This window comes from Hakea prostrata, chromosome 1 (genome assembly GCF_041222555.1).
Source record: "Hakea prostrata isolate BN-2017 chromosome 1, UWA_Hpros_2, whole genome shotgun sequence".
NCBI classification, from domain to species: Eukaryota; Viridiplantae; Streptophyta; class Magnoliopsida; order Proteales; family Proteaceae; genus Hakea; species Hakea prostrata.
In genome coordinates this window covers 64,691,642-64,763,730 of record NC_142600.1, presented here as the reverse complement: position 1 = coordinate 64,763,730, position 72,089 = coordinate 64,691,642, and the positions used below count along the sequence as shown (strand labels likewise).

Genomic DNA, 72,089 nt, shown 5'->3' with positions numbered 1-72,089 from the left:
ACATAAATCAATTTTCTTGTCACAAAATAGAAAAGGAAGTTGGGGACCACAGAGGCAAGATTTTGTATTGCGCACTCAGAATCCCTATCAATAGAACAAATAAGATAAACCAACACCATAAGCAGGTTTGAATGGTTTTCATAATCCAATTTTTCATTACAAATTAAATCAATCAATTAGACAGAGGCACAAAACAAATGCGGCTTTTCTGCCATCGATTTACATACCTGCCCTTAGCAAATTATATGTTAATGAGCAATTTTACTGATCTACAGCTATCCATAAACATAAAGAAGCCTATGATATTCATTACATTCTCTTAGGAAATTCTTACTGAACAAAATACCTAAGTACTCAGTAACTTGTAGACCACTCTTTGTACTGAAATAATAGAATTTCTATTGTTCAATATAGTTTGGGTTGCTCTCATATTACAAAAAATGATTTTTAGATGGGATACAGGGATACCAAGCGTTAAAAACTCCTCTAAACAAGCAGAACAACATTGATGCAACCATCATTCTTTGGGTTATTTGTAACTTGAGCATATTTTCCTATAATCATCGATCAAGATTAGCAGAAGGAAACATGAACATATATGAACTAAATAAAATACAAGAAGAAGAATCACCCCCACACAACTTTTCCAGCTGGAGTAACTAGACCAAGTTCACTAACATTCACCTGCAGAATGGCAAAATTTTTCATTAATCAGAGAAATATCTTCAAGAAGGTATAAACAAATGGAAGCTATCAAAAGAACCACGAAGACTAGGCCTTAATATTACCTCAATGATAGTTCCCCTGGTCATAACACCCAAAGAAGTATACATCTGACCATTGGGATTTTTCTTCACTCCAATTATCTCTAGATTAAATGTGCACTTAAGCTTAGGGTGTGTAACATGGGCCTTAGTGAACCACAAGCCGGAAGGACAAATGAACCTTTCATACTTTAGAGGCTTCCTTGTAAAACTAGGTCTCACGAATGTGGCCTTGGTTATCATCCTCTTCCATTGCTTTGCTGCAAAATAAAAATATTAGGAAACTTCCATCAATTTTAACAACAAAAAGGGATGACAATGCCCAGAAGAAAGGAGAGGGGATTAACTCTATATTAATCCCTCTAGTGTTTTTTTTAAAGTGCTCCTGTTGTTGAATTGATAGATAGTTGCTCTATGATGCAATGGGTTTCCAACATTAAATCTCTTTATGCAAGGTACTCCTGTGGAATATACAGGCCCAAGAAAGACAGATTTGCTTGTTCGGTTCCTAAAAAAGTTTGTTGCTCCTGATGTTGCTCTTCTTGAATCAGATTCTGCTATTACCAAATTTGTTGAAGCAACTGGAACAAATTTTCCTATATTTATTGGGTGTGGTTTGGATGAGTCCATAATCTCAGGGTTAGCCACAAAATATAGGCAAAAAGCTTGGTTTTCAATGGCAAAGGGTTTCCCAAAGGAAGTTATGATAGCTTATGAATTTGACAAAATTCCTACATTAGTCTCCATCCATCTAGGTTATAATGAGTAGAGCATTTTCTATGGACCTTTTGATGGTAATTCTTTTCCCCCTTCTTCTTTGACATTCTTAAGTTTCTTATCTAGTCATACTATTCACACATCTCTCTCCTAGACTCTGAAATTGTACTTTATGATGTTGAGCAATGATAACTAGTGTTATTAAATGGGAAAAGAATAACTACTTAACCAACATAAAATAATAAATAGACCTCAACATAGAGAAACAAAAATTAAGCTCCGTTTGACCTTTTTGAAATAACTGAGCTCTTGAATCTGTTTCTAAGGAAGCCTTAGTGCATAACAACTCTTTCTTTTGCCTTTTGTTTGCAAATGAATCTGGGATCTCTCCCTCAATTTTCTTTATGTCTAGTTGGACAATAGCAATCATCCAATTAATGCAATATATATCATTCCCTAATTGCAAAACAAGGGAAACTTTTAAAATATAAACAGAGGAACTTGATTATTAATGTAATTAAATGCATAAACAGCTGCTACCTTAAGAGCCATCATAGCCAGGGAAGACAATGTCATAAAAAAATGACACTACACTATTGGCCAACAAGGTAATCAATCAAACGACCAACACTTTAGTCGCAGAAAAAAACTAGTGCATATGTTTGATTAGTAAAGAAAACACACACCACACCTCTAGCACTGCTACCAGGGGATGCGTTCAACTACACATCCAAGACTTGAAGCAGAAATAGTGGGGATCAATCTCTAAGTCAATCACAACAAACTATGCATATTTCTCAAACACAGATCAATTAACACAAAACCAGCAGACAGAGGACCATGTAATGCAATCTCTTTAGACAGGGATTAAAGAAGAGAGACACACAAGACCTACTTAGGCTGAAGAACACTAAAAGAAAGGAATTAAAAATGGATTTACCAGACGCAAGAGGAGGGAGTCTCAGATACAGATCTTGGATCGAACGGCTAAACGAGGCAGCTTTCGCCTCTAAATCTCGGGCTTTATTTGTTGCTCAGGAGTGAAAACCACCGGAAATCCGTTCTTCTCATCAACTTCTAAAGAAATCTCTGAACAAGATGTGTTCTTACCTAAGATTCAGCGAGCAAGAGAAAAGAGTCGAGCAAACTATCCTCTGATCAACCAAACGAGAGAACCAGAGGGATTGCGAGAGAGTGAGAGAACCATAGGGACTAAGAGAGATACTACGAGCTAGAGAGAGGAGTACTATTGAGCTAGAGAGATTAGGGATTGTGGCGGTATATTTTCAGAAAATTTGTGGCGGTTTTTACATATCCGCCACAAAATATCGGGATTTACCGTTATTTCCATAATAAACACGCAAATAGCATGTTATTTAATGGCGGTTATGTAAAAACCGCCACGAATATATTAAAATTGCCTGTGGTTTCCATAAACCGCCGCTAAATGTATGTGAATTAGGGATTGTGGCGGCCACTAATTAAATGTCACTAATTGTCATTTTTCTTGTAGTGCATACAACTAGTGGAATTAAGAGATGCAAGATTTCTTGAGAATGACTTAATTAGTGGGAACGATCAATCCAGAGACTTAGTTTCTAAGAAAGATAATTCAGATATTCACCCTTTGGCCTCAAGTTTAAGATTGGTCCGTTATTTCCAATAATAAACACTACAAATCCAATTGTTCATGTTGATTGACATCATCCTCAAGAGGGTGTTAATGCAACATTAAGAAGATCCACAAGAATAAAGAAATCAACACTTCCTAGTTCAAGATTTGCTATAATATAGGAGCTGAGAATGATCCTAAAACATTTTTATAAGCCATGAGTTGCAACGAATCTAATTTGTGGTACAATGCCATGAAGGAAGAGATGAATTCCATGGCATCTAATGGAGTCCGGGATTTGGAGGAATTGCCCAAAGAGATGAAGGCTAATAATTGTAAATGGGTATTCAAGACTAAAAAGGACTCATTGGGCAACATTGAGAGATATCAGACTCGTTGCCAAAGGATTTACTCAAAAAGAAGGAACTAACTATATGGATGCATTTTCTCCGTATCTAAGAAAGATTCTCTTCATATAATCTTGGTATTGGTTGCCCACTTTGATATAGAGTTGCACCAAATGGATGTGAAAATTGCATTCCTCAATGGAGATCTAGAGGAGGAGGTTCGCATGAAACAACCTAAAGGATTCACTTCTAGTAATGGTGAGCATTTGGTTTGCAAGCTTAAGAAATCTATATACGGATTGAAACAATTCTCTAGACAATGATATTTAAAATTTCATGATGTTATCTCTTCATTTGGTTTTATAGAGAACATCATTGATCAATGTATATACCAAAAGGTCAGTGGGAGTAAAATTTGTTTCTTTGTGCAATATATGGATGATATTTTACTTGCATCCAATGATAATGGATTCTACATGAGGAGAAACAATTCCTTTCTAAGAATTTTGACATGAAGGATATGGTTGAGGCTTCTTATGTCATTGACATTAAGATTCATAAAGACAAACCTCAAGGGATTTTAGGTCTATCTCAAGAAACCTATATCAATAAAATCTTAAAGAGATTTTAGATGAGGAATTGTTCACCAAGTGTAGCAACCATTGTAAAGGGTGACAAGTTCACTCTGAACCAATGCCCGAAGAATAATCTAGAAAAGGAACAAATGAACATTTCATATGCTTCTATAGTTGGAAGCTTGATGTATGCTTAGGTTTGTACTAGACCTGACATTGTTTTCGTTGTGGGAATGTTGGAAAGATATCAAAATAACCTTGGTATAGACCATTGGAAAGCTGCAAAGAATGTGATGATGCATCTTCAAGATACTAACAATTACATGCTTATGTACAGACGAACTGACAATTTGGAGATAGTCGGTTACTATGATTCATATTTCACCAGTTGTGTTGATTTTTGTAAATCGACACCAGGATATATTTTTATGCTCGTTGGTGGAGTCTTATCATGGAAGAGTGCCAAGCAGACTTTGATAGCTACTTCCACTATGGAAGCTGAGTTCGTTTATTGTTTTGAGGCTACCTCACATGGTGTATCGTTGAAGAGTTTCATTTATGGGCTTAGAATTGTGGATTCTATATCTAGGCCATTAAAGATATTTTTTTAACAATTCAGTTGTTGTTTTCTTCGCTAAGAATAATAAAAGTAATAGTCGAAGCTAGCATATCGACTAAATATCTAGCTATCAGGGAACGTGTTAAGGAAAGCAAAATGGTCATTGAACACATCAGCATTGAACTGATGATAGCTGATCCCTTAACTAAAGGCATGCCACCAAAGAATTTTAAGGATCATGTAGTTAAAATGGGACTTGGTTTCATTATGTGATTTCATTATACGACTGATCTTTGATGAAACTCCTTATTCATTTATGATGTTATTCTCAATTTAGGGATACACATTCATTATTTGAGAATAAACAATTACTGTTGGACCTTAAATAAACATGGTGTTTATTCATTAAGTCTTATAAGTAGATTGGGAGGAAAATGCATTATAATACATGGAAGATAATACTCATTCTGAGACGACTTGTTACCATGATTCATGTGTTTTTTGATCCACTGGGTAGAAATGTGGATATAGTATAATAACTCACATTGTGAAATATTATGATCAAGTGGGAGAACGTCGTATTTCACAAGTTATGATCCCAATATTGGGATAACATTATAGTTTACAAACTGAACCATTACTATGTGTCATAAATAAATGACCATTAGTTATAGGTTATTGTGAAATGTTACTTCCCATAAATGACCATAAACCCAATTTTTCAATAAGTGCTCAATTGTATTGGCAATTAAAGGGTCCCAAAACCTAGAAAACACATCAAATCAGACACCATCATTCTAGGGTTGCTAGGGTTCTAAAGAATCATTTACATCATTTTGTTATATTTTGCAAAAAAAAAAAAAAAACTCTAGTGGGATCAATGACAGGAGAAGATACTTGCTTTCGCATTCATTTTTATCGTGTGGATTTAGATTTTTCATACTTATTATTTGCTTAATCTCTTACAAATCTATATAACAAATAGCTTTCTCAAGTAACTCAATATTAGAAAATTTATTTTATGTATTAAAAGAAGTACCACTTGTGTTGATTTCTTGATTAGGTTCTTGTAATTCCCCAAGAAATTCTTCTCTCAATTGATGCTTGATGAGCACATTTATGTGTGAAATCTTAGAGCATAAAGCATGCATTTTACACACTTAAAGTGGGGCTACCTTGGGTTTTATATTGTTTTTGCAGATTTTAGGACTTTTCAAGATTCAAGCAAATATTTGGAGTTTTGTGTATGAATCATGCAATTTTACACATCAAGAGGGCTAGAGATGTGATTATGGGCCAACTCCAAAATATTTTAGAGATAAAGAAGCAAATTTTGATCTACGGCTGAGATTAGAAATTATCAATACATCTACAGAGGTATTATTAAGAGAGTCTTAATGGAGAAAAAGAGTCCTTGCATACTTCAATATTTTATTTCTTATTTGGGATTTGATCAAAGAAAGAAAAAAAGGGAAAATAATCATATTCAAAGAAGGAAGAGGGAAGAATCCCGTTTTTGAGTGTCTCTATCCAGTTTTGATCAAGCCCTTCATCAAATGGTCATCCGATGTCCAATCAAACTATTTTTGGAGGAGAGCTTCATGACTTCTTGATCCTCAAATCTAATGGTGAAATTGTGCATTTGATTTCCCTAAGTCAATCCGAATAGTACGCTAAAACCATCATTGGTTGAGTCAAATAGGAACTTTGAGTTTGATTCAAACCCTGTCAAAAAATATCCCATGTAAACTCTATAAAAGGAGAGCATACTCCAGCAAAGGGAAAACGTGTTTTAGAGCTTAGGAGAAGCACACTTTCTTTTTTCTTTAGTTTATTTAGGCTTTCTTTAATTTTCTTTGATTGCTTTTGTGAGATTTTAATTTTAGAATGAATGTTTACATTTAATTTTTCTATGTAATGCAATTTCAAGTTCAAGTTTGAGGATTTGTTTTTCTCTGGTCTAACAATTGCAGATCTAGATCTGGTTGTTCGGGTTGGTTGATATTCGAATCTTTCGTTCAAATTTTTATTATCATTTGAAGTTCAAAGATGCAAGTAAGTAACCTTCTTCAATAATCTTTTCTCTCCCCTCCATTCCCACTTCTATCTACCCTTCCGTATTCTTAATTTAGGATTTACTTTTAACATTTAATTTATTCTCCCTTCCCCCTCGGTCCTTGATCAGAGATGCCTACAGTCGTGCCTCTCTTTGGTTAATGTTTCCCTTTTCCTTTTATTGCTTTAATTATTTTCTTTCTGCATTTTTTTTTCTCCGCCTTTTATTTATGTATTAGTTATATTTGTATTATTTTTAGTCTCAATTTAATCCCATTAGATGTATGGATTAGGACCATTCGTTTAGTTTAATTAAGTAGTTAACAAATTTGAATCATTGCACTCTTGCATTATCATTAAGAGGTTAAATTCTAAAGGGCATATCTCCTTGAGATCGACCTGTTAGCTACACGATACCATGCGCTTGCGGTTATTTCTATTTTGCAAACAATGCTCTTCCATCAATATTGTCTTCTCTTATTAGGAACGATGTTAATGTTAAGAAATATTATAAAGTACTATTAATTTTTTGGGTAATTTTCATCTGGACCCCCTGAAGTTTGATCTATGTCATTTTTAGTCCATATAAATGGACACTTTGCATCTGCCTCCCCTGAGGTATCCAATAAGATCAATTAAGGACAAATTGTGATTTTTATGACCAAAATACCCTCATATTTATTCTACCGTTAGATTTACATCATGTCTTCATAATTAAATCCAACGGTGAAAATCAAAAGAGTGGGGGTATTTGCATAAATAAATGAATTATTAAATCTTCGAATATAAAATCAAATAGTGTGGGTTCACTTGTAAAAACTATTTTTTATTAGAATCTCTCTTTTAGGTGATCAGACTCTTCTCCTAAAAAGTTGTCTCATTTCCCGGAATCCCTCTTGATTTGACGGAAGCCGAAAGGCACCAGAATCTGAAGGGTTGTTTTCAATGACAAATTGAATATTGGCTCCACCTACACACAAAGTTTGGAGATAATTCTTGAGAAAGACAAAGGGATTGAAGACGTCAGGATCGGGCACCATCGTCGTCGATCGCTAGCGGATTCCAGGGCCGAAGAGGGGCGGAGAAATCAGCCGGAACTTCCATGTTGGTGGAAGATGAAATGAGGAAGGGAAGACCAGCAAGCCCAGCAGCAAGGGAAGGAAAAGAAGCACCACCACCACCAAAAAAAATGTTGGAGTAGGTGAAATAGGGATTAGCCTAGTTTTCATTTTCTTCAAGGAAACCACCATTATAGTCTGAACAGGCAAGTTCAGTGGTGGTAGAAGGGTTTATCGAGACAATATGTTCACACTGGTGGCAGAAATAGAGCTGAGATCCGGGTGCGCCACCACCGGTTGCTCCACCCGATATTCCGGCAAATGAGTAGAAACGTTTCAAGGAGAAGAGGTGGATCACCTAACAGAGATTTTTATAAAAAATAGTTTTTACAAATGAACCCACACTATTTGATTTTTTATTCAAAGATTTAATAATTCATAAATTTATGCAAATACCCCATTCTTTTGATTTTCACCATTAAATTTAATTGTAAAGACATGATGCAAATCTTACGGTAGAATAGATATATAGATATTTTGGTCATAAAAATCACAATTTCTCTTTAATTGATCTTATTGGATATCTCAAGGGAAGCAGATGCAAAATGTCCATATATTTAGACTAAAAATGACATAGATCAAACCCCGGGTCCGGATGAAAATAACCCTAACTTTTTCTAATAAAAACCTCTTGTTCTAAAAAAAAAAACAAAAGTATGAATATTTTTGTTTCCAATACGTGCCCAATAAAACTTGTAAAACTTTGAGAATAACAACATAATAAATTATTCTGAAATTATTATTGAAAATATTTTCTTCTACCTATTTATAAAACTTGAAGTAATAAAATAAAAACATAACAAACAAAGTTACAGTCTCGTTTTATTGTCTTTTTTACATTGTCATTAAGAAGTTGTGGTGCCTCGCAACGTGCATATTCCTAGACATTAGACTATATGAAATGATCATTGCATTTAAAAATAAATTTCACTCTTCTTAGAACATGATAATCTTTTCATGTATTCTTATGATTAGAGCAATGCGAAGCCATGCAACAAGTTAGTGTTGTTTCTCCCTCTCTAAACATTTTTCTTCAGTTTCCCTACCTCTTCTTAGTATTTACATTGAATATATGCCTTAGGTTGAAATGGGTCTAAGACATCCTAAAAACTAGGGGTTTAAATGGATAAACAAAATTTGCTCCCGAATACGTATTATTGTAATTTTATTTGAAAATTCAAAATTTTCATTTTGGTTAATTAGATGCATTTTTCCAATGGATACCTAAGTAGACAATAGGTGTTTTTTTTAAAAGGCTAGTTTGGTAGCTAACAAACAAGCCTTAAGGAAAGAGTTGTGTTTCTTGGAAGAAAACCCTTAGTATTGTCTTTTACTCTCCTATATAAATGTAAGAGGGGTTGTTTATTAAGGATGAGAGATATTATGTTTTATGAAGTTGTTTTGAAAACTATGTCAACAACGGATTGGTGAATGTAGCTTTTATCCCTTAATTCCTCGCAATGAAGTGCACTGTCTGCGATGGAGAGGTTGTTTGATCTTGAGGGTGAAAACACACTAAGAACCCGTATGCACTATTCAAGGCGTTTAAATTCCTCTAAATGAAGTGCCGACCACCATTGACACGTCTCAACTCCGCCAACTTTGTTTGAGTATCACTTGATGGGCGTGCACAACAGTGTTTTCACAATGAGACTATTCATGCCATTTGAAAGAAATAAGTTTTCATATTCAATACTTGTTATTCTTTTTTATGTCTTCTACGAAAGCCCTTGATTTCATATTTTTCAACACGTATCCGTATCCATTTAACGTATCCAAATCCGTCCGATTACTAATAGGATGCGGATATGGTACACCCATTTCTTAGCTATTATTATCTATCCGATTAAATTATCCGATTAGATTACTTATTTTGATTTATTTTTCTTAATTTTATAATTTTTTTACTTGAAATATGTGACTATTTTTCTAGATTTTCTACTAAAATAACTACCAAAGTTGCTAAATTCTTAAATTTCAAACTTAGCCTCACAAATAAAATGGTAAAGATGTCTACAAGTAGTCAAAAAAATTGTATTCAATTTGTATTCATGCCCATTTAGAAGAATCTACTTAAAAAAATAATTATTCGATTATCATTCGAATCCGACCAAAAATCAGTAAAAAATCGATAGGATATTATCCGAATATAATAGGATGTAGATATGGTATTATCACTATCGGATCGGATCCGAATCTGATCTGTTTACACCCCTACTAAAAACCAACCACACATAATCAATTATGGGATCCAGTACTGTACCACTTGGCTAAGTTTGTATTTTGTAGTCAATCCTGCAGACTTGTCTCTTCTAATCTGATATTTGCTCAAATTCAGGTTCCATGTTCTGATGTTCATTGCTTTGATTTTGTATCCATATCAATACTAATTTGAAATTCTAGATTACTCAATTCAATACCAATTTGAAATTCTAGATTGCTCAATTCAATACTTACTTCCTCATTCAAAATTAAGTTTATTGCTCATATATTAATTCATTAGTTTTTAATGATGTCACTCTTCATCTGGTAGACTTATGCTCATACCCATATATCAATATTAGCCTTGAACAATACATGTACCCATTAAAAATATCTAGCGCCCCCCCCCCCCCAATTATTTGTATGGGATTCTTGAAGAATGCATTTATTTTAATGTTATAAGATAATTTTTATTCAGTATGAAGATCCTCTAAGGACAATTCAACCATCAATATAAGACTGCAAATATATAACAAGACTAGGTTGGGTGTTTTTAAAATCTTGATACCTTAGTTTGGCTCTGGCCCTAATCTTGATTGCACAATATTGGATTAGGTTAGACGCTAAATCTCAGTCTCAGCCTTCTTCATCACCTTGACCTTGAAGCTAACTTGGACCACAAAATCATAAATCAAATGCATAATTTCAATGTGATAGAGTTGGCCCAAGCTGGCTGAGGTTAAATTCTCAACTTCCGACCCTAATCTTGGTCATCTTAACCTTAAACTACCTTACATGTTATTATGGTCAAAATTTTGAATCCAAACTCTGGTCAGACTCAAGAAAAGCTAAAGACAATTTGAAACATCAGAGTCGAGCTTGCACCTCTACTTTCGACACTAAACATGCAATTAACCAATGGCACAATGACCCACATTTAACTCTTCTATGATGCAACCATTTAATCCATGATATGAGGCATTAAAACAAAAGCCTATTGAAATGGTGAAACTATTTTTCTCTCCCTAAAAAGAAAATAGTGGAAACTTAAATGTGGTCATTTAAGTAAAGAAACTTGATCTGAGGCTCAAATTCAACAAAAATCAACTATTACATATCCCACAAAGAGGGTCAAACTCTAACCTCTTCACTAGGTGGTGCCGGCCATTACCAATTAAGTAACCCTAGTTAGTTATGTTGTAATATTTTAAATATAATAAATTTGTTTTAATTGAAATTAGTCAAACTATTTCTTTCAATTTTTTATTTTAAGAAAACATATTTTCTTTAGTTCCACATCCCAAAGTGGGAATCATTCGAGTTTATTAGTAGATATTACTTAGGATCAAATCAAAAATGGACCATTCATTTCTTTATAAATGTGTGACATATGTCCTTGACATCACATCAAAATGTTGAAGTCTATTTTCAAGTCGCATCATTTTCTTTTATAAATTTAATTACTATTATTTGATGTTATTTATAAATGAATTTCAACCATTTGATGTGATGTTGGGACACATATCATACATTTCAGAAATTTTCGTATTACCTATTAATTTTAAATTAAAGACAATAAATAGACATACTATTTTTTTTTTTTTTTTTTTTCTCTAATAATATTATTAAAAAATAATAATAAAAAGAACATGAAAATGATATCTTGAATGTGAAAGAACTGCAGAGCGTAGAAGCCCATCTCTTGGTCTTCTGGTTCTCAAGTTTCTTCCTCCACCATATACTAAATAAGATAAATGCCTGGCCAAGAATTGCAGCCAATGGTCTTGTCAGATCCCAAGTCCCTTAGCCAATAATGTAAATTTTACATGGAAACAGGCCCACAAAGCTGCACAGATGATCTTACCTGTTACCTAATTGATCCTTATAGCCAGATAATTTTAGTTATAAGTCCAGCATCAGAATAGTCCAACCTAACTGTAGATCCAACCAGTCAACAAAGACTGCTAATCTTGATTCATCTGTGATCTTAAAGAGTTAGAGAAAAAAAGAGTCAATCATCTCTCTTGTCAGTCTATTATCCAGGTTGTGTTGTGTTGTGCTGTGCTGTGTGTGTGATCGATCTGAAGGAGAAGCCCAAATGGCAGTAGGATTTGCAGTTGCAAGCAAAGGTCACTACAATGGAAGGATGACAGTGTTTCTTATCCTCTCATGTATGATGGCTGCCATGGGAGGAGTCATCTTTGGCTATGATATAGGAATTTCAGGTCTCTCTTGAACTCAATTCTCAATCTTTTATAAGTTATTCCTATTACAAGTAACCAGTATAGAATCACAGATGGGTATTAAACTACCCTGGTTTGGTAATGGAACAGATTTTTGCTGTAGAAACAAGCAGATTTGTACTTCAATTTTCTTTGAATTGACACAAGTAATTCTTCAAGTGCCTTGCAAAATTCTCCTATGTTTACCCTGACAGTCAAGAACTCTATGCTCTTTCTCACAAAAACCAGCCACCAAACAATTAGATTAAAGTGTAGAACAAAGGTCTGCATCTTCTGAACCTAAAAATTCAAACAATTGGACTAACTTGTAGATGAAAATATGAAGGTGGAGTCACTTCCATGGAGCCATTTCTGAAGAAGTTCTTTCCAAAGGTCTACACTAAGATGAAAGAAGACACCAGAATAAGCAACTACTGCAAATTTGACAGCCAACTATTGACCTCTTTCACATCCTCACTCTACATAGCTGGCCTTGTTGCTTCCTTCTTTGCTTCTTCAGTGACACGAGCCTATGGGCGCAAGCCATCAATTCTTGCTGGTGGAGCCGCTTTCCTCGCCGGTGCAGCCCTTGGTGGAGCTGCCATAAATGTGTACATGCTTATATTAGGTCGTCTCCTGCTCGGAGTTGGAGTTGGATTCGCAAACCAGGTGAGTTTTTTGTTGGTAGCAAATGTCCACCATTTAGATTCATGATTCTAGGCAAAACTTTTTCTGCTAATATGATCAATAGAATTCATGGCCCAGATTAAAAGACGACTTAGCATCAATGTTCTTGGCTAAGTTTACAATTCAACTCTTTTCCCTTTAGAGCCTCACCCATTTCCACATCTTGGTATTCTGCATTCTGCAGGCAGTCCCACTATACCTTTCAGAAATGGCACCACCAAATTACAGGGGAGCCTTTAACAATGGTTTCCAGTTTAGTATTGGCATAGGAGCATTATCAGCAAATCTGATCAACTATGGAACCCAGAAAATCAAAGGTGGTTGGGGCTGGAGAATTTCCCTGGGTATGGCTGCAGTCCCAGCTTCAATCCTGACTCTTGGAGCTCTTGCCTTCCGACGCGGACCTGAGCCAGGGCCGCCCCCTTTATTGCTTTCTCCTATTCTTTATTTTCTGTTTCTCCCCGGGCCTTTCCCCCCCTTCTTTTTTGGGCCCTCTTTCTCTCCTTTTTTCTCCCTCTCTCTCTCTTTTTCTTCCTTTTTTCTCTTCTCTCGTGGTTTTTTGATCTTTTGGTTTCTCTGTTTTTTTTTCTCTCTTCTCCCTTTTTTCTCTTTCTCCTCTCCTCTCCTTTTTTTCCTTTTTTCTCTTCCTTTCTTGCGTGGCTTGTTTGGTCTCTCCCTTGTCTCTTTCTTTTCTCTTTTTTTGTTCTTTTTTCTCTTTTTTTTGTTTTCTTTTTTTGTTTTATTTCTTGTTTCTTTTTTCTTCCTTTTGTTTTCGTTTTGTTTGTGTTGTTTTGTTGTGGTCTCTTCTCTTCCTTTTTGGTTTCTCTCCTCCGTCTTGGTTGCTTTCTTTTTGGGTTGCGTGTGTTTTTTTTTTTTCGCCTTTTTTCCTTTTTTTTCTTTTTTTTTTTTTTTTTGGGGCCCCACATTGTGTCTTTCTTTTTTATATTTTGCGGGGCCCCTGGGTTCTGGTTCTTCTTCTCCCCCCTTGCTCCTGGTCCGCCGCTTCCTGATACAGCCAACAGCCTCATCCAACGAAGCAATGACCACCAACAGGCCAAGCTAATGCTGCAGAAGGTCCGTGGAACAACCGACGTCCAATCAGAGCTTGACGACCTTGTTAAGGCTAGTGAAGTCTCCAAAACCATGGAGGACCACCCATTCAGAAAGATCTTACAGAAAAGATACAGACCACAGCTAGTGATGGCAATTGCTATTCCATTCTTCCAACAAGTAACTGGAATAAATGTGATTGCTTTCTATGCACCATTATTGTTCAGAGCAATTGGGTTTGGTGAGAGCGCATCACTCATGGCTGCAGTCGTAACTGGCCTTGTGGGTACTGGCTCAACCTTCTTATCCATGTTGATGGTGGACAAGTTGGGTCGTCGGGTCTTGTTCATGGTTGGTGGAGTTCAAATGCTCATCTCGCAATTGATGGTTGGAAGTATCATGGCCGCTCAGCTTGGAGATCATGGTGGTTTGAGCAAAGGATATTCATATCTTGTACTGTTACTGATATGTGTTTATGTTGCTGGTTTTGGATGGTCATGGGGGCCCCTGGGTTGGTTGGTTCCAAGTGAGATATTTCCGCTGGAGATTCGGTCAGCAGGGCAAAGCATCACTGTGGCAGTGAGTTTTCTCTTCACATTCATCATTGCTCAGACCTTTCTGTCCATGCTCTGCCATTTCAAGTCTGGGATTTTCTTCTTCTTTGGAGGGTGGGTGGCTGTGATGACTGGTTTTGTCTATTTTTTACTACCTGAAACCAAGAACTTACCCATTGAAATCATGGAGCAAATTTGGGGTGAGCACTGGTTCTGGAAGAGGTTTCTCACGAAAGAGGAGTGTAAAATAGATCAACGAAATTCAGAAACCAGGGATGTTTAAAGCATGGAAATGCTTCGTTAATAAGAGCATTGAAGGAAGAGAATTTGAATTCTGAAATCACATCATCCTCCTGCGTTACAGACTAGTTAAACTCTGGATCTAGCATGCGATGCTAGCATAGAGCTAGTAACTTATGTGTGTTCTGCAATCACTCAAATGATTTCCATTGAAAGCGCAAGGAAGGTCGGGCCATAAAACCATTGCGTATGAAAATTGGAGAATTAAATTCATTTTCATTAGGAAAATCTCACTTGTTTCTCTATCATCTATGCATGCAAGACTATAATATCATAATACTTTATCGAAGAAGTGCAGCAATCTCGAACAGAAAAATAAGAGACAATTTGAGACAACATCACTCGGTATCTCCCTTGCAGGTACTCACCAAAAAAAGAGCTTATAGATTACATCTTTATCCTATTGGCAATTGCCAAATAACAAGCTGCCAACTCACCTTGAATACTGAGCAAATGTAAAATGACCATTCTTAGCAAGGGCAAGTTAATTGGATACCCAAATTTAATCTAATCTCAAAACAAATCTACATGACAGGAACAAACATAAAGAATCCCATGAACAAATTTAAAAAAGGACAACCTAAAGAAATGAATTTCCTGTCAAGGGGTATGCACCCCACAATAATTGAACTTCAAAATTATCTTCTACAATTAGACATAAGCTAACAAATGAAATTATCATATCCAAAGAACAGAGGGTTAACGGACATCTAAGAATCAGTAATTATTGGATGAACTCCACAGGGAAAAAAATTGTAACCGAAGAATTTAAACCAGATCTGCACATTATTGTTCTTCTATAAACAGTGGATCTGCAGCATATTTCAGTACCAGATTAACTATAACTTCACAGGCCCAAGCATTCAACACTGGTTAGACAGCATGAATTGGGTTGCTGCTTGTGTCCATATCCGAAGCACTAGTGGAGGGATTAGGATGGAAAGCAGATTGCCTAGTAGATCCTTCGAGCAATTTAAGTGAGAGAGATGAGGGTCCCGAGTGGCCAAGGGATTCTCCTAGGCTCAGTTTTGACATTCCAACCAGCTCGTCAATATTGATTGGGTTCTTGGAATGCACTGCAGTTGGCTTAACAACTTCATGTGTCTCTTTTGTTGTCTCCTCTGCATTGTAACCCGGCCACAATGGGAAAGAAAATGGAAAGAACGGTGAGAAATATGCAGGAAATACGACTGGGTAACTGCATTGTGAACTATCTGGCTTTGGAATAGCAGCTTCACCCTCATTGGAATTTGTGGAGTCCATTGACTCGCATTCTTCTTCCACAGCAGGAGGTGATACCAACAGGTTGTTGGTCTGATTTTCAGCTTGAGAATTGCTGGCGGGGAACATTTCCTGTGACGCAGAAGGAAGTGTGTCGGCTGACTGCAGAAATATGATGAATTTGAAAAGGGTCAGTAATCATTCCCCAGCAGCAGCACTACTTTACTAATCTCAAGAAATGAAAATAAATTTGACAAAGATGCATGCAAAGACACTCCCTGTTGCCACGAAGAGGGAGAAGATAGTCTAGTTGCAAGGACTGTATGCAATCTAAAATGGCATTCAACACATTGGACAAACACCAAATTGTAAGTAATGAGCTGAGCATTATTATTATTATTATTATCCAAAGGGGGGCCAACTTTGCATCTTCAATGAGTCAAGTACACTATTAATATGCCAAGTGCAGATGAGTTGTTAAACCAAGCTCATGGCAGACATCTACTCTCTAGAGAACATGATACAACTAAAAATTCATGTGGCACATGTACAAAATTGACCATCAACTGTCAACCACAGAGGGCAACTCTAGAAGATAAAGCACATGCAAGCATTGCTATGAACAGGGAACCCAATATATTAGTACTAGGTATCCCTCTCAAAAATATTATAAGACTTCCTTCTATAGTTACTGTAAATCACAACATGATTACCTTGCCTCCTCCAAAGACAGGGTTCCTAGTGTACCAGTGTGCAAGATGGGGGGAGAGGGAGAGAGGGGGGGGGAACTTACTTCATCAGCTATGATATCAAACAAGCTCGATCTTCTCTTTCTCCTGGACATATTGCTTTGCCGGATAAAATATTTTTGAGCATGACTAGCCACTTGAGTTGGTGTTCTTGATATTACATAGTTGCGTGCTATCCCACGCCAATCACCTTTACCCAACTTCTGAAGACCAAGTAGAAACATTCTGTGTTCCTCTTCAGTCCATGGCACTCCTACAAATTCAAAAACATAAAAAGTGTACTTAAGATAGATGCAAGCTAAATGATGACTTCACTCCACGTCACATGCACAAAATGCTAATCTACACATACATAAATCATCTGCCTATATTGCAGAACTGGTGAGCTAGTGGGGAAATCTTGCAGTATTTAACGCATAACAAGATGATTCAGTACTTCCAGAAACGTTGACATGTCTAAAATTTAAGTTCGCATTTTAGACAGAACTTGGTGCCTCATTTTAGTAAGCAATACAACAGTTGGATATGTTGAGAACAACAGCATGTGGTGTGCACTTGAAACCCGGAAAGCCTTGCAACATTTGTTATGGTATGAACAAAACTGAGATATTACTAATATGCTAATCCATAAAGATGCCTTAATACATTTTATATGCCTTGCAATTTTTTGCTTCCCTATAAGAGAGGAGGCTAAAAAGAATTTCCCAAATCCAAAAACCTCTTTGTCAGCTTAGAAAAGCAGCTTTTCCAAGGAAACTGGCATTTTCATTGCATATTCACTTTCAGATCATCCGTCACAAATTACACACTCATAAGAGCTCAGATAAGAAAGAGTCAAGAATTCACAATACCAAACCATCAAACTTAGGTCATTCTCCGGTTTTCCACACAGAAAAAAAAATTACAAAATCGAAATCGAAATCATCAAAAACATTAGTTTAACCACTCCATCACGCACCAATACTTTCTTCAGTTCTTATCATCAAGAAGAAGAAAAAAATAGGGGCTCTCTTTATCAAAGCCTGAAATAAATAGGTATAGGAATCCAAACGGGATCATATATGGACTACCCAAACTAGAAAAACAAAAGTATTAACTAATTCAATCAGTAAACCAGTCCAAGGATTTACGATGAAAATCAGTACCTTTTTTCCGCTCGCGGCTTGAAGATGAACCAGGGACGAAATCCTCGGAAGCATAACCATCGGCAGCGGCACCATGCTCCGGCGTCTCGCCCGGCGAACCGGGATTGTTCCCGTTGTGATGATGGTTACTGCCGTTGGATCCAGTGTAGTGCGATAGATTACCCATACTAGCACTCTTCCGAATTGATCCATCGGTTAAACGAACACCAAAAATCTTGACTCCTTTGTTGGGGCATGTCCTTGAATTGTGCCCATTATTACTGCAATGCGAACACCTCCTGGTCATCTCTCCGGCTCGTCGCTGCTTTCTCTTAAACAAAAGAATCAAAAACCTCTCCAACTGAGAGATTTGAGATCTCGATATAGAACAGAAAACTGCATGAGAAGAGATACAAACTGAACAACGATGGCGGCTAGGGTTAGGGTTTTATAGATTGAAGGTTCCCGCTCGAAAATCGAAGACTTTTCTTTCCCAATTCGCGATTTTCCCCGGCTTTCTATCTCTATTTCTCCGTTAAAACACAATCCGTATCAATCTCTGAAGAACTTCGCAGAAAAGGCAAGAAGAGAGAAAAAATGGAAACTAACGAAATTGAGTAGAGAAGAACGAAGATAATACAGTCAAACAAAGCCCATCCGTGAATTATAGCTTTCAATGGATAAAGCGGGAAATTCCTCAGTGCTCCGCTGGCTAGTTTATTACTGTAGTCCCGGCTCGTTGGACCACCTCAATATTTGTTGACCCGAAACCGGCACCCGAAGAAAACTAGGAATTGGCGGTGAATAATAAGTGCTTTTCGATATATTGACATGGGTCAAGAAGACCCGAAATCGACCCAAGAGAATCCTTTTTGTTTTTTTTAAAACACTGTGGGACCCGCAGTCAAGCTGGCAGTCTACGTTAACTTCGGAACACCCATAAGGCATAAGGTGGTGTACAACACGTAACGAGATGGTGGGTGTCCCACACATTTGGACGGTCATGATGTATAAAGGTGGGCCACGTGTAGGAATGGATAGATAATATCCTCTGACCTAATGAGCGAGAGGCTAAAGATAATATAAGATAAGGAGAGTCGGTGAGAATGGTTTTCACGGAAAGGTGGGGACCACGATACACGTGGGACGGTGGGAAGGAGGGAGGTGCATATTCGATGGTATAATACTGTTACACGGGATAGGATCACAGGTTGGCTCTCACGATAAAAGAGACGAAAAGGATTTGAAAAACTTATCTTTTCTTACCCGATTTTGGTGCTTTACTTATCTGAGTAAGATAGACGCCAGCGGAGGATTTTCTCTGCTCCTATAATCTCTCTTTTCTTTTGTTTTCTATTTCTATTTCATATCTTAGATTAGAACGATATCTTAGATTGTGATCTACAAGAAAGTCAAAGGGGATTCGCATCTTTGACGAGAATCACAAGATGCGGAATTTTATTGGTGTAACTTGTAAGATTCGCGTCGGAGTCGTCTCGATGCTAAGTACTTGGGATTTGTATCGTAATGAGATTTTTTAAGGTGCTTTATATTTTGGGATAAAAACGACAAAAAAAAATAGGTTGGATCCTCTATCCACATGCAAATTCTTTAATCATATAGTTAGATTTTTAACAAAAAAATTTTTTTAAACAATGGTGAATAATAGTTTTTAGTTTGACTAAAAAAATATATAATCTTGATTTCAAATTGGACATTGATGAGGGTAAAATAACATTGAACCGGGTCCAACCTCAATCAGGTCATGGATCCGGTTGAGGATAGACCTGTAAATGGATAGCCAAATTCGCTTTCAAATTCGCATTTGTATTCTTTTAATGGTATCCAAAATTTTTCTTACCGGAAAATATCTGTATCCGTCCGTTAAGCAACCAGATTCGGATTCGGATAATTGCTTATCGGATCGGATAATATCCAAATAAAAAATTATCTAGATAGAGTAAAATATTCAACATATTTTGTTTTTTTTCTTCGAAAATAGATTATAATCGGATTCGAAACCGGTAATCGGATAATCAGAAATAAAAAATTATCCGATTAAAGTAAAGTATTAAACATTTTTCACAAAAAATGATTGATAATCGGATACTAATCGGTAACCGAAAATTGTAAATCGAAAATAAAAAATAAAAAAAATGACAATCACCAATCAATAATTGGATAGTTTATTAGATCGGATTATTATCGGATATCTGATAAAGTTCCGGATTCGAATTCGGATGCCTTATCTAAATTTTTATCGGATTTGGATTTAGATACTGGTGTATCTGAGCCAAATCTGATCCGTTTACAAGTCTAGTTGGGGACGAGTTCAAACATTGTCGAGTCAAGAAACCTGGTTGGAACCAGTCTGGAGTTCGAACCAGTGAATAACGTAAGGCTAAAGGAACCTTAACAGTTACAAGAGATGTGATCCCGAGGAATTCAAGATACTTGATTGTGACATAGAAGGTAACCAACACCAATATGGAATGAGCAATCGAGCTAAAGAAGGTAACTACTTTTACCTTTGAAAGAAGGGTAAAACCCTAGGATCGGGTGGCTGCAAAAAAGAGGCAAGGATTGATTCAACAATGGAGAACCACAGGTAAATCCTATATAAACTAAAGGATCACATCCAATAAAGGTATCTGAATCGTTTTCCCTCCATTATCATTTTCAATTAAAACTCTGCACCTAGCCAGAGCTCTGTGGTGATCCATTACTGATTTAGCCTTTGAGGGTGGCCACCGGACCGTACTGTCGGGCCACGTTTAATTGGATTTTGCAGGTCATTCTTCAATAATCTAAAAGGTTGAACGGTTTTTGGACCCATCATTTGGCACCGTCTGTGGGAAACGCTTTAAAAGGCCATGGTGGATACCAAATCTTCAATTCCGATGAATCAAAATCAAAACCTCCATCCTCCTCTAGGAGGGAACCCTCTTGAGGAAAATCGTGTTTGTGACGGAGAAATCTACAAGGAAGAAGAAGTTGCCAGAGGAGTTCCCTTGAATGACCCGAATGATGAAGTTCGTATGGTTCCGGTCATTCAGGAGCAAATGAACTAGATGCAAATCCAATTTTTGGAGATGCAGCAAATGCTTTGAAAGGGTAGCCAGACGCCTAGGAGCTCCAAGACACTCTAACCTCCACGATCGGGAAGAAGCTCAAGGACGAGCGTGTAGGCCAAAACTTCAAGCAGAAGAGAAATCAAGGTCCACAAGGAGCTCGAGAGTGATTGAGAAGAACTGGGGAATATTTACTATGGGCAAGATATCATATCCTCATGCATAACAAATTTTCAATGTCATTTTCATTTATGTGATCTAAAGATTAATCACTACATATGAACATATTTTTCATAATGAAAGTGTAGTGGCTAATCTAAATGATCCAAATGTGTTCTTTATTATGATATTTCAATCCATAAAAATGCATGGCTTTGATCTTAAAACAGGGCAAAAACAGCCACCAAAAGGATTTTTGTTTGAACCAAAAGGCGCACCATCTGAACCAGCAAATGGATTGCTCAATATGCTCTATGTGAAGTACTATAGTGATAGATCACGCCGTCTAGTTTAGAAGGCATGCCGTCACCCAGACGATGCACCGCCAACTACCAAACAACGTGTCATTTTGACGGAAAACTACCTTCTATCATTGAAAACAAGATCCAAAAACATAAAAAAATGTCACATATTTCAATTTTCAACATCCAACACTTCTAATGGATACAAAAATTTCTTCGAAATTTTTTAAAACAACTCCTACTATGGATTAATAGTCAAATATTGAAATCTTAAGATTAATATTACCATGGATCATCACATCATCCACATAAATTTCATAAATAAATCCAGAGAGAGGAAAAACCTGGCTTTGATGCAAAATGTAAGAACTACATCGGAGTTTACTAATCTACTTAATATTGATCCAGAACCAAACTAGTCATGTTTTTGTTCAATCATGCGGAAGACATGATAAGGTACTTACGTCCAGCCATGAAAACTTGCTTCTGGAATTCGTTTGCGAGTTCTTCTCCAATAAGGTCATCTTCAATATCAAAGAAATCAAATTCTTCCAATTTTTCCTTAGCAACCAAGTGATGGAGAGACAAATAATTTTTTTTGCTAATAAAATGGGGATCAGAGTTCACACCACAATATTTTCTTCTCAAAATACATGTTCAAATTAGTCCTTTAGAGATGGTAATCCCATCAAACACCTCCAGAGGTAGTTACCTTGAAATAAGTTGTAATTACCAATAATATTTGGGCCACATTATATTATGAGAAATTAAAATTTTAATTTTATTTATTTAAATAAAGGAAGTCTAACAAAGGCTTTAGCAATAGTTGCAAAATGAAAAAGATGATCAAGTTGTGTTGAGGTGAAAATGTGCTCTTAGCTCCCTAGTTCGCTCATGATCCGGACCTAGTTCCTGAGACCCAAACAATGGTGAGAGTGGGCAGCCTTTGGGGACCGGAAATTACCTCCAATGATTAAGTTAGTTCAAGTAGGTAAACCTAGAGACTTTTCTTGATGAATAAATGCCCAAGGAGATGAAGAAGATAATGTTATTCAGAAATAAATGCAAGAGAGTAATGGCTGGAGTATTCAAGTCTCACCATTATTCAGGCATAGTGATGGGTTATATAGCTGATCCATACCTAAAGAGATAGTGGATGTTTCACAGCCCTTAGATGCTTATCTGATGGGATACAGGGTGGAGATGACTTTTTTGAGAGGCTTGCTCAGCAAGCTAGATTGTGTGAACTCTTTGTCGGTGAAGGATCTTGTTGATGAGTCAAACAATTAGTATCAAATGGATATTGACATGACACCTACTTGGATTTGGGGGGACAAAAAGGGTAGGTGTAAGGCTCAAGGCAAGCTAGGGGTGAGGGAGAAGCTTCCTTATCATCCATGAGCATTTAATGACTCTGTGTGCCTTCAATGCGGATTTGAATGCCATGAATGACGTCTGGATAGAAGACTTGCCACACCCATTGCCAGCACTACTTCTACCAAGAAGCCAAATGATGATAGCTAGCTGTGCGCCATTGTGATGTATAAATCTTGGGTTCTCAACTCGTATCACTTCCGAGAAGTCCCATGGTTGAGAAGTGTCAACAGAGTTATCTTGGTCCAAGCTTGAACCTTGAGTTTGGTTCAAATGGTTTACTTTGGTCCGGGGATTCGGACAATAACGAGCATAACAAGCTGCAACTAAGAACATCCAAATTTGCAAGGTATGGGTATGAGGTTTAAAGTTGGGTATGGGCCGGGGGCTTTCTTTGTAATTTAAAATTTTGAAACTCTAAAATCAAGGAACGATATTTCGCATGGTTCGCTACCCAACAAACAGGGCGAATGGGTGAAATATCGTTGAGATTTTGGCGATATTTCACTTTCAATTTCGACTGGAAGTGTCACATCCACCCACCGGTCCCCATTTGGAATCCGGGATGTGATCTACGTCCAAGGATCAATGATCGGGGGTCCATGCCTCCCACATACCGGTAATAATCATCGGTATATCATGGTAAACAATTAATACTAACAATATGTATGTTGTTATTTTCGATGATATATCGTTGGTAATCTATATGTGTGGTCCCCCTCTCAGCCGGGTGTGTTGTACATGTCCGGTTCACCGTCCTACTGTTATTTCGCCCGTATACTCCTCCCGGTGGGCACTCACTAGGTTTCTTCTATACTAATAGTAATCTCCTCAACAATCGGATGGTACCACGCTGCCGCTCCCATTGGGCTAACCCTGGATGGTAATCCTCCTCGGCTCCAATATACGGATCCTCATCGACGCCACTACCCGGGGTAGTATTGGTCATAGTCCGCCTCGGAGGTGCCATCTAGTCCTCGTATTAATATATCTAACATTTGCAAGGAATGAGTTCACCCAGGGGTTATTCCATAATTAGATCATACACATTGACATATTATAATGCAATCGATATGACATATGATGCAATATGAGTCTAACTCTATGATGCTAGTCTCTAGGGTAGACATGCTTTAAGTCATAGCCCGTACTTCTCGGGTCGTCGGTCACTCTCCCATTTCCATATCTTGAGAATGCCGGAAGATCGGTAAGTCATCACCGTGGTAAGATCGGTCACCGCTCTCTCACATCACCATTTGGTCAAGTCGGCGCATGTCACGGTAGCCTAGCCCATGCAAGTCATCTACTTAGTCGGTCAAGTCAAATTTAGATACGTCCATTCCTCGCCCGGCGATCCTTTCCGGTATCCTTCACACTAGGTGCGAAATCCGGTTTCGGACTCATCAACCCTATTGGTCATCCACATATAGTAACGGGAAGCTCTCCGTCCTCTCACGGATTGGTTACCGGTCTTGGCGCTCGTGAGCCCAAGTCTATCCATATGCAACTCTACCAATAAATGGCCCCTTTGAAGTATCCGTAGCATGGTTTATGTCCCCTACCGGATTGGTTACCGGCCTAGAGCGCCCATCCAACCATCACTACCACGGGTTGTTCGGTTTCAATGCCCTTCCAATTCGGTCCACATGACAAGGATAACCTAGCCACCCAACTAGATCCCTATGTATGTCATCCAATAACCGGGAGTGTCGATAGGCACCATCGGAGAACATCCCATACTATTCCCTCCGTGCCCAAGGACAAAAGTGTCGTAGGACACCCCCCAATCCCAAGTCATACATAAGCAATCACATATTCAATCTCATCATTTCTCATGCATCCAATGCATATCCATAATAGTAATCAAATCATGATATTGAAATGAATCATTATAAACATAAGCAAATCAAAATGATAAAGTAACACAACAAGAGTATAAAGATTTAAATGCTACTATTCTAACACATATGTACCAGTCTTATAATGATTGAAAGATTATCAAGAGATTTCATTCTTTAAATAAAACACAATTCAATATTTGATGACTTATATGTTTATGGAGATAACCATCCTTACCTTGGATGAATTGATGATGAATTGAGAATACCAAGAATAGTCCAATAGAATTGTTAAGGCCCTAAACAAGCATCAATAATAAGTTAGAAAAGAAGTCGGGAAGATTTGATGTTAATTGGATCAAAATTGACCAAGGTTGCTGTCTGCCAACATTTTGGTCGATGGTATCGACCAAAAGGATCGACCAAAATTTCCTTCGAGACAGAAATGTGGATTTTTGGGGTTTTCATTCGAAATGAGTTTTCCGGTGTTCGGATCAATCTGAAACTTGGAGGCATACTTAACAATAGTAGTAGGACACTATAAATCAAGAAATTAACCCAATCCAATGGTCTAAACAAAAAGCCCCAATTTGAGCTATCAAGTTCAAGTGATAAACATCATGGCATGAGTTGGAATTGATTACATTGATGAGGAATGTCATGTAATAGTTAGAGGAACTAATAGAAATTTGATTGGAATTATATGGCAATGTTAAACATGAACATAATACATCCTATAACTCAGTTTGGTACCAAATGGCATGATGTTAATAGATAAATCATAAAATATGCTAGGCATGAGATAGAAGCATAGCATCAAAGAATAGTTAAGGAAATCATGGATTGAACATGAGTAGACACTTGGAGTGGTGGTTGCAAGGTTGCAGCACCATTCCAAATGTCTCATCAGCAAGATGGCAATAGAAAAGAGTAGAAAATGGTAGGGTAGAGAGTGGAATGATGATTCATACCTTAGTGTGGAAGATGAAGACAAGAATCAATGATAAACAAAGAGTTTTTGATGAGGTGCCCTTCACATTAGCCAAGGAGCCGCTTTGGGAAGCTCTCCCCACGTTTCCAGGTGAGAAAATGATTGCAATAGGGCTCAAGGCTCGAGGTTATAATAAATATAAAAGGAATATTCCATGGAATCATTAACTTGGCGGACTGGGATATTTTGGTCGATGGTCCTTGGTCGATGGTATCGACCAAAAGGATCGACCAAAATATTTCCAGCAGAAAACTAAGGTTTAGAACAACAACTTCAAGTAAGGTTTTGAAAGGCTACACAAGGTCAATTTGAGTGAGGTTTTCTTCTACAATTCAATCAAGAAGTCTAGTTTCGAGGAGTACCTTCGGATTGTGCACAGGAGGTCATTTGGTACATCAACTATATTAATCTTTTCCGATCCATGAGACTTTCCTTAAACACCGACAATGCATTTAAGCAAGGGGTATCATTGTCAATGTCCATGGGCTCGGTTCCGAATCATGATCATCAATCAGAATCGTCCATAAATCTCTTCTTCCACCGCTTCGGGTCTTCGGACCTGAATACAACAGTGGATCCGGGTCAGGGTCAAGGTTAAAATAGGGCTGGATATTATAGGAAGGTTCTTTCCTTCTCTTCTTTGCAATCTCCGATCTTTTGCTTCTTGTTCTTCTTTCTAAGGGATTCAACCATCACGGCCATACAGTAGGTCCCAACTAGTGTTCATCCGCCGTCGTTCAACTCATTGCCACTTCGGTATCCACCGTGTGGTTGGTTGTCTGCCGCTTCGATAACCCACAAGCATACAAGCACTTCCTCAAGAGCTGCTGTCATCCCTGGGGCGGGCGATGTGGGTACCCTCGAGGAGGTTCAAGTGGGTGGTATCCCGGCTTGGTGCACCGCACATAATGGCTTGAGATCCTAGATGATGAACGCCATATCATCAGCTTTAGCGTTGTTGGTGGTGATCACTGTCTTGCAAGTTACCAATGAATCGTACGTCGTGGATATTCCATTTGGGAGCACCAAGGAAGATACCTATATGCTTGTTGTTCCAAACATTCGCGCATTATCTACTATCCCTACCAGATGAAAAAACACGTGGTCACAAAAGCTGAAAAGAACCACTCTCTCTTTTAGCTGTCTGGTTGGAGACCAATTATGCAGATGATTGCACAAAGTGGTGAGATATTGACCCCGTTGTGCAAGTTGTTCTGTTCGCAAGTCTAGGGGTCCATAAGTTGTTCTTTGTCTTAAATATAAAAAGTAGAAACTGGACTTACTCACACCCCCAGTCTTTTTAATTTAAGCCATCGGATGCAAACAGCTACACGTGGCACGATCCCAACGGTTGGACGCAGGGATGCTTCCCCATCAATCCAACTTAAGCTTCAACCTAGCCGCTGTCGTGGCTAAGGCGCCTTTTTTTCATCTTCTCCGTCTCCGGTGATCCAGTCCACTCGGCATACTGTTGCAGCGGTTCAGCTCTTCTCCATCTTCAGCATCTCGGCGCCTCGTTGTCGTGGGATTGTGAGAAGCACAACAGTGAAGGTCAGCTAGTTAAATCTCAGAATTTATTCTGAGGAGGGTACACGTTGTTCTCGTCCAGTCATGAATCCGTCATCGACCCCTTCTTGGAGCAATGTTGTTAAGAAGGAGCCGCCTCCGAAGCAGCAAGAAAGTTCTGCAACTCGAGTCTTCGAGGGCTGCAAATCGAGCAAAGGGATTGCAGTTGCTGTTGTCGACGCCACTGCTATTATTCAAGGTGGAGAAATTCTTACAAATTCTGCCGATAAGTTCGTTTCGGTGAGGGAAGTAATAGACGAGGTCAAAGACCCAACTTCTAGGCACAAACTAGCATTTGTTCCTTTTACGGTGGAAACTATGGAGCCGTCACCGGAAGCACTAAAGAAAGGTGTGTTTTTTCTTCTTTTATTTTTTGATTGGGAGTAATGGGATTGACTGTTTCACTATTAATCTTCTTAATAGAATCTACTTCTTTTTTATGTAGTGATGTGGAAAGCAGGATAGTAGGTTATTGAGACCCTTAACACTTGATAATTAGTTTTCTCTATTTTATAGATTGTAGTTACAGTCCTTGATAACACCTAGAATTCTTAAAGTGCCTTCAGTTACTAATTCTTCAGGTGACATTATTGGGTTTGGCCAAAATTTCATAGAGAGACTTCCTATGGATTCGTTCTCATGTTAACTATTTGGGTACCCTGCTTTTGTGACGTGAATATTTCTGAAAAACCATTTGGTTATCCTGGATTTGTCAGTTGGATTGAAAACCGAGAAGCTGTTTGCTTCCAAATTTCCCATGTTTCTGTCATTAATTTCATTTATTTCAGCCCAGCATATCTATTGAGTCGGTGAGAGTGAAGACAATTAGTTGTCAACTGTTTCAATGAAATCAAATGATATCACTGGCAGTAGTTGGATTAACTCGAGTTTACCCAAAATTTGCCTCTTAAAGAGCATGAAAATTTCAGATTCGATGAGCTTATTTTGATTAGTTGTACTTGATAATCAATTTGTTAGTTCCAGTATGGCTTGATTTTCGTCCATGTTTCTTTAGGTGAATTGGGGGAGCTGGGTGGTTCCTATTATTACTTGTTATATGGTTTTGGGTTTGTTTCAATGACTCAAAAATAGATTTCTGAGATGACAATCTCCCTTTTTCATGTAAACCTATGAACTCATATGATACTGAATTACATGTTGATAGATTGATGGTACTTGGTTGTATGATCTTCTTGGATGGTTTGTTTGAGCTTGTAGTCACAATGAAGAAGACATAGATACACTTTTAGAGACAGCTGACGACACTAAACTTGCCGTCTTGCTTTAAGTTACTGACATTAGGAAACATTGCCATTCTTCTTTCATTCATTTATTTATTTGTAGAATATTTGTTGTTTCCATATTTGTAAATTCTCAATGGGAGTCACCATACATGTAGCACAGTACTCATCCTCCACATTGAACAAGTTTTGATAAGTGGTATCCCTGATTCTGACTTGTCTTAACCTGTGTAGATCATTGCATCTGTATTGAGTTCCAGAAGGCTTGTTTGGTATTTGCAATTTCTGATTGTTGTTTGGTTCAGTTAAAAGAGCAAGGGTAACTACTAATTTGGTTAATAATGCTGGGTTGTATCTGAGTACGACTTTGAAAAGTTCAGCTCAGTATAATCTTTTCACCAAATCTTGTTTTCAATTCCAATATAATTCTTTCAATGTGGTAAATGGTCCATCAGGCTCTGTCAACTCTGTTAAACTGAAGCTGGATATCCAAAAAATGATCCTGATTTGTGTTTGAATTGAGGAAAAACTAGTATTTATCTCTCACTCAAGGCATATATGAGCACACACATACACAGAGATCTTGGACAAAGTCGGGCAAACATTAAATTGAAGTCCAAGAACCTTTTTTGGGGGTAAAAAAGAATAAACATTTTCCATTAAAGAATAGATGCAAATTATTTTCACTCTGACATTTTCCTGATATATAGTGTATCCTTGGTTTTATGTAAAAATTATTCCCCTCCATAATCTTGTTATGTTGATATAAAAATTAGTAATCAAATATTTAATACAATCAATTAAAAGTAGTATAAATGTTAGATTTATATAGACTAAATCATAGTCTGGAGGAGATTTTGAATTGCAGATGGTCACTTGATGCCCTAAGTTATCACCTGAGAATCTTTCCTGAATGTGATCTTGGAATGGACTCCACAACACGTCCTTACCCTTTTACAAGGAGCCACCTGAGAAATACATTATTTGTCTAGGTATAAAACATTATGAGACACGTAAAATTTCTGAAGAAATGGATAAGTTGCTCCACATAAGCACTGGCTTCTAACTCTCCTAAGAAGATTGATGTTATCTCCCCTGCCTTTTAATAATTGTAATAAACTCAAAGCAAACCATAGGCTAAAAAACTGACAAGCTAAACTAGAAATTAAATACAACCAGAATAGTAGCATATTCATACAAAGTTGGTAGGAAAAAGCATTCATCAAGGAGCACTTTTCTTACATGGTTGATTAGGAGAATTCAAATATAAATCAGAAGAGAAGATAGAGGAGAGAAGAAAAAAATCACTTTAATCAGCTGCCTCTTAATAGGAAACAAAATAGAACTGGAGACTGTCTTTGGGGAAGAAAAATTAATAATAGGAACCCTAACTTGGTGATATAGATGACAAAGTCCATATGAGAAACAATCCCGTTGTGGGATGCTACAGCTATAAGATTCAGCCTGTTCTGATGATGTGGCAAGTTTTTGTTGGTTTGATGGAGCCAGCATGAAGAAGAAAAGGGATCAAGCCAGAAAATATAAAAAAGTTAAGAGTTACTGTTGGCGTGAATGTCAATTTGGGGCTGATATTGACAGCTTGGTTGAATATTAGCTACTGGATGTTGATTGAATATTCTAAGTTGCTATTAGTTTAATTTCCATTTTCAGTTTCAGCAAGTTACTGCTAGTTTTTATTTTAATCTAGAAAGTAGGCTTGGCTTTTCTTTAGAAGTCTCTGTTCTGTTCTCTGATTCTTTTGTTAAATTTAGTTTCTATTTTTTATATTTTAGTTTTTGTAAAGCTTAAGCCAAGCTATAAATAGGTTGCATGATGTAGCCTTAGAAGAACTAAGGGCCTAAAGAGGACCTCGAAACAGAACCAGTTTAATTAGGGAAGAATTAGGGTTAGAGTTCCAACTTTGGAAAATTCAGGGATTTAGGATTATAATAGGGATTAAGGCATCAAACGTTAAGGGGCCTGGGGGCTAGGTTTAATCTAAGTTTGGACAGAAACTGATTGCTGGAATTGAAGTTCTTGAAATTAGGGGTCTGGGGTAAATTTAGAGTTCCCTGGAATTTAGGGTTTCAAGAGGAAATTGGGAGTCGAGTGGACTATTAAAGAAAAGCAGTCATCAAATATTGATGGTTAGAATGGCTGGAATTTATGGTTACAGGTTTTAGGTTGAAACTAGGGCTAGAGATGCTGGGGTTTTAATTTATGAATCAGACTGAAACAGGAACCAATATTTTCTTTTCTTGGGGTGGGTGGGGTTTGGGGTTTTGTCAGATCTTCAAGAACATATCACTGTTCCCCTTCTTCAAGGGCAGCAGCTCCATGTGACTTGAAGCAAAACACCTTGATGGAGAGATGGATCTTCTACCTTGTTGAAGGGAGCTTGAGTAGAACCTCCTGGGCTTCTTACCAAAGAGGAGTTGACTGGTCCAACTAATTCCAACAGCAGCTTAGACTTTAAACACTGAGCAACCACAGCCTAGACTTGATATCTTAGTAAGAAGCTTTCCTGCAGGAGAGAAAATGGCAGCACAGCAGCACTTGCAAGAACAAAATAAAAAATTCTAGTTACTGTTCCTACAATGGGGTGCGTAGATAAAAGTATGCTTAACATCGGGTTACAATTCCTAATCGAGAAAAAGGAACAGTAAGCTAAAACATAGCACTACACTAATTAGAACATGGGAGAGAATGAAGTTCCTGATTACCTGCTAAACTCAGAAGTTATGTAACTAATCAATTTGTTAAACAACAACTTAAATTGAACCAACTAATATTCGTCTTAAAAAAAGGCGTTAGATGTTTCAGTTATATTCAGTTTGTTCATCATTATTTTGTTGATCCTAGTTACTACCAACTCCTGCTGGTCTCCCCCCATCTTGCTTGACTTCTGCACACCTGGACAGAGAATTTGAAATCTGAAAAAGACCACACAGAGGGACAGAGTGAGGAGATGATTCCATCTGGAGTTGGAAAATTTTTACATGAGGGGTGGAAGTAATTCCATGTGGAAAACATATTATTGAGGTGAATTCTGCCACAGATTAGAAACTTTCAATGATTTCGCATAATTCTGCTTTGGTTCAACACTAACTGTTAAAATAATTCAGATTTATGCATCTTTGGAGAAACTTCCCGTGAAATTAGTGAACCAAACATGCTTTTAGGGTTCCAGTTGATCAATGGTCATTGAGATGGTTTCTTAGGCTCTTAGCCAAATTTGCCCTGCTGGGTGATCCATGATTGACTTTACTGCATCTTCCTTGGCCATTAGGAATACAAAGCATTTAATAGGGATAATTACTGTTGCCCCTTGTACTATAGCTTAATTACTAGCTTATCCCTTGTACTTTCTGAAATTATTAATCCAACCTTGGACTTTTCCTATAATTACTGATGCCCCTTACTGTAATCTCCTTTGGTTAAGTGATGATGGGGTATCTTTGATTTATTTTAAAAACCCCAAAATAACCCTAAGGTTTTATATTACTTATTTACACTTTATATTAAATTGCATTTCTAGCCTTAGTAATTAGAGAAAAATTAACCCTAATCCTGAAGTGCTAAACCGTCTTCTTCTCTTATCAAAATAAAAAGTAAAAATAAAAACTGTCTTTTTCTCTTACTCCATCTAAAAAAAAAGAAAAAAAAAGAGAGGAGAAAATAACCTCTTTCTTCCTCTTCCTCTCAATGACGTCAACCCAACTCCTTCCTCTCCCTAAACGAAACCCAAAACCGAGATTCAAATACAAGGCAATAAAAAAAATGGTTACTCCTTACTTTATAGCTTTTATTTATTTACTTTCTAATTTGGCTTTATCTTTTCGTTTTTGTTATTTACTTTTCAATTTGATGTTATCAACTTTAGGAAGTTCCTACTTCCAATGGGTTGTAATTCCTAATATTAAGCTGCAGTTTTGGCCGGCACAGTTAGTTTATTTATTTATCCAGATTTCTAGTACATTTAATCTTAATGATCACAATGTGAGTTTCTGTTATGAACTCCCTTATATAGACTTTTTGTTCAAATTTCTTAGGAGCGCTTGCCTTTTGTACTTGTTGTTTCCTGTTTTATTGAATCTTTTCTTCAGATAAAAAAAATAAAATTCTAGTATTAAGCTATTGTGAGGGAAAGAGACTGCTAAGTGTAGTTTTTATTTATTTACTTTTCAATTGGACGTTATCAGTTTTAGGAAGTTCCTATTTCCGATAGGTTGTAATTTCCTGTATTGAGCTATTGGAGGGGAAGAGACTGCTAGTATGTTTCATCTCTGTTGGCACTCTCCTCCCATCTTTACTACTATTGAACTTGCACTTTCAACAGAGCGTAAACCACACAAAAAAGGCCTATTTGGGCATGTTTAGTGAGCCCCATTAGATCGATTGGAAAAAGCTTTTCACTAAAGAAAAAGGGCCACGAAGATCGATTGAAATGAAAGGAGGAATGCCAGTTCATTCGAATATGCGCAAAGAGTTCATCGATTTCTGTATTCTGGTCCACAAATTCATTTATGTAAATATTGATTCCCCATCTCTCCCCTAAACTATGTTTGTTGTTCTAAAGGTTCCGAATGGCAAAAGCAGATTCAGCCCTCCACTTATTCAGGAGCTTGTTCTGTAGTCTTTATTAGAAGAAGCGGTTGGAGGTCGGAGGGCTGGCAGCCTGTAGCTCTAATAGTGAAGAAAAGGCATGCGGTTCTTTGCTGTGGGCCAGCAGCACTATAAAGAAAGGCGCAGGTTCGGCTACAGGCCTCAAAGTTTCAGTACTCCCTGGGACTTGCAGACACTGACGAAGGATGAATAACAAGAATATTTAGCTCTATTGCCATGGGTTTTTTTTTTTGTTCACTGGTAAAATATCTCATCTGGTTTCATCTTATTAGGATCTGACTTTTCAGCAAGGAAAAAAAAAAAATCAGGATCTGACCTTTTGAAATCCAAATGATAATAATACAGGGATAAAATTGACATTTCATACAGTTTCCCCTGCCCACCTCTAAATGAGGATAATGTTGTATTTTGGCTCTTAATTCTAGAAGGGCAAAATAAACATTAAACATCCAACTGTAACGGTCACTAACCGCGTTAAAAGTGAGGGGGCAATAGTAATTTCATAAAGAACATGGCCCTTTAGTAATTAAACTATAGTATGGGGATTGGGGGCAACAGCAATTATCCCTATTAATATTATTTTTTCTGGTTTATGTGGTGTTGCTTGTGGAGCCATTGAACAGTTCAATCTGACACAACTGCATTAATGCATAAACAATTAGATACTTCAATCTATCTGGTGATATAGAGGAGGATTTTCATGTAGATTATTAAAATTAGGTTGGATGTAGTAGAGTGGCGAACCTGGAGTGTTGTTTGATGGCATGTTCCTTTAAAAGGAAAATTTTACAGGCCAGTCTTGCGACTGACTATGATGTATGTTCCCAAATGTTGGGCAGTGTCTTATGCATAAATTGAGTGTCATGGCTGAAGATGTTGAGATGGATGAGTGGCAAAACTAGGAAGGATAAAGCAATGAATGAATCTGGAGTGTTGTTTGATGTGGCATGACCATGTTCAGGCCTTCACATACTTCAGTATGGAGGTACTGAAGGCAAAGTGACAAACTTAAATGACATTAGGAGAAGTGAAGAGAGACATGCCTAGCTTTGGTAATGCATCAAGGATGACCTCGATTATAGCTGATCAGAGGGCACGGATCCATGTAATTGCGATTAGGCTGACTTGTTGTCAGCTGTATTTTTCTACAGGGGCCAATACTTCCGAAAAACCTGTGATGTCACACACCTTTAGATTTATCTTTTACTTATAGTTTTGTACATAATGAATTGGCGGATTTCCTGAAGTATTTTTTTAAAAATAATTTATTATATATGTATATAATTTTGGGCTAGGCCTTGGCGCAGTGGTTGATGAACCAAGTTGTAGCTTGAGGTCAAGGTGAGAAACAGCCTCTCAGCAAACATTGCTGAGATAAGCTGCATAGGAAAATTGCCCCTTCTGGATTCTGCTTGTGGGGGGGAGCTTTCAGCGCCAGCTTCTGGATCTGCATTGTGGTGCAATTCATACTGTGGTGGTGCATCTATATTTCACGAGTTCTATCTTATCCCAACTATACTTTCAAAATCATTTAAGTAACAGAAGAATATGTTAAAATCTCTTGATACCTATTGAAGGATGCTGGCACTTTATGTTTTAATTGAATTTCATTAATCTATCATTTATTAATTAGTGATGTGTAGTTATACTCTTAGTCTTATATAGATAGATGCTCCCTTCCCCTTTTCAATTGATATATTATCTTTTTTCCTTTTTTTACATGAGATATATTACTAATGTATCATCTTCACAGTTATTAGCTTCGCAAGGGCAACCGGTGACCTGCAGACTCTCTCTGATGTTGATCTCAAGCTTATTGCTCTAACTTACACATTGGAAGCTCAAGTCCATGGCACTAAACATCTCAGGGATGCCCCTCCCCCAATCCATATGGTTAATGTAAAAAGGTTTTCTGAGAAAGAAATGCCTGGTTGGGGCTCCAACGTACCTAATCTTGAAGAATGGGAAGCTTTGGAGCATGCAGATGAGTCTGAGTCATATTCTAATTCTAGAATTCTCCCTTTGAAGGACCTGAACTTGAATGTCGCTGATGGCCATATTAGCTCTGAAGATGTTCTAATGGAAAATCATAGTGAAGCTCATACCGAGGATCAAGAGGATCTTGATAACAGGTCAAGGAGACCTAGAAGATTTCCACCTCAAAAGAAAGAGATAAACATTGAAGGGAAGAAGATGGTTGCAGCTGGAATTGATGCCTCTGTGGGACAAGTTGACAACAATGCCAATGACTGGCTGCCTGCTGTCAGTCGCAGTACTCACAGAAGATTTCTTAGAAGAAAAGCGAGACGTGAATTCTCTGAGGCATCATCAGAGAAAGATGATCAACTGGATGTTGAGGTACCGACAGAAGACAATGGAGTTGAGGGCCCTGATTACCATTTGAGTATGAACTCCAAAGATGATGTTGTGGATGAGATGACACGGGATGAGGTTAAAGAAGTGAAGTTTGAGGAGGATATATCTTCTGTTCTGAAAAATATGAGCTTGGAAGTTAATTTGTCAGAACATCTGCAAGAAGAGGAAGATTGCTTATCTTCTGCAGTTGTGGATACAGAGGCTGGCTCTGAAGGATTTAATGGTAATGCTGACGCTGAAGATATGGTAAAAACATGTTATGAAGGAATGCAAGACGTTGACACTTCAAGTCAAACCAATGAAAGTATCGATGCATTGGTGGATGACTCCAACAGTGAGCAGAGCTGGATGTTACGGTCACTATCTGACTCAAGTGTTGCCTGTGTGACAAGTGATTTTGCAATGCAGAATGTTATTCTGCAAATTGGCTTGCGGCTTCTGGCACCTGGAGGGATGCAGATTCGCCAACTGCACAGGTATGTCTTTATGTATTTTCTTACATGGAGGATGTGGCATGCCATTTTTGTTTTTGTAATTCTTGCATTTTTACCGTTTTAAGGTACCAGTGGTATTTCATTGTGGAGAAATATTGCAAGATCAACCTTTAGGTGCCACATGACTCCATTAGTTTATTGTCACTTCTCAATCCACCCCCCTCCTCTTATTTGGTTCTTTCTACTTTATGTTTGACCTCATGCGTGGCTTTTATTTTTGGTTGACAGAAATTTCGATTAGGATGTGTCTGTGTTTGTGTTTGCTCTCATCCTTTAAGATTCTGTTTTTGCCAGGTGGATACTGAAGTGTCATGCCTGTAACAAAGTAACTGCTGAAATTGGGAGGATATTCTGCCCAAAATGTGGGAACGGTGGCACTTTGCGCAAGGTAGCAGTGACAGTAAATGAAAATGGGGTTGTCCTAGCTGCTCGTCGTCCTCGTATTATTCTTCGAGGCACAAAAGTAAGTTCTTCATGATTCTGGCTGTTTCTTTCTTGGAATCCCTTAATCTTGCAATTCCTTGGTCTATCATGTATGCTGTGTGCCATGAATTAAAAGGCAGCCCCCCCACAAAAAAAAAAAAAAAAAAAAAAAGAGAATCCCACATCGGTCCGTCTGGAAAGGGAAACCCCAATATACGTATGGACCTGTGACTTTTGGTATCAAAGGGATTTTGAGAGAGTGCCGTTGTGTGGGTTCCCATGCCAAGGGTGCCCAAGGAACTGTTGTGCCCTTGACACTGCTCCCTTCATTTGAATTCCATCCTGACCAGGTTTGGAGGAGGAGGGCCTTGGGCATATAAATGGGGAACGGAAACTTCCTTGTAGTTGCATGGTTCAGGTTGCAGACCTTACTCTACTCATGGCGTGACTCTTTTCTGTAGTCAAATTTGAATGAGTAAATCACAGTATGTATTCGAGTTAGAATGTTATCATTTTTGGGTAAAAGCTTAGATCACCAAGTTTGTCATTTTGATTCATGAGTTCTGTTTTAGATGCATATGCTGATGCTTAGCTACCTGCAGTTTTCGCTCCCTCTACCTCAAGGTGGAAGAGATGCCATCACCAATAATCTTGTTCTTCGTGAAGATCAACTTCCACACAAGCTGTTGTACCCTAAGAACAAGAAGAAAGCCAACAAGCAGGTCTACTTATCCTCTCATGTTAATTCCAACAATTTGTATGTATTCCTGTATTTGTCTGATTACAACTTTAAGATTTCTATCTTCTACAGGGAGATGACTGCTTCATTCCAGATGATATATTTTCCCACAGTTCTGAGAAAAGAGCTCATTTGCAACCTCCCATAAGGAAAGCATTGGCGGTCTTCAGTGGAAAGAGGAACCCCAATGATAATCATTACTCTCGTTCTAGGCACTAAATTTACTTTGTTGAGTCTGATCCGGCCTTGCACCAGAGCCGTTTTATGAGCAACACTGCCGGGATGGGCAGCATAGGGTGGTTTATTTGAGTTATTTCTTTTGTTGATCTTGAGTTTTCATTTATTATCAAGGTCAACTCATGATCGGGCATGGATATAAGAACCATGTAGGATTTGATTTCTGGCTTGAGTAAATAATAATAATAACAAACTCTTAAGACCCTACACCCTACACCCTAAACCTTAAACCGAAAACCCAAAGACCCTAAGACCCTAAGACCCTAAGACTCTAGACCCCAAAATCCTAATCTCTTAGACCCAAAAACCCTAAACTTGACCCTAGACCCTTAAACCCTTAGACCCTTGGACTTTTTTCTTTTGATAACCACCTTAGACCCTCAGACACAACCTTGAAAACACTTAAACCCCACCTCAACACCTTAGAATAATAAATGAAAATGGCATTCGTGTCCCAAATGACTAGAATACCCCTCATGCTCAAAACTACCAACATGCTCTAAATGACAAATACACCCGTCATCCACGGAATACCTTCACGACCTAATACCATTCATGTGCAAACTGATTAGAATACCCTTGATGACCAAAATGACCAAAATATCCCTCATGCCCAAGATGATAAAAATGCCGCTCATGCCCAAAATACCCTAATCGCTAAACGAAAAAAATACCCTTTCGTGACCAATATGCCATTCATGTCCAAAAATTACTAGAATATCATTCCCAAAATGATCAAAATATCTTTCATGGGCAAACATACCATACGTGTCCAAAATGACCCAAATACTGTAAATCCCTAAAACCCTGTACCACTTCCACTGTAGAACCCTACCTTTACTTCAAACCTGATTATAAGTGGTACAGCTTTTCTCCCATACAGATCTGACCTAGCACAATTGCAACTCTTGTTTCTTTGATCTGTTGATATTAGATTCCACCTTACTCTAGGCATCAAATAACTATTAAAAGAGGGCTTTGATTTTAAGATTACCATTTTGCATTTGGGATGTCATGCCTAGATGATCTCTTTCTGTGAATAAAAAAAGAGGGAGATGGAACACATTAAAAGAGAGCTAGAGTAGGGTTTACTTCCACACTATCAAATATTTGAAAATACAAAGTTGGGGGGGGGGGGGGGGGGGTAAGGAAGAAGATGTACATTGATCATAGGGGCAGTAAAAGAAGAATCGAAACACAGCATACTGAAGGACATACTAATACGCGGACTGCAAAACAGATTAAAAAGAATATTTTGATTTCTTACTTGGGTTCAACTCCTCAACTTTAAAACAAACAAGGCCAACAAAACCCATAGAGAAGTAGAATGAAGAGAAAACCAAACAACGGATTACCGTTTGAATTAGTTAGGTTAGTTGACATGCCCGTATTTACCCTTCAGTTCTGTCACACGCTCTCTCTCTTAAAACCTTGTCGTTGTCTTTTCTTTCGAGATGATGTAATATTTTGCAAATGAGCTTCAATAAAAACTACATCCTTTTAAAAGCTTGATTTTGAAGCTTAACAACTTCAAGCTTCTGTAGCATACCTAAAGAAATCAGTGTGAGCGTGGCAAAGGCTTGACATCTAAGATTGACATGAGTCATAGATGGAGATGGATTTAAATTTGAAAACAGTGGATGAGGATGCTAGAAACCCTTTTTTGCAAATTGCAACTCGTCAAAAGCCCCCTTTTTCTCTATTTTCGCAGACTGCAAACGGCTCAATACTCTAAACCTTAGGGATAAGCTCAAGATTTCAAATTGGGTTGAAACCGATCGAGTCCGTGAAATGTAGGAGAATATCACCGGCTTGGTGAACATATTAATGTGAGTGGTGACTGGATTAACCGGTGTTGTCACACCCCAACTGCCAGCATCAGACCTGTCCGACAACCTATGGGAGTGATCCGCAGCTACAAGATCCATAGTCACATCATCAGTAATAAATAATACACAAAATATCATAATTCATTAGCAAGAACAATTCAATAATTAATTAAAGAAATGAATGAATCCAGAAATCCAAACCAAACTGAAAGATACCAAAGAATGTCTCAAAAGAGCGTATCCTAAGATAGGTAACAAGATATGTAATAAGGTTTGAGCATTGATGCATATCGGGGATTCTAAACCCAATGCAAGGTCCTATGGTAACACACTACATGTCTTCCAAATACATTTCCTCATACCCAATGCACTATTGGTCCAATATTCTTTTCCACCTAGGAATGTAAATCCTCATCACAGACTAATTACCTCTGTTGGATCCCATTCTTTAACCTTATGGTCATTCATATATTGTTGGGGTGAAAGCTCTCATGTCCCCTCATGACACCCAAACCATCTTTTGAACGTCCATGACCCCAATCCTAACAAAGGCAACCATATCATTGTATGATAAACAATAGACCATTGAGTCTCCTCACAGACTGATTACCTCTTTTGGATGACACATAGTCACGTCATGCCAACACGGGTCACTTGGCTTCAATACACCTGCCAAAAGGGTAGTAGCATGTAGGGGTATCTAACCATGCAATCTAGACCTCCTAGTCATATAGGAGAACAACCATGAAAGTGCTAGGGGCATCAGAAGATAGTGTCCCAAATCACAACCTCTAATATCCCAAGCTATGTATTCCCCAATCATAGTCGCACACATCATTCCACAACAAACAAAGTAGTAAAATGCATCAATCATTAGTCTTGACACATCATTAATAAGTAAACATGCATAACAATAATTACAGTAGGTTATAAGGCTATTGACATGTATAGAAAAGTAAACAGTTCATCATAATATCAATTTAGCCATACACGTAATTGGGTCCTTACTTGTTTTAGTGGAAAAAATATTGATAAACGTGTTACATCTCCCAAGCAAATACTCCAATAGATTCCAGGAAACTCCTAGATTAAGATCAATTACATTAGAGTCTATGATTCAAACTGAGCAAAGATAGCATTAACATAGTCTCTGGAAACAGGCCGGTCGGTTAAGGCGGTTGGTTGGGTCCATCAACCGCCCTTATCTCAGACATAATTCTAAGTCCGAAATTCAAACCTTTGATCACCCATCCTCAATCTGATTTTGGGTTGATCTAAATCTAAACCTCATTCTTAGAACTCCAAAAAGGTCACTTAGACTACAGATCTTGGAGAGGAAAAAATTAATATCTAAATCATCTTCTTCGATAAGATCTACTATTGCATCTAATATAAAATCCATTCCTCTTGGCATGATCCAATCGAGATCATCGATGGAAAGAGGTAAACTCATCCAAACCACCACAATAGGAAAGAAGTGACTACTCTCTAAAAGACAAAATTCAATAGATTAAAAGAGTGGTTAAACTTACCTCCAGTTGGGTCAGAATAGTCAAAGGAGGTTTCAAAGATTCTTCACAGAAAGAGGTTCCTCTCCACCAACCATGTGTGCTTTGCCTTTACTCTGTCCACAACAACCTTCACAAATAAAATAATGGGAAATTAGGTCGAGGAAGGCTTTAAATAGGGTGTTGGGGGCAAATTAGTGTTTTTAGGCAGGGTTTTCCAATTGACTGCCAGGGTGGTCGGTCACTTGGTCAATTGACCGCCTTAAGCAACCACCCTTGGTACTTTTCAGTACTTGGGTGTTTTGCTCTCTAGTCGATCCCTAACACAGCTGCAACCTTGACCAAACATGTGAAGGGGTCTTACCTTGTTCACGGACATCTCCCAACTCAACTCTTCTCATGCTAGATATCCATTTGCCCAATCCATTGAGGTTTCGTTGGATCTTCTTCCAATTGCCAGTAAGGCAGGTTCTTCACCAACAATATCCTCCATGGGCTTTGGGGCCAAAACATGGGCCTCAATCTGAATAGCCCACAACTTTTTCTGACTAGAGCTTTGGGTACTCTGACTTACAATTCGGGTGTTGGGTTAGGAATACGGGGGTTATTACATATATACATTGATTGATTATTGGAATGTGTGATGAATACATGATATATGGTCATGTTGACCTCATTGAGTTCTGTTGAACTCGTTCCTTTTATATATATGCTTTTTAGATCTCACTGCAAGTTATGAGGACTTCGTTCAAATGGAGAGTTCGCCGCCCGCTCCCTCCTACTCATTCTATGGCTTGGCTCAACAAAGCAGTCGTGCTGTCCTACCTATTTAAAGTTTAAGAATAGGTCGAGGGCATTGTGCTTCGATGCCTCTAATCATTGGCTTTACCTGATAGAACTCGCCCGCGTGCTCCAACTATCCTAAGGAAAACTTCAGAGGGAACCCGCTACTAGACAGTTTGATTAGTCATTTGCCCCTATACCCAAGTCAAAGGAACGATTTGCACATCAATGTCGTTGTGGGCTTCCACAGAGTTTCCTCTAGCTTCACCCCGCTTAGGCATAGTTCACCATCTTTCGAATCCCTCCAGGTATGCTCTCGAATCCTTCTTAGAAGATCGAGGTCAGTCGGTAGTGCAACCCACATGGGGATCCCACCAGTTAGCTTCCTTGCTCCTTACGGGTTTGCTTGCCCGTTGACTTGCACACCCGTCAAAATCCTTGGTCCATGTTTCAAGACGAGTCGAATAGGGAACCCGATAGGCCGATGGTCGGAGCATCTGGTTGCCTAAGCATGCCTCGAGGGCGCATGTTGCCTTCCACCATCAAGGTGATGACGTCTCCACGGGCATAACATGACAACCTGGCCTTGGGGACCCACCGCAATTTGCATCAATCCACGCCTTGAGCTTAGTAGCGGACTGGCTGTGCACTGTACCACATTGGAGAAAGCACACTCATAGTTCTGTCCCATACATTGGCCTCTAATAATGGTAGAAAATGTTGAGGCATTTTGAACTAAGTTTTCTTTCCTAAGTTCTTTAACAACATATGCAACTTTTTTGGTCCTTCCTTCTTTGCAAAGTCCTAAATTTTTTTAGATTTGTCAGAATGGACACTTCAATCAACTCCTATTAAGCGTTATCTTTTTGTTGCATATGTTGGAGCTACTCTTCAGTGAGTTTTTTATTTTTATAATTTTTTGTGACGGGTTGACAAGCAAAGACCTCTACCACGTTAAATTCCCCTTGTGTGATTTGCTTGTGTTCTTTTCTGTTCTTGTTAGGGATAACGAATGCACAACCACGAACAGAGAAGAACACAAGCAAATCACACAAGGGAAGTTAACATGGTTCGGCTAAACTACCATTGACTAGATGTCAAAAATGTCGTTAGTGCTAAAGGAGTCCTTATGTTATTTTGAATTCACTTTTGGACTTGGAGGTGATCATACAAATAGGGTTGCTTCTTATTTTTGCTGAGTAGTTTGTTTTCTTCTCCGAGTCTTTGACCCCGATTTTTTTGTACCTAAAAGACAGAAAATTCTTCGTGATTTCCATTTGCTTCTAATGCCTTTGTATTGATTATACATGTAATTTACATATATTTACTTATTAAAAGAGTCCCAACACCCCCAACCCCACATCCCTCCCCCCTCTTTATTTTTCATTTTTTGTAGGGGTGGAAATATTGATAGAAGATTCCAATCCTACAAAACACTTGACCCAAAAAAAAAAGAATTCTATAAAACACTGACCACTAATACTCTAAAATCTACCTGTTCTCTACTGTTTGCCATTCAAAAAAAAGTTGTTTTGGGCTTTATTTGGAGGAAAGATCAATGCCTCTTCTTTTTAGGTTCACCCTAGCTAATCTATCCCTTTCAAAGTGTTGGAAAAAATAAAGAAAATGAAGAAAAGGTATTAGGATTTTAATGATAACGGTAGATATGATACTTAAATTTTTGTTTGCTGTCGGAAAGGAGATTCTCACACGGTTTTTGGATCGGGACAGGTGATATTTTTGAGATCCAATATAAGAGATTTTTACATGACTTTTGGATTATGACACATGGTATATTTGAGATCGAAAAGTTGCGACCTCTCCACCCTTGTAATTGTAGTTGCTTGATTTCGAAAATACCATACATTATGATTTGAGAGCCACGCAAGAAGATACATACACCACAACAATGAAGTCTCATTGTCAATAGTCTTCATTCATATCGACTCAGATTAGTAAGGATGAAGTCGTTACTTTTAATTTGAATCCATTGATCAGGTTGAAATTAAGCTATCTTGAGGCAAAGATAGAGTCAGCCCCACCAATTTTGACCCTATTCAAGATTACCTTAGGCAGATACAATTGGGAACAATCGGAATCCAGATCGGCGTCAGTATATTCCGAATCGGCTACTTTACCGATCCTGTTCAGATCTTTTATTCTTAAAACCCTAGTTGGACCGATTCTTTTACTAGTCAAACTTCTTAATTAGATTGGACACATCTTTGGGCTTTTGAGAAAACCGTAGTAAAACTAGTGGACCCCAACTTCAGGTCCAAATTAGGTTTTTAGGTTCAAGCCCATTAATTGAAGTGGGCTTTTACTAGTCGGAATTACTCTTGAGTATATTATCACTTTGTAATTTCTACTATTTTGGTAAGGATGGTGAGACAATATTGTAAGAAACATCTTTCTCATTGAGTAAATCAATGAGAAATCTCAAATACATGGACGTAGTTCTAGCATAGTAGGGACAACCTCCTTTGTAAAGGCAATAAACCTAAAGAGTTCATGGGTTCGAACCTCCGCCCCTACCACCACACCTTCCACGCCCCCAGTCATCATGACTTGTTGAAAATGGCCATGAAAAGAAAGATCCCATCGTCATTTTCCTTGAATGTAGAATTAGCTCCATTTAATGGTCTCGTGACTAAGAGACCGTGAATTGCTTCAGATTGTACCATCTCCACCTAACTCCATCGATGGGTGAAAAAACACATCATGCTGTTCTAGCTGCTCCTGCAACAAGGAAAGCCATTGGGAAAAGAATTAGTTGCAGAAAAGCCTGATGAGACGATGGAGGTAACTCTCTCTCTTTCTTGCCGACTACTCTTCATCATCATCAATGAGTCAAAAACCCATACAGAGAACTGATCTCTATCGTTACACTTGTTCATCAAGTTGACATGTGTTATCCACTCCGTCCTATGTGGCGTGTTATGCTCCTCCTTGTGAGTGCCTATATATTCCGTAACTAAACTAGTGAAACCAGCCAGCCTCTGTTTTCCTATACTACTCTGTTTTCAAGCTTCAGCCGCCCCTGGTAAATCTCCTACGGATTGCTAACTATGTCGTCAATTGGTGAACCTCCCACACCTAAACTTGGTAATCTCATCCCCTTCATACAACCTCAAAAAACCATTACCCCCCCCCCCCCCATCTAGACCTCCACTTGCTACTTCCTTATCCAGTGAGGAAGGAAGTGATGACTCTCATGATGATGTTCAACTAGATGGTGCTGATACTATCAGGGTGAAGAAATTATGGGAGAACACTCTTGTGGGACATGTGATTGAAGGTCGAACATTCAGGCGTCAAGCCATTTATGAAGGTCTTCTATCAGCGTGGAACCCTCTTCAAAAAGTTGAAATCACACCAGTAGATAATTGTACCTTCCTATTCCACTTCAACCATATAATGGACAAGAACTATGTCCTCACTGAAGGACCATGGTTAGTCGCCAACAACCTCATGGTGTTAGAACCTTGGAACCAAAGCAAAAATGGGAGTTCTACTACAAAGATTTCTGGGTTCAATTACATTCTATTCCAGTGGATTTGATGGATAACATTGTCTTGAAGAAAATTATCAAAAACTGGGTGAAGCCAAGGTAGCTATGGTGGTTGAAGGAGTACGGTTTGGTAACAGAGTACGCTATGTAAGGACCATGTTTAAATGGACATCAGAAAGCGCCTCAAGTCATTAGTTACAGTTCATAGGCAGAGACGTGCTCCGGCTACCATACTTCTAAAATATGAGAAGCTCCCAGTGTTTGGCTAATTTTGTGGTGTGATTGGTCATGAAGAATTGAAATGTCCCAGGAAGTTTGAAGAGATTGAGGAACATTCAAAAAATCATGGCTGCAACCCAAGAAGGAAGTGTAATGAAGGACTAGTTGCTAGATGTAGTGCTAAGTTACGAGGAGTTGTACCTGATGAAAGGCTGATTCGACTAGCTTCAATGTTCTTGTCTTTGATGGAATCGAAACAAGACAAGGAAGAGAATATGGGAGAGGCTGATAGCACCAATGGCGTAGCAAGGATTGCCGATCTGATGGAAGATGATGGCCACCGTCCAAAACTTGAATCTGAACAAAACATGTTAGATGACCAGTGACAGTGAGCACACCTACACTATACCTGAACAAACAGGTATAGGTAGCAGAAACTCCTTTAGCCATATGGCTAACCCTCTCTTTGGCACGATTTCTGAGGAAGCTAACGGGAGACAAAATGAACCTTTGAAGCAAACTTCAGAGAGCGCTTTCCAAGTTGAAGATCGAAACATTCCTTCTTCATATCAATTCCTAAGCTCACCTGCAAATCACCAGAACCATTTTCCTGCCCCAATACAAGATTTTTTGCAGAAAAATCTAGAGCATTCCCCAGCTTTACACTCCCTCTTACAACACCTAACCCAATGCACACTATCCCAAAAGGAACCCATCAACCCTCTTCACATCTCTCATCCTGAAAATCTCAATCCCACTCATCCAACCGTCCCTGGGTTACATGGAAATAACATTTCTAAATCCAGTCTGAGTAAGTTGAACTCCTAAGATCTACTAGATAAAATGGTTGGCCCACAAAATAATATGGTTCCATCAAATCCCGTTCCTAGATTAGCGAATCATGCTACCCATGGAGAGTCCAGCATGCAATTAAACCAGGCCATCATTTCAAACCCAATAGCAGAACCCGAAAGGCCCATATCAATTTTAGACCGGACCATATCAATCAAAAGGAATTTGAAAAGTCAGACAAGAAGTAGGCATCTCCTCACTGTTTCAGGAACTCAACTGAAGAAGATGGCTAAGAAAAGAAAGCAGAAAGGAAGGAACCAAAGGATGAGTATACCAGACACTTGTGATAATAGTGAATTAAGTACTATCCAAGGAGAGCAGTTTTTATTGGATCAACCCACGGCGACTGGGGGAAATCAGTCCCATGGGGAATCATGAAGATGTTAAGCTGGAATTGCCAAGGTGTGGGGAGCTCCAAAGCAATTCATGCATTGAAAAACCTCTCCAAAGTTGATGGTCCAGAGATAATGTTTTTATCAGAGACCAAATGTCAAGAAAGTAGAATTGAAGAGATTTGTAGAAGGCTAAAATTGGACGAGTAGTTCTCGATGAAATCAGCTGGTAAGTCAGGTGGCATGGCCTTGTTATGGGAAAGCAAAGTAGAGTTGAAGGTTGTATTTTCAAATGACAGAATCATTGATGTAGAAGCTTTAGTAGAATGGAAGACGTTCTATATTACTTGTGTGTATGGGGATCCTCGTAGCTCAATGAGGTAAAAGGTATGGGACACCATAATCAATATTGGTCAGGTTCGATCTGACCCTTGGATTTGTATTGGAGATTTTAATTCAATTATTGGCTGGCATGAAAAGTCTGGTGGTAATAGAAGGGGGGAGAGAGACATGAAACAATTCCAAGATATGATGAGTAGATGCAGGCTTCTTGATCTTGGAGCAAATGGTCCCACTTTCATATGGAACAATAAGAGAAAAGGCAAGGACAATATTCGAAAAAGATTGGACCGAGCCATGTGTAACCCTTATTGGAGAGTATTGTTTCATAATGCTAGCATGATGATTAAAGTAGCAGTCTCCTCATATCACAACCCACTTATTCTTGATACCAATGGGGGTAAGGTGAGAGGTAAATGCCAGTTCAGATTTAAAGCCATGTGGATTAGACATAAGGGTTGCAATGAGGTTGTCAAAAAGGCCTGGACAACAGTTAATCTAAGCCATGAGGGGCATGTCATCTCCAAGAAGTTGGGCAATTGTAGAGGTGAACTATCAAGGTGGAACAAAGAGGTATTCGGCAAGGTGCAGTACAATATCATCTCTTTGAAGACTAGGTTGGCAGAAATTCAAGGCCGAAGTGGAGAGGACTTCAATCAAGTAGAAGAATCTGAAGTCAGTAAACAGTTGGAAGAGGAATTGCTCAGAGAAGAAATTATGTGGCATCAAAAAAGTAGATTGGATTGGATTAAGAGCGGTGATATGAATTCATAATATTTTCATGCATCAACAGTTTAGAAAAAGCATCATAATCGCATCCTAAAAATAAGGAAAGAAGATGGTGAGTGGACTAAATCTATGGAGGATTTAGAGGATATTTTGCTATCCCATATTGCAGGAGCAGTTACATCTCAAGGAGTGCAACCGAATGCCTTGTTGGAGGCCATGAGCAGTGTTCACATTAGGATCTCTCCAGAGACCAATGAGTTTTTATGTCATGTTCCTGATAATGAAGAAATCCTCGATGCTCTATCCGATATGGGCCCACTAAAAGTGCCAGGACCAGACGGGTTCCCTCCTTTATTGTTTCAAAAATATTGGGAAATAACTAATATGGAATTGTGCTAGGTTGTGAAGGAATTTTTTTGTCATAGGTGTGATTCCTAAGGAGCTTAACAGAACCTTTATATGCTTAATTCCAAAGGTGGAGATACCAGAGAAAGCGGAACAATTTAGACCAATCAGTTTATGTGGTGTTGTGGTCAAAGTGATCTCAAAGATCTTTGCAAGAAGGCTTCGAAACAGTTTGGAAGGTATTATTGACCCCATTCAGTCAGCTTTTGTTCCCAATTGTCTAATTTTAGATAATGTGTTCATAGCCCATGAATTGTTTCATTATGTCAAACATCAAAAAAAAGGGGAAAAAGAAATTGCTAGGTTTAAAACTCGATATGAAGAAGGCATATGATCGCCTTGAGTGGTCTTTTATTGCCTCAGCTTTAAGGTATCTTGGCTTTTGTGTCAAATGGATTGACATGGTAATGGAATACATTTCATTGGTTTCGTACTCGCTTTTGGTGAATGGTGTTGAAAAGGAGTCTTTCTCCCCCTCTAGGGGTATTTGACAGGGGGACCCTCTTTCTCCTTTTCTGTTTATATTATGTTCTCAGGTACTCACATCAATTATCAAGAAAGCAGAAATTGAGAAACAAATTTGTGGCATCAAAGTCAAAGGGAGGGGGTCCTCTATTTCACATCTACTATTTGCAGATGATTGTTTACTCTTCTCAAAAGTGAATCTAGAGAAATTGATAAACCTCCAACAGTGTTTGAAGCTTTATTGTCATGCTAGCGGCCAAGAGGTGAATCTCAACAAGTCATGCATCACTTTCTCTCCCAACACCCCTTCACGAATCAAAAGGTGGTTCTCTCGTATTACAAAGGTAAAATATGGAGATGGTCCATCGAAATATCTTGGTCTTCCAGCGGAGTTTGGTGTTTCAAAAAAAGAAGTATTTAAAGATATTGGGGAGAAGGTCTCTAGAAAAATGCAAGGATGGAAACAAAGATTGCTATCTCAAGCTGGGAAAGAGGTTTTGATCAAGTCTGTTGCTTGTTCCATGTCTACTTATGTGGCCTCTCATTTTTGGCTTCCCGCATCTACACATGATACCATTAGAAAGTCCATTTCTAACTTCTATTGGGGTCAAAAGGAATAAGAAAATAAAGTGCATTGGATATCTTGGACTCGCTTGTGTCGGTCTAAGGAGAGAGGAGGTTTGGGATTCAGAGATCCTAGAATGCATAATCAAGCTCTTTTGGCTAAGGTTGCTTGGAGACTCTGGGAAAATCCTGATTCACTATAGGCTAAAGTTCTTAAAGCTTCCTATTTCCCTAAATGTTCCTTCTTGGAGGCTAAGGAAGGGAACCGGCCTTCTTGGGGATGGAGAAGCATCCTTAAGGGGAGGGAGGTGTTAAAGAAAGGCTTACTTTGGGTTGTTGGTGATGGAAGCAATATCAATATTTGGGAGGATAATTGGTTGCCATCAATCCATGGTTTTAAGGTTAGCACCCCTAAACACCCTAACTGTCTTGTGAAGTGGGTAGGTGAGTTAATTGACAAGGAGCATCACTCTTGGAAAGTAACTCTACTAGAACAACTTTTTGAAAGGGAAGACATTGAAGCTATTTTGAATATCAAAATAAGTTTGAATCAAGTAAGCGATAAGGTCGTTTGGGGTGGAGGTATTTTCTCAGTTAAATTTCCTTACCACATGCTTCTTAATGAGAGAGATCACAAGGCAAGAGGAGTAGCTTTGAGTTCAAGAGTTCATGATTGGGAGCTAATTCAACCACATGTGTGGAAGAAGGTATGGATATGCAAATGTTTACCAAAGCTGAAATCTTTCATGTGGAAGGTCCTTGCCCAAGGCCATGCTACTGGTAACAACTTAAGGAAAAGACAGGTTCCAATCAATCCTAGCTGCCAAAGGTGTGGGTACCACTTGGAAACCATGGATCATATCCTTCTAGAATGCCCATATGCTAAAGTGATTTGGTTCGGATGTAAGCTATCCTATCTTGTCCCTGAGAAACAAAAACTCAAGCTAGCCCATCTTGGAGAAAGATTTGTTTCAAGTCCAAGGAAGATGAATCCGAAGCCTTCAGCCTCTTGGTGTATATCTGCTGGAATCTTTGGTTATCAAGAAATGAATTCATTTTTAGAGGAGCTATATGGCCGCCGGAGGAGGTGATTTGGAAAGCAAAAAGAAGCCATGCAGAATTCTGGAGTACCATGGATATGATGGACTCCAGAAAGGAAATGAGGAAGAATCACTGGGTGCCACCGTGTGAAGGATGGTTGAAGCTGAATAAAGATTTTCTAGGGCTGAAGACACCAGTTGGGGTGGTGCAGGTGTGATCCTTCGAGACCATTTGGGGTGGATGATATGGGCTTGCTCCAATCAAGTGGTGTGTGATTCGGTTTTGGAAGGCGAAGCGTGGGCATTAAGGATGGGCTTGGAGCACTTAGTGTGCATGGGCTTGTCCAACATTTGCATAGAAGTTGACTGTGAAGAGTTGGTGCGAATCATTAGTGAACATCAATACTCGGATCCCTTCCTTGTGTCTCCACTATTGGAGGATATTAGTGTTCCTTAATGGTCCAGATTCCTTTGTCATCAAATCCATCTCAAGAGCTGCTAATACTGTGGCAATGCTCTAGCTAAGAAGGCCTCATCCTTGGCAAGTAGGCTGATTTGGTCGAATTCCATTACATGGCTCCTAGATCTTTGTAATCAGGATGCTATTTGTCGGTCTTGCCCCCCCCCCCTTCAATAAATTATTTTCTTACCAAAAAAAACAAAAAATGGTCTTGTGACTAGGGTTTGATTTTTCAGCTAGAATGTAATCAGCGAGACCCAAAATGTTGTAGGTTCCATCAAGTTTATTTTAAATTTATCGATTTAGTCAACCTTACTTTATAATTTCAATTACATCTTTGCTTCCAATTATAATTTCAACCAACTATACCCGTTTCTAATTATGCATTTCAAATTTTCAATCAACCTTATCTTACTTTGTGTTTCAATCAATCAACCTTACCTTTCAACCAATCCCATACATAAATCACACAAAAAAATCACTGAAAAAAAAAACCAAAAATCACCGAAAAATTGGTGAGAAATCAAAGAATCCGCAATTTCTCGCCCATTTTTTGCCGACATGGTATATATGTCATGTTGGGGGTATATTTCGTGTCGCCTCTTGAAGTGCCAAAAAAATTCTTCCTTGCTCATGACATATTTCCTGTATAGATTCCACAGAAGCATTCCCAGAAAAGATTTACCCCAGATTCATCTTTGAAGATATGTAGCATAGGAGCAGATGAGACTGATGGAACTAACCAGTTTGAATCCTCACTAGGATAGAATAGTGCACTGAGAACCCAAGAGGGAGATAGCAGTCGAGTATCTACTCTCTATAGGCATGTTGTGTCTCCTTAATACTGTTTGGATTAATGAAGATGTCATTGACAAAATACTCATTTTCCAAAGGATCAACAAGATACAGATTGTCTTGATTACCTCCCAAAACAAGATACTGATCGATCCTCACATCAGTTTAAATACCTAATCTAGTTTTTTAGATGTACAGAATAAATGAATCATGCTACAACCAAGGAATTCAAAATGCTCTCCCAATATGGCCTTGCATCCTGTATGATCTCAAATAGATCTCATTAGAAGACAAGGATCCATGTAGCCTGTGCCATTTAGTTAAGATAAAGCTTGTTGCTCCCACTTATTTTATTTGACTAGCAATGGAACCAAGTAGTATGCTTCCATATATATTCTGAACAACCTTCCCAACAGTCAAAACTTCAAACCGACAAGTAATCAGGCATGACATAAAGTTCAACAGATTTCATCAGCCAATATGATGTCAAAAATGAGTTTCACTGCAAAAGAGGACAGCATACAGTCAGTTGGACTTAAGAGGGACATGAATATCACCAGAAAGGGATGAAAAGAAGATAAAATGCCAATAGAGTTACCATTCTTGGCTTACTTTATATTCTGGAAAAAGATTTCCAGCTGTAAGCATATCTTTGGTTAGACTTTTAAGTAAAAATTTAAATTTTCTTTCATTGCCCCACAAAAGTGACTATCATCCCAACATCCTTCATTGTTGTAAATTTTTACCAAAAGAGAACAAATAGGTTGTATGTAACCAACTAAACATTTAATTGGGTTAACTCAACAATAAGCTGACTTCCTAGGTAGTTCTCGTTCATTTGTAAAATTTATGTCTCTTCAGTTTTAAGCGTCGTTCCTTACCTTCATCTTTAGGAATATTAGGTTGATCGACCAACAGTTGATGAAGCGCCCCTAGATCACTCGCACTTCAATAGCAAATTCATAGTCAGATTAGAACAACCAGTAGGAATCTCATTCAGATCATGAAAGAATATTACCTAGCCATTGAGCAGGAAAAAAAGAAGTTCAATAAATGAAAGCTGAAAGTATACAACAATCTGTCCCTAACAAGTCACAGTTCTGAACAGAAGACTCACAAAGCTCAACTCTAGATCAATCTGAAAAGTTTCGGAAGAAAGGACTTCATGCAACTCATAAGGAATATGAGGCCATCACCATATGATGTCTCCAGAAGCATGGTAATCAGCTAAGCTATATTAATAATAAAATTTCAGAATTGCAACTTTGCCAAGATCAACCATGGATTGATAAATCTCATGCTCAAAACCCACACACTAGTTGGCTGTACTGAAAGCTTTTGATGCATTCATATAACATCTACCAGATACAAGTTCCACTTTCTGCATTGTTCATCTCTTTTCTTGATAGTTTCACATCTTAAAGCTAGTGATCATATGATATTAACTTTTCCCAAAAAGAATCGTTTCCTATACAATCTACTACAGGAAGCCTCACTAGTGATCATATAATATTAACTTTTCCAAAAAAGAACCGTTGCCTATACAATCTACTACAGGAAGCCTCACTCCAATATCAGCCACATAACAGACAAGAAGGGTATAAATCTGAAATTTAATGACCTTCAGGAATTCATTGAGAAGCTAACCTCAAAAAATCAATTGAAATGGATGGCTGAAATACAAGTGAAAACATGCCAAAACATGCAGGATTTAAGATCCTGAAATTTGATATCATTATAAATTGGCATAACTATTTTAGAATTGCCACACTGCCATTCCATATCGCACAACTGGGTCTTCCATAATACTAACTTCATCAAGGGCCAGGAGAAGAACCTAACCAAATTAGATTTGAGACATGCTCATCTTTTGTGCTTAAAGAAACAATTGTACTAGAGTATTTTCTACCCCTAAAACTGGAAGGAACAAGGTAACTTCAACTCTTCAAACATAAAAGAGAAAAACACAACTTGCTAAATACCTGAGTTCCAAATTAAGTGCTGAAACTGTTGATAACTTGAGTTGATACCTAGAAATTCAAAAATTATGGTCAGTACCATAACTAAATCTTGCTGAAACTGTTGATAACTTGAGTTGATACCTAGAAATTCAAAAAATTTGGACAGTACCATAAAATTAAATCTTTTTGGATGAATGTGCTAAAATTATATTGTGAAGCTTTAGGGGTGTTATCTATTTCAGCCTTTAAGACTATTTACAGAATTAGCTTACCAAGTATAATTGGGAATCATTGGTAGAGCAGAATTATGGTCTCGTATCCATGTTTATTTTAAGTGAATGAATATTATATATAACTCATGTTTGAGGTTCTCTTTTTGGATAACTTGTGTCTTCTCCCTTCTTTCTTCTTCCTATTCCACACTTCTTCTTTCTCACAGACCTGATTACAGTACCCTGATATTCTAACAATATTGTTATTCTGAAAAACTTTGAATAACCCAATGAAAAAGTTATAATTATATATTAACTAGTAGATCAGTGTAAATGTTCAAATTAAAGCAGGCAAACAATTTCCACCACCTTGGCCTAATAATTTATACTGCCAATGATTGGGAACATTTTATAGGAGAAAACGGGAGACAGTATATAAGGATTTCAATTTAGCAAATTGTTCAACTATTTTAACACATCATTGGTTTAAGGTAGTTGGCTATTAGTAGGCACCACCACCATAGAGTGCAAAAGATGTTATGGACCAGGCCAGGCTGGATTAGGTAGGAATCACCATAGCTACATCCAAAAATAACATTATGGGTATCTATATGAACTTCTGGAATTTTCTCACAATAAAGAATGCACAAAGAACAAATAAAACTCAGTTTAAGTATTGAGAATCCCCTTACTCTGAGTGGTACATCTCATGCAAAAGTCTAAGCCCCTCCATACAATCTGCTATACTTGGCCATATCCCAATTCGCAATTGCATATGGTTCTTGCCAGGTGACACGGAACTCCCTTTCACCAGTTGTTTACCATCTCGAAGAATCTTTTCAAGAGATACAACAACACCATGAAACTCTTCACTGATTTCAATTATTCCAAATAACAAAAGATCATCACAGCTTAAATCTTAGAAAAGATAGAAGACAACCAAAAAAAATATATGAGATTCCTAATGCATGAAATAACATTCATGGGCAAATATTGTTCCATTCTGACCATTAGTAGCTCAAGGATTCAGTCTCATTTGACAGCAAGACAATGCTGGATTACCAATTTTTCAAATGTAATGTCTATCTCTAATTGTAATTTTTTCAGCTCAGAGGATTTAACATTTGGTTTGGTGAGATTGAGCTTTCTGTTTCCTCGGATAATGGTAACGCAGGCCCCTTTGTTTTCCATAAGCACATTTTTTTTTTTTTTTTTCAATAAAGCTTAGGGGCTGCCCTAGGTCCCAGATAATAATCAGGATTAAAATTAAAAATATATATATATACAATTCATGATTTTGACAATTAAAACAATTGCATGATGTTGCTTCATTCTTCTCCATGTCAATCCCAGGCAAACAATCATCAAGACTTGTGTCAAGCTAATATTATTAGAGCTAATTCTTGGTCAACCAAGGCTTCTGCACCCACCCAAGCCTTGGCCCCCTTCTTCCCACAAAGATAAAAACTATAAATAGAAATAAGTGAAGCAATTATGATTTGCTCTTCCAAAGTTTGTCCTTCTCTAGAAAATTAAAATTTAGATAGAAATCCATGAGAAAAATATATTAGAATTTGAAAAGAACTTGCCAACTACTTACAATGATTCTAAGACAGCAAGGGACCACAAATCACAACAATAATGAAGTAGATAATAGTAAATTTCAAGATCATATGCAGAATAGGGCTCACAGTGTTCTCTTCATAGAGACCAAAATGGTTTGCAGCGATTCCATTTGCTTCCCCAAAATTGCCTCCCTCATGCCATTGACACATTTCAACTGGCCATAATTTTTGGGCTCTTGTAGTACCTGATCATGGAAAATAGTGAAAAATAAAATTTTGTACTTGAGAATCTGAAAGGAAATCTGTTAGCTGATGAGAAATATCTATCTTCACTACAAAAGTACCTGCAATCTCTCAATGATTGCAGAGGCATTTCCAAACTGAGAAAGCAATTGGGAGTGAAGGTCGTCCCATCGATTCATTTCATCCCTAACTTTCCTAAACTTCTGCTGGTATTTCTTCATCACCGTCTCCATGCCTTCAGAATAAAATTCGCCAAATCAAAATCAAATTTAACACACAACTTTCAAGAAAAATGATTTAAGGAAACAAGAAACCACCAACAGGACAATAGAACAACAGAAAAGTATGTTTAGCCCAGTCCATTGGTATGAGTGCCATCATAGATACATTACCAAGCATTTGGTAAATGAACTTCTCAAAAACTTACAATGAGTTTATAAAATAAGACAGCACCCATATCCAATGTGTTATAAGCACGCCTGAAATCCTTAAATGTCAATCAAACCATATATGATGCAGTTTAGGAACTTATTATCAGAAGAAACATATAACATAGAGCTACAAAAAGAGGAACAGTACCTAAGAATAGATTAGGAACATATAAATAAATAAACATAAAATTAACCTGTGTAAAACAGTATCCCACCAAGTCAGTTCAGAGCTATTAACATACATTTATAACTAAATATATCAATCATAAAGCTCTGTAACTTATAATTATACTAATATGCATTTCTTCCTTAAGAAATCAAGTTTGGCAACCCACTAAAAGAGAGAGGGAAAACAAGTGATTATATTCCTCATGAATGACTTCAACTCAGAAATGTTAGTGATGTGAAACCCAATTTCAGGGTTTGGAAAGATTTCATAAAATTTGGGGTGTGCCTAGAATCTTCTAGCAATCAAATGGATAATATGGTTAAATTTTGTGTGGAAGAATTTGGTTAAAACAGAAATATGGGATGTATCAAAAATACCTAGGAGACCTAAATCAAGACGGGGATCTAAATGTAAAGGTTATGGGTTAATTTTGGGTGTCTGATATTACTCCTAACGTTGATAGAAAAGAAGGATAATTAATGGATATCAGTATGGCTTGGATCTTGGAGAGAGAAAAGGAAGGATCTCTTCTATTTCTTCCTTGCTCTTCCCTTTTCTTTCTTTTCTTTCTTCTTTCTTTTCTTTCTTCTTTTCTGTTTCTGGTTTGCTGCAAGGAAAAGGAGACACAGAGAGAGAGAGGCCGATAGGGTTAGGAGGGGAGGGGGTGACGTAGGGTAGGGGGAGTCGTAAGGGGTAGGGGAAGTGATTAGGGGTGTTGTGGGGGCCTGGGGAAGCTGCTGCCAAGGTGTGGCAGCAAGGGGAGGGGCTGGGGATGCTTGCGCAGAACAGGGAGGGTGGGGAAGGGCCTTGCAGGGGTTAGGAGAGGTGAGGGAGGGGCTGGAGGTTGCTTGGTTGAAAGGGAAGGGGTGGGGGAGGATTTCAATGGTAGAGGAGAGAGGGGCGGAGAGAGGGGAAGGGGCTAGGGTTGGTTTACTTACTTGGAAATTCTTGGAAACTTGCTGGAATTTCTAGAAGAAGAGTGCCAGACAGAGTCCTGGTGCTGATCTTTGAAGAAGAAACTCAATTCTTAACTCAAACGTGGCTCCCTCAACAAGAACCACGATCCTCAGCTCAAATAATCAGGCTTAAGAATTACAAAGAAAGAATAGGTTATTTATAGCCCACTAAAAGACTCTAATCCTAAGTGAGATTCTTTTATAGATTAGGTCCATAGGATCTCATTACAATTATCTCAACCATCCAAAATAATAGTCAAAGATCTAATGGAAGCTCCTTAAAAATAGATTCCTCCCTAAGACATAAATACTAAAGGAACTATTGTAAAAAAAGACCATTAAGAGTCTTATTTTTAATGAAGAATCCCAAGACTCAAGAACTGATCTTTAACTCAACCTAGACTTCCTAACTGACCAAGACTCTTCTGAAATTAAAAAATAAAATGCCAAAAATTAGAATCAGCAAATACTAAGGGCTACCAAAATACCCCTCCAAGAGGGTTTGGCCAGCCCTAGGTAAAAAAAGTGGCTGCTGGGCCCACTCCAGGGTTTTGGCCGGGGGTAAAATTTAGGTTCACATCAGTTAGCAAAGTAAAATCATTGTAAATCAACCAAACAATCAATTGTTTTTCCTCTTTTACGCCTCTTTCTTCACATCCTCCCTCCTTGTTTAGCTACCCCCCCCCCCCCAAAAAAAAAAAATAATAAAATAACAAAACAAAACACTATTAATACAAAGTTACTCAAGGTTCCAATGATGGAAAATCCTCAGTGATATATTTGGATAAATAGATGCTGCTGATCTTCAATACTTTTAGACTTCACATAGCCATAGATCAAATTTGTGCATCTCTTTGTTTTAGTGTGAAGAGAGTCATTTATATTATGAGAACAAAAATCAAAAGCTACAGATACAGTCATAAAGGATACTAATACAATCTGAGGATTAGTTCACATTGAGTGGAAGAAAGGAAGACCTCAATCATTCAATAAAGAACCCTCCCACTTAGGAAACAAAACTTCTAGACCTGAATCTTGTCTTTCACAGTGCATCTTTATCCATCGCAGCCATGATCACCATTTGCAGACTATCTACTGGGGAAGATTTGTGCATCCCAGTAAATGTTTACAGCTTAATAGTATCAAAATTAAGAATATTATCCATTAAAAATTTTCCTTGTTCAACAAACTCCAACCAACCATTTAAGGTGGATTTTACTAAGTATTTAATCACACAAGAATATGAAATGAACAAGGACAAAGTAGACAAGAAAGAGTGAGTTTATTCTAGATGTAGAAACAAATTTGTAAGAGTCAAAACTAACAACTATAAATGAATGCCAAATATCAATACTATTAAATATTAAGACCTTATTGTTCTAAATTTTCTTCTTAATTGGTAAACACCTTAATGCTCTTAGATATGAGAAATGATACAACATCAGAAGAAATTCCAAGAAGTTATTTAATTATTCAAGGCACAACTTTGTTTGATCAATGTTAAGACTGCAGAGAATGATAATTCTTGCAATGATATCTCTCTTTAGTAAGCAATTGGTAGTTCCCAAGCATTAGCAAGTCACAAGTCTACTTTGTACACATACAAAGTCCAGGTCCTTGTACATCAAGTCCCCTTAAATGGAAACTAAAGACCTACCTTGGAACTCAGTTGAACTATACCCAAATTTGGTTGTCCGTACCATCCGTTGTACTTGACCCTTGAGGATGAACTTAATTTATTCCTCATGCAACTCTTCCCACCCCCCCCATCCCCACCCCCAACACCCCCCCCCCCAAAAAAAAAAAAAAAAAAAAAAAAAACAAACAAACAAACAAACAAACAAACAAACAAAAGTTGTAACCTGCATGCGTTCATTTAAGAGAGACAGAGAGGGTGACAGCAGAATGAGACCAAAAAGTAAACCAATTAAATGAAAAACAAAGGATCATAGAAGTGTATAGTACTAATCTGATGAAAGGAGGAAAATGAAGAAAAGTTGGACTATGCAATTTATAATTGGGAGCTACACTTGTGTTCACGATCTTTGGTATTCTTGATTTGATATCTTCTTTAACCGTCCCATTATTTGTGGTAAAGGTCATGATCTTTGGTATTCCTTTTTATTGCTCTATTCGTTGGGAAGAATCAGGAACCAATGACAAATAACATCTGTCTGCAAATGATTAAAGATGATCTCTTGGAAGGGAAAGTGAAACCTCATGGCGGGAGCCATAGACATCCTTGGTAGTGGTGCACAATAGGGAGCTCCCCATTCTCACGTTTCTCTAGATTGTCCAAAAAGATGTTGTATGCCGACATTGCGCACAATACTTTGATTAATGGTTTTTCAATGTTAGGTTTTCCGCTGGAAGCTTTGAAGTAGTGACTGTCAAATCGCAACGACGGAAAGAAAAATGACGAACGGGGACCTGGTTTTGAACTTCACAGAAGAGAAAGATAAGACCCTTCAAAGAAAAAGCACTAAAGCCTGATCTTACCTTAGCAAATTGAACACAACCAATGGACTTGCAAAACCAGCAAACCCTATATTAGGGACAAATAAAAGGGGATCGGAAAAATACGAATAAACAAAGCAATTTGCGGATCTCAATCATCAGTATAAACAGAAAAAACCTGATCTGCAACCCTATCAAACCTTTAAGGTATGGAGTTGGAGCAGCTCAACTTAAATAACAAGTGTAGATGTTGTAGAGAGGTTAATAGGAAGACTACATAGAATAACCAGATTTATACACTAAAAAGGAAGTAGTAGTTGATCTCCAGATTTATGGCTAACTAGGGGTGTCAATTTGCAACTTGAACCGTTAAAACCGAACGAGACCAAACAAATCTTAATGGGCTTTGTTTGGGCTGAGGGGGCAAAGCTTGAAAGGTTTGGTCTGGTTTGGGCCAGCCAATGTGCAAACCGTTAGCCCATTAGTTCTACTAAAATATAGTTTTGGAGAGGTTTTAGTGGACTACTTCTACTAAGCCTGTTAGTCTTTTTTTTTCTTTCTTTCTTTTTTTTGGAGAGGTCTTAGTTTTCTACTGAGATATAGTTTTAGAGATAGAGTTTTCTATTCAATAGCATCCACATTTATGAAACATCCATAGGTTCAATTTGGAACTTTAGTTCTCTAATATATTTCAAGTTTAACTTAGTGCATCAAAATACCTTTTGCTTCAAATGTTTTCTATTTTCTGCTCAAAATTAATTGCTGAGAGTGAATAACAATATTTTGCAATGGTCTCAAAACCATCCCAACCGGAATCCAAACCATTAGCCAACCTAAACCCAAACCGCACCAAATCAAAACTGTTATTCTGCAAATGGGTTGTGTTGGGCTTTGTTATTTTTCAGCTCAAGACCGTTAAGCCCAAATCGAAACTGTCTCAAACCACACCTTTATGGCTAGCTATGGAAAATTAACAGTCAAGGCAAATCTGATATTGTTGATGAGACTTCTTGAGCATCTCCCAGGATTCATTTCAAGTGTTATTTTCTTGCATAAACTACCTCGTTTCAAATACATTCTTCAAATAACATGAAAGTAGACAATAGATAACACAACTATCATCAACTTGGTTCGTAAACAACCAATGTCCCAACCCAGTTCAGACACCTAGAAACCTGTAATAATTGAACAAAAACTCAAACAAACGTGAAACCCTTGGCACTTTGGCTGTTACTATGGATTGTTTTCTTCATCGAGTTGTGGTGGTTTCTAGTAGGGAGAGGGGGGGGGGGGAGTGGGGACGGCGGTGGTCTCCGGCAGTGGGAGGGGTGTGGTGGTTTTTGAAGGTTAGGGTGATTTCCAGAAGGTAAGGTGAAGGGATAAGTTTGGTCGTAACACCCTATATAAAGGGTAATTTGGTCATTTCAAGCTACAAATTTGAATTACTTCACATTTTAGTGACTCACTCTGTTAAGTGTGAGTAACCAGTAATAAAAGAGAGGGCCATTTGTAATTTTAGCACTTAAAGGAGGTGCCTTAAGCTTCACCCCCACTTAAGGGACCACAAAACTTCTAATTTTTCTGTGAAATTCAATTTCAATGATTTTTTTGGGTCTTTTGAAGAGGAGAGAGACAAAAGAGGAAGGAAGAAAAAAAAAAGTAGAACAAGGATCGAAAGGGACTTTTCATTTTCCAGGTTACAAATTACAAGATCGAAAGGGATTTCGCTACTTCTCAGACGAAGCTTGACATCTGCCATCGTTGTGAAAAATTCCTCTTCATCATCTTCTCTATCTCTGCTCATTCAATCCATCGAAATCATTTTGTTGCAGCTGTTAATCTCTTCTCCATCTTATTTGTATCTGGCATCTTCTGGTGGAGGGATCGTGAGAACTAATTTGTTAAGGTCAGTTAAATAAATCGGATTTTCTCATTAGGATTCTTGTATGTTCTATAATTCTTCACGGTGGTTTTCTTCTTTCCCCTAACTGTATCGAATGTGGTTTTCTCCTTATAAGGAGTTCTTCTTTATATCTATATTTGTTTAATCAATTGAATCCTCATTCCCGAAAAATATTCAATCTCAGGTTTTTTTTGTTTTTGTTTTTTTGGGCAATCAATCTCGTTTTGGGTACAATAAAAATAGAGAACAAGCAAAAACGTCTGCTTGTATAAGTTATCAGCTTTGTTTCTCAATGAAGCTTCCTTTTAGTCCATAACCAATTAGACTGTAGCTATCCCTGGAACTTCATTTTTTGTTTTAGTTTGTAATATGCAGGTTAAAGGCTCAAATAATCTACTACAGAAAAAAGTGTGGGTTTTTAGGGTGTTTAGGGACCCTAGACCCTAAACCCTAAAACCCCAAAACCCCAAACACCCTTAACCCAAAAACCCCAAACCCTCCAACACCCTAAAACCACCTAACACCCTAAAATAACAAATGAAAATGGCATTCATGTCGCAAATGACCAGAATACCCCTCGTGCCCAAAACTACCAACATGCCCTAAATGACAAAAATACCCCTCATCCACAGAATACCTTCAGGACCAAATACCATTTACGTGCAAAATGACCAGAATACCCATGATGCCCAAATCGACCAAAATACCCCTCATGTCCAAAATGACCAAAATACCGCTCATGCCCAAAATACCCTAATCACTAAACGACAAAAATACCCCTTAATGACCAATATACCATTCATGTCCAAAAATTACCAGAACACACCTCAGGCCCAAAATGATCAAAATACCTTTCACCAACATAACATACACATCTGAAATGACCAAAATACCCTAAACCCCTGTACCACTTCCACTATAGAACCCTACATTCCTACCAACAAGATCAGACCATAACTTCAAATCTGATTATAAGTGGTACAGCTTTTCTCCCATACAGATCTGACCTCCAACTAGCACAATTGCAACTCCTGTCTCTTTGATCTGTTGATATTAGATTCCACCCTACTCAAGGCATCAAAAACTATTAAAAAAGGGCTTTGATTTTAAGATTACAATTTTGCATTTGGGATGTCATGCCTAGATGATCTCTTTCTGTGAATAAAAAAGAGGGAGACAAAACACATTAAAAGTGAGATAGAGTAGGGTCTGCTTCCACACTATCAAATATCTGAAAACAGAACTATACAAAGTTGAGAGGGGGGGGGGAAGGAAGAAGTTATACGTTGATCACAGGGGCAGTAAAAGAAGAATCGAAACATGGCATACTGAAGGACTGATATTAATACACCCACTGGAGAACAGATTAAAAAGAATATTTTTATTTCTTACTTGGGTTCAACTCCTCAACTTTAAACAAAAAAGGCCAATAAAACCCATAGAGAAGTAAATTAATGAGGAGAATACCAAACAACGGATTCCCATTTGAGTTAGTTAGGTTAGTTGACATACCCGTATCTACCCTTTAGTTCCGTCACACGCTTTCTCTCACAAAACCTTGTTGTTGCTTTTTCTTTCGAGATGATTTAGTATTTTGCAAAAGAGCTTGAAGAAAAACTACATCCTTTTACAAGCTTGATTTTGAAGTTCAACAGCTTCAAGCCTCTGTAGAGTACCTGAAGAAATCAGTGTGAGTGTAGCAAAAGGCTTGACCTCTGAGATTGATATGAGCCACAGATGGAGATGGGTTTAAATTCGAAAACAGTGGATGAGGATGCTAGATACCCTTTTCCGCAGTGCAACTCGTCATGAAAGCCCCGTCTTCCCTATTTCCGCAGACTGCAAACTGCTCGATACGCTAAACCTCAGGGATAAGCTCGAGATTTCAAACTGGGTTGAAAATGATAGAGTCAGTGAAATGTAGGAGAATATCAACGGCTAGGTGAACATATTAATGTGAGTGGCGACTGGATTAACCGGTGTTCCCTTCCAAACATCTAGAAGATTTTCCTGGATTTGAATCTGACATGGATTCCACAAATCAGAACCAAGGTTTGAGCATGCAAGCGGACTCCAGGAAATAGTCAAATCCAGATAATCGTTTTTCCCATAGTAAATAGCAAAGTCCATCTCAACATGCAAAAGGGCATTCTTTATTTTGTTTAACCAAGCTCTCCTCTCCAAGAACCAATTTCCACCAGTTTTGAACATTACTAAAGCGGGGGAAAAAAATTTTAAATGCATCTTCTTCTTGAAGGAATTAGTGAAATTCCCTTTGCTTAACACTGAATTTTTGTATGTGAAAATCAGGCACTTAGCACACAGTGAGAGAACAAGCCTACATCAGTTCAAAACTCTACTACATTTAACTGCCAAGGACAAGGCAACTATTGCAGATTCGTATCCAATAGCAATTACCACCAATCTCAAACCAACACATGGGGATCAACATCCCTCCCCAACATGCAAACCACCCAAAAAAATAATGAAAACGAAGCCACAATGTATCAAGTCTTAGACAGATGAGAAAACTTAAAGAGTCTTAGACATGTCTGCCACAATGTATCAAGTCTTTTCCTCATGAGGTGAAGAAAACATTGAAAAAAGAAGAAGAAAAAAAGTGGCATGAGAAATCTAGCCTACTATTATGTTGAGGGTTGATGAACCTTAAACTTATTTTTCTGATAACAGGTTTCCCCAGTTTCTGATCTGAAACAGAAATAGTAAGTGTACACCGGAGAAATGACTGAAAAAGGTGACAGGGATCAAAGCTAGCTTATGTTTGGGTTGAGAATAAACATCTAATCAGTAAAACACCTTCCACAGCAAGACTAATTTAAGAAAGTTATAATAAATTAATTCACAAAGCATACAGATGAACATGAACAGAACCATGGACTTATTGGGTGCTGATACAACATCTAGGAATAGGAATGGTCCTAGATTGATATGACAATATCTCTGTTTCTCTGAGATTTAAAGCCATTCAAATTTCTAAGAACACCTAGCTTCAAATAATAATCTTCAGAAGCGGTGCATAAAAATGACATGTTTTTTAGATAAGGTTTGATACCCTAAAACATAATTATTCCAGATCAATGGATTTATGCTAGAAGAAGACATCACTTCAAATGGATCAAGTTTATCCACCTCAACAACAGCTTGAAAAAAAGAAAAACTAATGCCTTAATAAAATCACAAACGGTTTAGGCAAGGAGAAAAGGAAGAAGTGAAGAGGAAACCGTACCTGAGATCCTGAGAATCTGGTAGAATGCGAAACCAAGAGCAGATCTGAGGAGCTCCGAGACTAAAACCTGTAGAAGCAAGAATCAAAATCTCTTTTTCGTTCTGAACCGTCCGATCTCGAACGCGTATACTCGAATAGAGCCTCTATGCATTAGTATTACCGAGAAGCTGCCCTGTTATCCGTATGTTTTCACACTCCACAGAAGCACAGGAGAGTGGAGACTACTTGATTTCATGAAGCCGTGAAGCAGACCAAGCGGTGAAGGAGAAAAAGAGAAAGGGTGAAAGCGAAAGAGAATGAGAGAGAGAGGAGAGTGATAATTTGAAATAGAGCAAATCACAATGGCACCCCAAAATGGAGGCTTTGGGGTTGTATGGCAATGATTCTGTGCCAAATTTCCCAATTCGGCACAGAATCAACTTTTTATGCTTCTATGCCAAATTGAGCCAATTTGGCATAGAATCTGTACTGAAATCTTGTATGGTTGGACACAGATGGCACGTTTCTCTGTCAAAATTGGACACAAAATCATGTATGGTATGTACAACGTCAGGGTACAAAATGGGCACGCTTTTATTTTTAAATAAATTAATTAAAAAAGGTAAATACACATTAGTTGATACACAATTGCTCACATAAAATCAGGTGGCTTAATCCCATTACTACCTGAATCCCAATCACCCCTTAATCCCTACCACTCGTTCATGACAGCCATTCAAACGACGAGAACTACATAGAAAACATGAACAAGCATACAAAGCACACTTCATGACCAAGCATAATAGAGGAAATTTCAATGTATGTGATTCATATATTTTTCATACTAGGTCTTCAATGGCTTCTAGCAATGCCTTATTTTGCAATTTCAAATCACCCGCACTCACAAAGACTGGTTTATTAACATAGCTAGTAGCGCTAACAGCAATACTAATGGTAACAACAATATGACTTTGAAGACTCTGGTAATTGCAGTTAAGTGTTATTTACACATCCCATCAGAAAGTCCAGTAAAATTCTATTTGGAGATGTTTCCAGTGGTTCATAGCATTTTGTTATTTAGGAAAAACAATATACACTTATGAAAGAGGTTAATTCATTCAATTTAACCACTCTTGAGCAGATAATAAAGCAGCAATAACAGGACTTCTCCTATAGACCATTGTGCTAGTTTTTGAATTGTCGAGATCAGACTGTTAAAAGTTCTGAGCACTAGAATTAGTGGGCAAAGCATGCACGTCCAAACATGCTTATGTAGTTCTAACAATTGTGTTTAAAATTCAAGACTTCATAATCGAACAGGAAATCAGTACTAGAACTCGGACAGAGTTCAAAAGAAATAGAATTTGAACCAAAACTTTTAGAATGAGAAAAGGTTGAGGCTTAAGGTTTTTCAGCAGCAAAGAAGTAAGGAATGTTGGACTTCATGGGATGGCAGAGTGTCAATTATTAAGCAGAGCATGTCAATACTATGCATTTCATTACTTTCCAATAAAGGATAACCTTTCACAAGACCATCATTCTGTTTTTTTTATCAGTTCACTATCATCCATCAATAAAAGCCATTAACAACCAACCATCACAAGAAACCAGGAACCAACCACTAACATTTATCCATAAACACAATTAAAGTGAGGAATTATGTCCTAGAATCCAACAAACCAGCAGTAGAGGAATCCAATAAAGATGGAAGCAAGAAAATAAAAGACTACCAAGTGTGAAAACTCATAAAAAGAACAGACACAAATTCCATTTTCCATCCACATCAGACACGATTTTGTGTCTTGATTCCCTAAACTCATAAAAGAACAGACACAAATTGGGAAAGTACAGAACAATTCCTTTACACATTTCCATTTGTTCCTTTAGAAATACTAGATATTTAAAGATGGAAGCAAGAAAATACAAATGGTTTGCTACCTAAGATTAGACGATTCAGGATACAAGACTACAAGTGTGAAAACTAATGGTTGCTATAATCAATTTTGTTACATGCTGTTTTTCCTTCAATTTCATGTCATCACATTTCTCATCCAAAATTTAGGGATTTTATGACCGTTTAGATTGTAAAACCAGAGACAACAAAACCGCGAAACCATTTCTGCAAATTTTTGTACGATTCCATAGACACCGTGTGCTGGTAGACAAGAAGAAATATTTTTTTTTAAAAAATGAGAGAAACAAGCAATCAAAACCGAGCCAGAAGAACAAAGAAGCAGCAGAAGAGGTTCCAATTGCTCAAAAACTGTTAGGGAAAAATACCACAAGCCAGAATCGTTAAAACCCCAGGTTCCAATTGCTCAAAAATTGTAAGGGAAAAATACTTACAAAATACATTTTGTAAAGAATAAACTCAGATTACGAAGATGAGAAGAACTGAGTGGGTTAACACAGAAGAAGAAGAAGAAGAAGAAAGTACCTGGTGGCAGTGGGATTTCTGGAATGTCGAAGGAGAGTAAAGTCCGGCTGAAGTGGCGAACGAGAGTGCAGTAACGTTGAGCTTTTCTTCCTTCGGTTGTACTGAAGATTTGTCTTTCCGAAACCAGAAAATGAGACTTTAGCAGAGAGTCGGTTGCAGAGATCTTTAGGAGAGAGTCGAGCGAGTTGAGAAAAACGAGAGAGAATCGACGAGAGACCAGAGAGAGACGAAAGAGTTGAGCGAGACGAGACGGGAGACCAGAGACGACATCAAGCTCGTTGAGCAGAGAGTCGAGAGAGTAGAGAGGAGATGATGGTTTTACATCGATAACCCTGAGTTCCGTATTGTCACTATTGTGCCCGCATTTTCGTTTGAGAATTGCTTTTGTGTCAGATTTTCTGTCGCGATCAATTTTTCTGCCAAATGTCGGCACACTCATTTCAGATCAGTTTATCATAAATAAAATAAAAAAAGTGATTTTTTTTCTTAAAACGGGCAAGTGGTACACAATAAGTGTTTACCATACAATCCCTTGTGTGCCAAATGCCTAGTTCCGTACATTTTTACTAAATTGATACACTAATTTCAGACCAGTTTACCATACAAGTTTATTGTGATTTCTGTGTCAAAACAGACAAATGGCACAGAATAAGTGTGCCAGAATTAGCAGAGCTCCAAAGCTCAACTCATGCAGAAACAAAGTGAATACGATAGAATATAATGGAAAGGAATGAAACCCTAAAGGATATAGTAGATATTACTTTTCCGCGATGAGCGTGTTTTCTTCTCCCTGAGTCTGTTCACTTATACCCTTCTCCCCTGCTTTACCTGTGCATCAATTTCTTCTAAGGCTTCCCTCCTCATTCACTCCTTTCCTTTATTTTCCAATGTTTGCTTCATCTGCAACTAATCAAGAACTTATCCCTCTTCACATTGCATCCCCATCTGACCCTGCTCCACCCCCATCTGATACCTCCCCAAAAGCTACCGCTAAGAGCTCCGACTCTAATGTGGAACTGGATGAAGCGGAAATTGGTCGTGTTAAGCAAGTATGGAAACATACGCTCGTTGGTGCTATAATGGAAGGTAGACCCTTCCGCAGTCAGGCAGTCACAGACGATTTATTAGCAGCCTGGAATCCCACACATAAGGTCGAGGTAGCTTTTCTTGAGGATCGAAAGTATTGCTTCCATTTTCAACACCCAATGGATCGAGATAATGTGCTTCACAATGGTCCCTGGGCAGTTGCGGGCAATCTCCTCCTTCTTCAACCATGGAACATAGAGAACAAATGGGACTTTACCAAATGCGACTTCTAGATCCAACTTCATCACCTTCCTATGGAGTTGCAGGATACCTCTATCATCCTTAAAGTGGCAAGAAAGATTGGAAATCCCTTGAAGATTCTGTACATCGATGGCAACCAATTTGGTAAGCGCCTCTGCTATATAAGAGCACGGGTTCAGGTGAATGTTACAAAACCTCTTCGAGCTCAGATTAAAGTTCACAGTCAGCTAGGAGTTCCCATTAATGTTGCTGTGAAATATGAGCGCCTCCCTCTCTTCTGTGTGAATTGTGGCATGTTGGGTCATGAGGACAAGAAATGTGCAACAAAATTTGCTCTTCATCTCCAACATGTTCGTGATCATCAATGTCTTGATCCTAAACGTTGCAAAGATGCCCCTCCGCCACGATGTTCTTCTGATGTCCGCGGCACTCCCCTTGACGATCGTCTATTAGCACAATCAATGATGTTATATGATCTGCACACTGGACTGAATCCTCATTCCGATCAATCCACCGGAGGAAAGGAAGATGACTCCAGGGGCGCATGCTCTGACCAGCCCCAACAGAATATCAGTGGACAGAACGACACCAACAACTTGGGTCAGGATACACAGACAGCCATGTCAGAAGATATTTCTGATCCTGCTGATTTGCACCCTACTACAGCATCGGGTAAGGCCCCCCCCCCATCCCTTCTGTCAATTCCGTTATTTTGTCTTCAACTCTCAATCATCCCCATCTCTCTCTCCCCATTATTGGTCCATCCCATCCACACACCGTTATCACTTACCCCATAGAGCCCCACCATCATACAGTTAACCCATCAACGAACATCCAAGCGTTAACTTCCCCTTCTATCCTCCAGCATTTCCTAAATGACAGCCCACAATATTCAACAGCCATCACGGCCCTCCTTCAACACATGGCACAATGCCATCTATCCACGGTCCATAGTAGCTCACACACAATCAACACCCTACCTTCGCCACACAACCAATACTCTACCAGCTCCACACCATTACAACTCACTACCCCTTCCATCTTCTCCTCCCCTGGTCCACCCTCTCCCTCCATTACTTCCCGCCCTCAACATAATCAAAACATACCCCCATTCACTTCTCACCTTACTCAACCATCAGTCCACTTAGAAACCATGGGCACTGAGGAGTACAACCCAACCCTTACTACTAGTAAACCCTCTCGCCCAGTGCGAACTCATCAACCACCCATACACAGGATAGCTCTCTGTATAGCTGAACCATCTCGCAAAACACCAAGAGGTAAAATAGCCAGAATTTCAAAAAAAAAAAGAGATGGATCCAACTACAGTGACTGAGATCGTTGACCAACTTGCATCTGAGACGCATTTTTTTATCGTCTGGCCCCGTGGGTTCTGGAGAGTAGACCCATGGGAAGCAATGATACTCTTTAGCTGGAATTGCCGTGGTCTGGGGAATCCACGTGCAATTCGAGCTTTAAAGAACTTCTCCTCTTCGGAACACCCTGATTTCATTTTCCTTATTGAAACAAAGCTTCAAGGGCAGGTAATGGAAAATATATAAAGACAACTGGGATTTGATCACAGCTTTTCAGTGGATTCTAATGGGGCCTCTGGCGGATTATCTATTTTATGGAAGAAGCACATTCAGGTAGATATCCTCTCTTCAAATCACCATATCATTGATGTTGCACTATCCACTCTCACCACTAGCTTTTTTCTCACATGCGTGTATGGGGATCCTCTGAAGCATAAGAGGCAAGTGGTTTGGGATCGGCTGATTCGTCTAAGTAATGGTCGTCAATCACAGTGGCTCTGTATGGGTGATTTTAACTCTTATCTGGGACGGTACGAGAAATCAGGCGGTTCTAATATGCAGGAACGTGATAATCAGGGTTTCAAAGATATGATATTTCAGTGCCATCTTTTGGATCTTGAAGCTAAGGGTCCCTCATTCGCTTGGAGCAACAGACGTACAGGTTCAGCCAACATATGTATCAAACTCAATCATGGGCTAGCTAATGTAGCATGGAGGACGACTTTTGATAAAGCTAAGACTGTGGTTAAACCGGCCTTCTCTTCGGATCATAATCCCCTCGCCATTGACACTCTCGGTAAAACTCCAAGAGGCCGGCGTCCTTTTCGCTTTGAGGCTGCCTGGCTAAAACATCCTGAGTGTTTATCAGTCATTAGTGATTCCTAGCGGCTTCCTCCAAAAAGGCATGCTTTGCAAGAAAAGTCTCTTAAAATGGAACAAAAGGTCCTTTGGCAAAATCCAAGACAATATCCGGAAGTTGAAAGCTCAATTAGAAACGATCCAATTACACGGCTTGCCAAGATTCTCAGTTGAAGATGAAAGAGTTGTACAACAACAACTGGATGAGGAATTACTTCGTGAGGAGATTCTATGGAAGCAAAAATCAAGAGTCTCCTGGTTACAAAGTGGAGACCGCAATACACATTTCTTCCATGCATCTACTTTGATCAGGCGACACAGAAATTGAATTGAGAAATTAAAGAATAGTGATGGTCATTGGACAACTACAGAGTCAGAACTGCGTCAGGTTCTGTTTGATCATTTCTCCACCACTTTAACTACGCAAGGTGCCAACTCTGCAGCTCTCCAGCAGGCCCTCACAGCAGTTGATCCAGTAGTTACTGAGGACATTAACACCCTGTTATGTGTAACTCCCAGCCCAGAGGAAATTTCCCAGACTTTAAAGTCTATGGGTTCGTTGAAGGCACCAGGCCCTGACGGTTTTTCCCCTGTCTTTTTTCAACAGATATGGCATATAACCCACACTGATGTTACCACGATGGTGCTTAACTTTTTCCAAACAGGGTCTCTTCCAGTGGAACTTAACAACACTTATATTTGCCTCATCCCAAAGGTGGATTCTCCTAAATTTCCTAATCAATTCCGCCCCATCAGCTTATGTAATATTGTTGTCAAAGTAGCCTCTGCCATTTTAGCTCACAGACTCAAAGCTCATCTGCAAGGTATTATCTCCCCCACTCAATCTGCCTTCATTCCTGATAGATTGATTTCCGACAACATATTTATAGCACATGAACTGTTCCATTATATCAAACATAAAAAGCAAGGCAAGAAAAAGCTGATAGCCTTGAAGTTGGACATGAAAAAGGCGTATGATCGTCTTGAATGGCACTTCATTGAGGCCACCTTGTTAAAATTGGGATTCTGCAGCAAATGGGTCCTCATGGTTATGAGCTTAATTCGATCAGTTTCTTATACTATGCTGGTTAATGGGATTGAAAGTGGGACATTCTCTCCTAGCCGAGGCATTCGGCAAGGAGATCCCCTACCTCCCTTTATCTTCATCCTATGCTCACAGGCTCTTTCTTCCATCATCTCTGTGGCTGAAGGAGGACAACTGGTGCAGGGTATTCGAGTTCGGAATAGAGCTCCACCTATATCTCATCTCTTTTTTGCGGATGATTGTTTCCTTTTTGTAGAAGCGAACCTCCAACATATCATATGTCTAAAAGACTGCCTCTCCCTCTATTGCATGGCCAGTGGACAAGAGATTAATCTCAATAAATCAAGTCTTACCTTTAGTCCAAATACACATCACAGAATCAAGAAGTGGTTCTCTCGAGTGCTGAAAATCAAATATGGGGATGGACCTTCTAAATACCTTGGTCTCCCTACGGAATTTGGGGTGTCCAAGCAAGAGGTATTCCGAGATATAGGGGACAAAGCTGCACAGAAAATTGAGGGTTGGAAGTTCAAATACTTATCATAGGCGGGTAGGGAGGTATTACTAAAATCTGTGATCAGCAGTCAATCTTCCTTTGCAGCTGCACACTTTTCCCTTCCCGCTTCACATCATGATAGGATGCGGAGATTGATGGTTAACTACTATTGGGGTGGAAATACAAAGCACCGAAAAATCCCATGGATTTCATGGACCAGACTTTGTAGGTCAAAGGAGAGAGGGGGTGGGGTTTAGGGATCCTCTACTACAAAACCGAGCCCTTCTTACTAAAGTAGCCTGGCGCCTCTAGTCTGATCCTCAATCTCTTTGGGCCATGTTCATTAAAGCAATTTATTTCCCACGGTCTTCTTTTCTTGAGGCTTCTGAAGTCTGTAAAGCCT

At 38.4% G+C, this 72,089-nt stretch overlaps 4 protein-coding genes across 10 annotated transcripts; 2 read left to right on the top strand and 2 right to left on the bottom strand.

Moving 5' to 3' along the window:
• The first annotated feature begins 11,657 nt into the window (after positions 1-11,657).
• Positions 11,658-15,045, top strand: LOC149029413 (hexose carrier protein HEX6-like). Its single transcript, XM_089141848.1, has 4 exons — positions 11,658-12,174; positions 12,518-12,840; positions 13,043-13,247; positions 13,859-15,045. Exons 1-4 carry the CDS (start codon positions 12,048-12,050, stop codon positions 14,743-14,745), a joined length of 1,542 nt encoding a protein of 513 aa, XP_088997974.1. The 5' UTR covers positions 11,658-12,047; the 3' UTR covers positions 14,746-15,045.
• Positions 15,046-15,058: 13 nt separating this feature from the next.
• LOC149029412 (transcription factor KUA1-like) lies at positions 15,059-18,508 on the bottom strand. The gene is made up of 3 exons (XM_089141843.1): positions 17,878-18,508; positions 16,777-16,985; positions 15,059-16,145 (listed from the first exon to the last, which is right to left on the bottom strand). Exons 1-3 carry the CDS (start codon positions 18,161-18,163, stop codon positions 15,636-15,638), a joined length of 1,005 nt encoding a protein of 334 aa, XP_088997969.1. The 5' UTR covers positions 18,164-18,508; the 3' UTR covers positions 15,059-15,635.
• Positions 18,509-26,985: 8,477 nt separating this feature from the next.
• Positions 26,986-38,033, top strand: LOC149029411 (RNA-binding NOB1-like protein). Its single transcript, XM_089141837.1, has 5 exons — positions 26,986-27,506; positions 34,778-35,876; positions 36,189-36,357; positions 36,920-37,039; positions 37,129-38,033. Exons 1-5 carry the CDS (start codon positions 27,203-27,205, stop codon positions 37,273-37,275), a joined length of 1,839 nt encoding a protein of 612 aa, XP_088997963.1. The 5' UTR covers positions 26,986-27,202; the 3' UTR covers positions 37,276-38,033.
• Positions 38,034-50,575: 12,542 nt separating this feature from the next.
• LOC149029410 (Pentatricopeptide repeat (PPR) superfamily protein) lies at positions 50,576-67,009 on the bottom strand. 7 transcript variants are annotated; one of them, XM_089141813.1, is made up of 8 exons: positions 64,269-66,670; positions 62,807-62,911; positions 62,534-62,697; positions 55,207-55,340; positions 54,989-55,107; positions 53,990-54,169; positions 53,107-53,154; positions 50,576-52,070 (listed from the first exon to the last, which is right to left on the bottom strand). In XM_089141813.1, exons 4-8 carry the CDS (start codon positions 55,336-55,338, stop codon positions 51,959-51,961), a joined length of 591 nt encoding a protein of 196 aa, XP_088997939.1. In that variant the 5' UTR covers positions 55,339-55,340; positions 62,534-62,697; positions 62,807-62,911; positions 64,269-66,670; the 3' UTR covers positions 50,576-51,958. The 7 variants fall into 7 exon arrangements, 6 of the variants coding, with proteins under 6 accessions (XP_088997939.1, XP_088997944.1, XP_088997935.1 ...); XM_089141818.1 differs by lacking the exons at positions 62,534-62,697; positions 62,807-62,911 and adding an exon at positions 66,685-67,009 and having other exon boundaries at positions 64,269-64,335; XM_089141809.1 differs by having other exon boundaries at positions 62,534-62,911.
• Positions 67,010-72,089: the final 5,080 nt, after the last annotated feature.

Excerpts from the sequence above, each read along its gene's own strand:
- LOC149029413 (XM_089141848.1), top strand. The coding sequence starts at position 12,048 with ATGGCAGTAGGATTTGCAGTTGCAAGCAAAGGTCACTACAATGGAAGG. Across the intron at positions 12,175-12,517 it reads CTATGATATAGGAATTTCAG|GTGGAGTCACTTCCATGGAG; the intron begins GTCTCTCTTGAA and ends GAAAATATGAAG. Across the intron at positions 12,841-13,042 it reads GAGTTGGATTCGCAAACCAG|GCAGTCCCACTATACCTTTC; the intron begins GTGAGTTTTTTG and ends TGCATTCTGCAG.
- LOC149029411 (XM_089141837.1), top strand. The coding sequence starts at position 27,203 with ATGAATCCGTCATCGACCCCTTCTTGGAGCAATGTTGTTAAGAAGGAG. Across the intron at positions 27,507-34,777 it reads ACCGGAAGCACTAAAGAAAG|TTATTAGCTTCGCAAGGGCA; the intron begins GTGTGTTTTTTC and ends TCATCTTCACAG. Across the intron at positions 37,040-37,128 it reads AGAAGAAAGCCAACAAGCAG|GGAGATGACTGCTTCATTCC; the intron begins GTCTACTTATCC and ends TATCTTCTACAG.
- LOC149029412 (XM_089141843.1), bottom strand. The coding sequence starts at position 18,163 with ATGACCAGGAGGTGTTCGCATTGCAGTAATAATGGGCACAATTCAAGG. Across the intron at positions 16,986-17,877 it reads AAGCCGCGAGCGGAAAAAAG|GAGTGCCATGGACTGAAGAG; the intron begins GTACTGATTTTC and ends TTGAATTTGTAG. Across the intron at positions 16,146-16,776 it reads TTGATATCATAGCTGATGAA|TCAGCCGACACACTTCCTTC; the intron begins GTAAGTTCCCCC and ends ATATTTCTGCAG.
- LOC149029410 (XM_089141818.1), bottom strand. The coding sequence starts at position 55,338 with ATGGAGACGGTGATGAAGAAATACCAGCAGAAGTTTAGGAAAGTTAGG. Across the intron at positions 55,108-55,206 it reads CAATCATTGAGAGATTGCAG|GTACTACAAGAGCCCAAAAA; the intron begins GTACTTTTGTAG and ends TTCCATGATCAG. Across the intron at positions 53,155-53,989 it reads CATGAGATGTACCACTCAGA|GTATCAACTCAAGTTATCAA; the intron begins GTAAGGGGATTC and ends TTGAATTTCTAG.